Source organism: Cynocephalus volans, chromosome X (genome assembly GCF_027409185.1).
Source record: "Cynocephalus volans isolate mCynVol1 chromosome X, mCynVol1.pri, whole genome shotgun sequence".
Taxonomy (NCBI): Eukaryota; Metazoa; Chordata; class Mammalia; order Dermoptera; family Cynocephalidae; genus Cynocephalus; species Cynocephalus volans.
This window is the reverse complement of record NC_084478.1, coordinates 2,461,372-2,533,460: the sequence shown is the minus strand read 5'-3', so window position 1 is coordinate 2,533,460 and position 72,089 is coordinate 2,461,372. Positions and strand designations below refer to the sequence as shown.

General features: G+C 39.9%; 1 protein-coding gene across 1 annotated transcript; it reads right to left on the bottom strand.

Annotated features, from left to right (window-relative positions):
- Positions 1–20,023: 20,023 nt before the first annotated feature.
- On the bottom strand, positions 20,024–43,342 carry ARSH (arylsulfatase family member H). Its single transcript, XM_063083762.1, has 9 exons — positions 43,251–43,342; positions 41,086–41,207; positions 34,448–34,573; positions 32,402–32,825; positions 30,747–30,883; positions 27,147–27,281; positions 23,813–23,975; positions 22,832–22,953; positions 20,024–20,391 (listed from the first exon to the last, which is right to left on the bottom strand). The coding sequence occupies exons 1-9, from the start codon at positions 43,340–43,342 to the stop codon at positions 20,024–20,026; spliced, it is 1,689 nt and encodes a 562-aa protein (XP_062939832.1).
- Between the last annotated feature and the right edge of the window lie 28,747 nt (positions 43,343–72,089).

Below are 72,089 nucleotides of genomic sequence, written 5' to 3'. Positions count from 1 at the left end.
ACTTCCACCCTTAAGAAATGGAGCTTAATTCTCATTCCCCTAGGAATAGGACAAACTTAACGATTAACGTTTATGGAGTTGTATATGATAAAAGCAGTGCACTGTCCCTTCTGAGACTAGGTGATGGACTCACGGTTGCTTCTGATCTGAGTGTGCTGTTTTGATCTGTCTTTTTCAAATCACACTTCCTCTGTGGGAAACTGGCCGCCATGTTGTTTTATAAAATGGACTTTCTCTTGGAATATACATACTTAAACATAAATGGGACCACATCTTCATACCATTCTGCATCCTTCTTTGTTTTTCAAAGAAAGGCCCATGAAGTGAGGAATTGAACCGTACACCCAACAACCACATGAGTGTACTTGGAGTCAGATCTTGAGGCCAGCCGACAGCCCTGGAAGTGATGCTTCAATCTAATCCTTCCCCAGGGAGCCTTCAGACGACGGTGGCCCCAGTCAAATTCTTAACTATGAGCTCGCCAGAGACCCTTAGCCATCACCCCCACTTCCCCATTCAAACCATGCCCAGCTTGTTGACCTACAGAAACTGAGTTAATACATGCTTGTTGTTTGAAACCACTGTCTTGTATTTTTTATTGGAACATATTGATCATACATATTTATGGACTACAGAGATGTATTTCAACACATATAGACAGTGCGTGATGATCAAATCAGGGTAATCAGAATATTCGTCAGCATTGAAATGTCATTTCTCTGTGATGTGGACACATGATCTCTCTTCCAGTTATTTGACAATAGGCAGTAAACTACTGTTAATTATAGATGCCTCGCTCAACTACACACCAATAGACCTTATTTTTTTCCTATCTAGCTGTGCTTTTGCATCCATTAACCAACCTCCCCTTTCCTGCCTCTGGTAATCACAGTTCTGCTGTCACTTTCTAAAACTTCAACTTAGTATTTATTTATTCATTTGTTTATTTTAGCTCCCACATCTGAGTGAGAACATGAGGTATTTCTTTTTCTGTGCCTGGCTTATCTGTCTTCACAATTTTCTCCAAGCTCATCCATGTTGCTGCAAATGGCAGAATTTCATTCTTTTTTGTGGCTGAGTAGTATTCCATCATGCATATGTGTGTGTGTGTGTGTATGTGTATATATATATAGAGAGAGAGCACATTTTATTTTGTGCACAGCAATAAAAACATGTTGGTACTGGAAGTGGCTTTGGAAATAGACAGTTGATCTTTGAGAGAAGGGTTAATGAAAGTCTTATGTCTCTCGACACTGTTACTGGAAGCCTTGTGGATTTGACAAGGCTGCTGATGAGGGCTTGCAGGAAAATGAGAGAACGTTTTTGGAAATTGGAGGGAAAGTAAGCCTTGTTTTGTAGAGGCAGAACATCTGGCAACACTATCACCTGCACAAATTGTAATGCGTGAAGTACAAACGCGTATCCAAGATGCTGGTGATCTTTGCTTAGGTAATACTTGGTTTCTTTGTGCATCTTATAGAAAGATGAAAGTGGATAAAAATGCTTGAGGGAGGGGCTGTTGAATAAAAAGGAGATAGGACTTGAAGGCTTAAAAATGCCAAGACCCTCCAGATGGGAAAAAATTCTAAAATTAGAAAAGGTTTCTAAGCAGTGAACAAATTCAGAGCCCTACCAGGAAAATGTGATCCCAAGAGATGAATGTGACGGTTCGACTGCAAAATTTCATTAAGGTGTCAGAAAGATGACATGCAGTGCTCAGAGTACTACTCAGTCTGACATAAGGCCCTCTAAGGGGATAAAGGAGGTACTTTGCTTATTCCTTTACTGGAAAAAGGAGGACTTATCTCCAAGATATATAAGAGGGCTTTTTGTCTAACACACTGAATCCCTATGAGACTCACAGCAGACCTACAAAGCATCTGAGAGAATTACATAAGTAAAAGCACATTCAGCTTTGACTTAAAAGGGCTAAGTCAACACAAAATTTAAAAAGTCCATTGGACTCGGTTGGGAAAATAGAAGGCAAATGGTCAGAGCCCCTCGGATGTTCGGAGTCTTGCCAGACATCTGAGGTGAGTATGTGTGTGTGCAGGGGTGTTCCTTGTTACTGTCTAATGGGATTGCACATGGGCATCTGGGTTTTTTCTGGGGCATATGGATTTGAGTTAGAAGAACTAATGGTGCAGATGTGTGAAGCTTCTTGACGATGCTCCAGGAAGCCACAGTACCTCGACTGCTTCTAGCTCTGACTAAAGCCTATTATTTCTTCACCCACGGCTCCAAGAACTTTTTCCTATTACCTAACTTGTAGACCTGTGTGTGAAGGGCTTGTGACCCACTCTGGACAATGGGCTCGAGGGGTCTGTGAGGCCTCACCCTAGCTCTATAATTGGCATCGTCGGTGACAGGATTCTGAGCAGGTATGGGAGCCAAAAGCCCCTTGGGATAAGGAGGAAATGTGGCTGCTCTTGAATATGTTGTGCCCCGTGGCCACTTTCCTGTTGACCAGGATCTGGTTGCTGCTCACTGCACTGCAAGGCAGCATAGACCAGGCACTACAGCAGGGAACCTCTTGCGAGGGGGAAGAAATGTGGCTGTCCTTGAGTATGTGGGGCACGGTGGCCACTTTTCAGCTGACTGGGGCCTGGCTACTGCTCACTATACTGCAAAAAGATTGAGATTTGAAGCAGAAAGCATAGTTGTTGGAAGCATGGATAAATGTCCTGGAGGATGACATGCAGTGACTGGCCACCCCTGCTGCTCACACCAGAGAGGATGACAAACCCAGTGGTGAGTTTGGGGAGAACATGCATCTCCAGGCACGACCTGTTGTGCATCAGAAAATGAAGCATGAGCAGGCTATGGGACCAGGTGGACAACAAGTGGGCAATCCACAGGTGACCCAGTTCACCACCTGTGTTCTGTACACACAAGTTGAATTAGTTGACTTGGGGGGACAGTTCTGGCAGAAATAGGGGGAGGCCATGGCTGCTTGGCTACTGAGGTTATGGGACCTAGGGGTGGACTGTGTGATGTGCTCTGGTGAGGAGGTGGAGAGATTGGCTTCCATCACCATGCACCTGTCCCTGAGGCAGAGGCTACAGAATAGCCGCAGATATGCACAAGGCCCAGGTAATCACTCCTTAATGGAATGGGTGAGTGCAGCTGCCTGAACCGTGTGGGCAAATGCTGGAGAACTGCCCAAGATTGTGAGTAAATGGCAAACATATGCTGAATTAGTTCAAATAATTCCAAGGCTGGGGATGTGACAGTCCATGTTTAATGTGAACACTCGTGGCCTGGATGATGAAAATTTTACAGGCAGCATGAGAGGCATAGTGCTGCAGAATGCCCTGAAAACATCCTTCGGGTCACTGATGGCTATACTGGCCCCATATATTGGTCATCGTGTACATGAGGTAACAACCATGATAGCCAGCTTGGGTGGGGTAGAGGAGAGAAGACAAGCAAAAGGGGTCTGGAAGGTGGCGAAGACCCAACCCCCTAGAAATACTCAGGATTTCATCCCAAAGAGACCAAGCAAGACTAGCTGTAAGCAGATGTGGCTTGACTTGCTTGTAGCAGGGGCTGATAGGAAGAAAACTGACAGGCAGCCAAGTGCAGTCCTGTTTGCCTTGTCGCAGCAATTGCGCCCTGAACAGCGTTTCACTAAATGTCAGGAAAGAGGTAGCAAAGTGCGCTCAGTGGATTTAAAGGACTTTTTGGTTGCTTCCGAGGAGGTGGATGAAATGTTCCATTCTGATTAGGGAACAGGCCAAGATACTCATCTTTTTGGGGCAGGCCTCATGTTGAATTAGCAATACATTTGTTGAGGCCAAAGGTGCAGCATGTTTTGGCATTGGTGAATATGGGCACAGAATGTAGCCTGATATATGGCCATCCAGATAAGTTTCCAGGGGCCACAGTTCATATAGATGGATTTGGAGGACATACTATTGAAGTCAAAGCTGTGTCACTGCCATTAAGCATAGGACAATTGCCCCCTTGTGTGTATACTGTATATACATTCCCAATAGCTGAGTACATTTTGGGTATGGATGTACTTTATGGTTGGTACCTGCAAACAACAGTTGGAGAGTTTCACCGATGAATACAGACAACAAAGCCTGTGTTACAGGGATATGCTAAACATGACGCACAGGTGTTACCCCAGCCGAGACGTGTAGTTAATGTAAAGCAGTATCACCAACCAAAAGGACATGCAGATGGGCCGAGCCCGTGGCGCACTTGGTAGAGTGCTGCGCTGGGAGCGCGGCGACGCTCCCGCCGCGGGTTCGGATCCTATATAGGACTGACCGGTGCACTCACTGGCTGAGTGCCGGTCACGAAAAAACGACAAAAAAAAAAAAAAAAAAAAAAAAGGACATGCAGAGATAGGTGCCACTATATTGGAGTTAGAAAAAGTTGGCAATACTCATGCAGTTCATAGCCCATTTAATGCTCCAGGGTGGCCAGTGAAAAAAGCTGATGGTACCTGGAGAATGACTGTAGACTATCGAGAATTGAATAAAGTAGTGCCTCCTTTGCATGCAGCTGTGCCTTCAGTTCACGACTTGATGGATCAGGTGAGGACTCAGCTGGGAACTTATCATTACAGATTGGACCTTGCAAATGCTTTTTTCACTACTCCAATCTTGGCTGATAAACAAGATCAGTTCACCTTCACCTGGGAAGGGAAGACCTTTCAAGTATTGCCCCAAGGTTATCTGCATAGCCCAACTGTTTTAGTCCATTTTGTGTTGCTATAACAGATATCCCTGAGACTGGGTAATTTATAAAGGAAAAAGGTTTATTTGGCTTACGATTCTGGGACAGCTGCATCTGGCATGAGCTTCAGGCTGTTTCTATTCATGGTGGAAAGTGGCAGGCAGCCAGTGGGTACAAACAGATCACATGGCGAGAGGAAGCAAGAGAGAGGAAGCAAGAGAGAGAAAGAGAAGGTGCCAGGGTCTTTTGAAGCAATGAGCTCTCATGGGAACTAATAGAGCAAGAACTCAATCTTTAATCCCCCCTCCCCCAGGGAGAGCATTAATCCATTCATGAGGGATCCACCCCCATGACTCAATCAGTTTCCAACACTGCCACACTGGGGATCAAATTTCCACATGAGTTTTGGAGGGGACGACACATCCAAACTCCATCACCAACCATCTATCATGGTTTGGTGGCTGGGAACCTAGCCAAACCCAGCATGGTTACAGTGTTTCACTATATTGATGATGTGTTGTTAACCTCTGATTCTCTTGCAGATCTAACCCAGGCAGCTCCAACGCTGTTAAGTCATTTGGAACAATGTGGGTGGGCTGTGAACAAAGCCAAAGTGCAAGGACCTGGGCTGTCAGTCAAATTCTTAGGAGTGGTCTGGTCTGGTAAGTTGAGGGTCATCTTAGAAGCTATTATAGACAAAATACAGACATACCCTTGACCCACAACTGTAGCTCAGCTACAGACATATTTGGGGATTCTGGGGTATTGAAGAGCTTTTGTACCCCAGATGGCTCCAATGGCACACCCACTGTGTGCATTAACAAAGAAAGGAGCCCTCTGGGATTGGACTGAGCAAGTAGAACAAGCTTACCAGGCTACAAAAAGGGCAATACAGCAAGTACAGGCTTTACAAGTGGCTGGTCCCACTAAACCTTTTGAATTAGACATAAATATCACCCAAGAGGGGTTGGGATGGGGTTTGTGGCAGAGACAAGACCGATTCCGTATACCTGTAGGACTCTGGTCTCAGCTCTGGAAGGGTGCTGCAGTGCATTATTCTCTAATAGAAAAGCAATTTGCAGCTGTGCATCCTGCCTTAATGGCCACTGAAGCTATCACAGGAACTGCCAAAGTCCTAGTAAGGACGATATACCCCATAATAGGTTGGCTGTGCATGATGGGCAACCAACCCTAAAACGAACATAGCTCAGACTCCCACTCTGTCTAAATGGGGTGCATATATAGAACAAAGGAGCACTGTGTCAACCAGTCCTTTGTCCAAAGAGTTGCAAACTGTGCTAGGCCCAGTAGAGGTCATGGAGGAAACTTTGGCACAACCCTTACACATGGAGGTGGAGGCTACACCTTTCCGTGAGGGACAGGGACCTATCACAGAGCAAGCTTGGTATACAGATGGTTCTAGCATGGGGCCCTCAGCATCATGGACAGATGTTGTTGTCTAGCACTTAACAGATACCATGTGATATGAAAGCAGCACAGGGCAAAGCAGTCAATGGGCTGAATTGAGAGCTGTTTTGATGGTAACAGAAAATGAGCCTGGGCCATTAACCATCTGTACTGACAGCTGGGATGTGTACAAAGGTTTAGCACTTTGGATGTCTACTTGGAGATATCAGCAGTGGGTGGTAGGCCACCGACCCCTGTGGGGACAAGACATGTGGCAAGAGTTATGGGAACTGGGGCATGAGAAAGAAGTAAACCTTTTTCATGTCACAGGACATTTCCCCCAACCAGTCCAGGAAATGATGAAGCTGATGCCTTGGCTAAAGTAAGATGGCTGGAGAGAGCCCCAGCTACTGATGTAGCCCAGTGGTTACATCAACAAATGCAGCACGCTGGCAGCAAAACCATGTGGATGGCGGCTCAAAGATGGGCCCTGCCTATAAAATGGGAAGATGTAGTGAATGCCTGTTGTGCTTGTCCAGTATGTTCTGAAGAGAGTCCACACCCCCTGTGGGTGCCCCATACAGATGGGCAACTAACTTGAGGAAGTGTGCCCCTGACCCAATGGCAAGTGGACTTTGTCGGACCACTGCCAAGGTCAGAGAATTTCAAATACATCTTCAGAGCTGTTGATATGGCTACTGGTCTTCTGTTTGTATGGCCTTGTAAGGCCCCAGACCAGGTAAGCACTGTGAATGCACTGAAAAGCCTTATGGCCACGTATGGCCGGCCTGTAGTTATAGAGAGTGACAATGGAACCCACTTTACTGGACATGGGGTTCAGAGGTGGGCCTCCCAGTTGTCCATTCAGTGGAAGTTACATGTGCCATATCATCCCCAGGCAGCGGGAATGACTGAACGATACAATGGCCTTTTTAAAAAGGGACTAAGGCTATCTGCCCAACCCCTATCCCTGAAGGGGTGGACATGGTGGTTATGGCCGACAGTCAGGATTCTAAATGAGTGACCCCACAAGGGTGGGCCCTCTCCAGTGGAAGCTCTGTTGCATAGGGCTGCAGCACCTATACAGCTGCAAATCACTACTAAAGATAAGCTTTTGAAGCCAGGATATGGTAAGAATGGAAATATTCTCTTACCAGCCCCAACCTGTTTGCAACAGGGACAGACAGTACAATGGGAATGGCCCTGGAGAAAAAAAGCTCCCCATAAATGCTGGGTAGGTTTAATAGGGCCTTGGGGGAAAGGATCAGAAGTAGTACTTCGCCTGCCTGAGTAAAGGTAACATGGCCTGGAACAGATGAGTGCTCTACTCCAAAAGGCACATTTGTATTATCATTATGGCCAATTATGAGTTCCCCTGTACTGTTACATGTAGAACCTACAGATCCAACAGTGTTAGCAGATAAAGTATGGTATTATAAACCAGGTAAGGTACCTACTCCTGCAACCATCCTTTCTCAGGATGGCAAACTGGCATGGATCTTACCAGAGGGGTGAGAACTTCCCCTATTGGTACCAATGACCCTTCTGTCTTTTCTCCCATAGTGTTCTGTCTGCAGGCACTGTGCCAGAGTCGCATGATCAATGTGTCAGCCTACTGCATGTGCATGGAACATCCCATCACTGTGACTGCAGGATTCCCATGAAGAATCACACCAATGGGGATCACCAACTGGACATAAGCAACTAATAGTTGAAAGGACAGAACTACAGGACAAGACTGAAGAACATCCCTTAAAGCATATTGAACAGACAATGTAAGTCTCATTTATCCTCTCTAAGGGAACATCGCAGAAAGTTCTGAATGCCTAGATTGTATGGTGAGGGACCATGAAGGGGTGGATTGTTGGGAAAATATAAGGAAAATGGTCAGGGACCCTTCGATGTCCGTTGTCTTGCTGAGCATCTGAGGTGGGCATGTGCGTGCACACGAGTGCTCCGTGTTATTGTATAATGTGATTAGGCATGTGCATCTAGGTTTTTTTTTTTTTTTTTGGATTATGGACTTGAGTAAAAAGGATTCATGGTGCAGATGCGTGAAGCTTCTAGAGGATGCTCCGGGAAGTCATTTAGGTCGACTGCTTCTAGCTCTGAATAAAACCTATTATTTCTTCATCCACAGCTCCAAGGACCTTTTCCTATTAGCTGGTGCATAGACCTGCGTTTGAAGGGTCTGTGACCCAGTCTGGACAATGGACTCGAGGGATCTGTGAGACCAAGCCCTAGCTCTACAGACCCCAAAAATCCTATAGAAAGAAAGCAGGCTGAGAAAAAACACGCAGCAGCCAACACCTGATGTCTCATGACACTGAACTCAAAAGGTAGAACCACGGAAAATCAAGGGCCATGGAGACTTACAGCTTTAAGACAAAATCAAGGAAATTTTAACAACATTGGTCTGATGGGATTTCAGAATTTCTATAGGCCAGTGACTTATTTGTAATTTCCATTTTTCCTTTTTTTAAAAAAGAAATTACTATAGCAGCCACTTTATGCCAATTCTATTATTGCATATTGGGTATGTGGGGGGAATATAATTTGTTGGCTTAGACTTATAGGTCTTAGAAATTAAAGAATATTTTATTTGAGGAGCTGTACCTGAGGAACGATGCCCAAGGAGCCTCTAACATAATCAATCTAATTCAGACCATAAGTTTCTGTTTGTTCATTTGATGCTATGATGCAGTGAGACTTTTGGGGGGCTTTGGGAGGAGGTGAGTTTATTTTCTTGTGAATGTGGTATAAGGATTTGTGGCCAGATGTCAGACTATGTTGTTTTTAGAGATACATCTACAAATTTCTGGTAGGCAGCAATGGATAATTATTTTGGTATGTAACCATAAATAACTAATACAATGAATACACACGTTTGTTAAAAAAAAAATAATAATAATAATAATAAAAATGATTCTTACCTCCAAAAGGGTAACAAAAATATTTATACCAAGGATTTAACACTGCTATGTATGGGTGGTGAGAACAAAGATTTTTGTTATATTCTTATTAGTGAAACAGAGTAAGGCTAGGCCTGTGAACCAAACTGACCCCATTTTCCTTGCAGAGGACAGTTACTTTTCCATTCCTCAGTCATGAGACCTCCAGAGCAAATGATTACCCCGTGGCCCACCCTGATAAAATAGACGGAGATAAGACAGGAAACAGATACTCACTGAGTTGCAAAGCCCCTCCCCAAGGCTTGTTTACCATAATTGTAAAAATTAAGTTACAGATTAACCTTAAGACCCCTTTAGGAGTTCCTGCATGCACACAAAGCTTTAAGGTGACCCCTACAATGACCCTCCTGGGGTAATGATAATGAACAGGAGACCATCTTGGACCTACTGAGCCAGCACAAGGACCAAAGCCCTAAACAAACATGCCCCCATGATGCAACCAGAAAGAACAGAATGGGCCACCTCCAGTGACACTGGCCTTTAGCCTTTAACTCCTTTCCCCATAAAAGACCCTGAACAGATCCACTTGGGGTGCTAGATTTACTGTTGCTATCCCCCTTATGCATAAGTCTATCTCCTCTTTTAATAAAGCATTGCTTGCTTTACTGCTGGGTACATTGTTCGCTTCTGTGACTTTGGGACCCAAGAGCCTAATTGAGTCACTGGCAAAAACTGGAAAACTCTGGGCATCAGAGAAGATTCTAGCTGCAAGAGGCAAGTGGTCACTGGAGCTATTTTGCTTGCATGTCTCTGCTACTGGTAAGTCTTTCCTGGAGTCCCCAGCCTAAATTCTGACAAGGCAATGCTTTATTCTCTTTTACTCTGCACTTTCTACCTGAAACCTCTTTAAAGTGACTGCCAGACAACTACAGCTTAAACTCCTCTCAACCTGTGAGAAGCTGCTCCCTCTGGCTGGCAATGGCTTGCCCTGATGGGTGACTAGCAGAGGTGGGAAGGCCAGTCCTGCACTATCAAAATCTTGCTTGAGCAGGTTCATGAGACTGGCAGGGATTCAGTCCCATGCCACATAGTGACTGAAAGTCCAGAAGCTACTAAAATTCTCTTTACGTTTCTTTGGTTCTCTGAGCCCTCTTCTGCTGTTTGGTGGGATTGTATTAACTACTATGCAGGTGCACCCTGGAGGGCTCCCAGCTATGCATTGTTTCTGATTTTCCAAGCCCTCTTCTGCTATTCTGTACAGGTGCACCCTGGGGGTCTCCTGGCTATGCTTTGTTTCTCTGATTTAAATCTAGTCGGTACTTTTCTTCTTTGTGCTGACAACAGTGGGGACAACTGCTTTTATCAATTACTATGTCCGCAGAATAGGTTGGCCCCACAGATTGGGACTCGGATGAACTGGACCCCACTGCTCCTCTTTTTGTTTGTTTGCTTAGTTAGACATTTAGTTGAGTACCGGTAATCTGAATAAACCTTCCAATGCCAGCATCAACTTTTGGACTTTCAAGTCATTTATATAATGCAAGAGGGCAAGACTAGCCTGGTCTGTCAGTAACATTAGTATTTTATTTCATTTTTCTGTATTTTTAAATTTTCACTTCTTCAAATTTAAATTTTGAAAAGTAGGACCAGCAAACTTTGTCCTGAAATTCTTTTAAAGATTATTGCTTCACATTGTCTCCGGGTGACTAGGCATTAGATTGAACACTTGGCTGCTAACAGAGACCTCGCTTCTCACTTATATGCAAGCCCTGGCATGTCTCAGTCTTCATTGGCTCACTGCTGTCTGGCCATGTTCCTGTGGCCTAAATTTAGTTTACCAGTTGCCCTTTTCTTCCAGCCTAGAACAAAAGGCTGTTTATTGAACTACTACTCCATGGGAACTGATAAACTTCTTTCAGGAATATTAGCAAAAGTTCATGTTGGGAAAATAGAATAATTTAATCAGGCCCCCTTGCCTTAGGTCCGGTTGGGGGTTGCGTGGTGCGTTCTTTGTAAACAAGTTGTGTGTGGGTGGAGTTAGTGCACGAGCACGGTGCCACCACCTGGCTGGTGTTTACTGCCTTGGGCATCTGCCCCACACAGCCACACTCTCAAACCTATGGCTTCAAGGACCTTTTGGCCAGTTACCTAGCTGATAGACCTGCATGTGAAGGGTTTGTGACCCAGTTTGGACAATGGGCTTGAGGGGTCTGTGAGCTCCAAACCCAGCCCTAGCTCAACAGTTCATATACTAAATGAGCACATATGGTAAAAGCAATGAGTCACAGGATTCTTCCTTATAAAAGTAAAAAAAAAAGAAAAAAGAAAAGAAAAGAAAAGAAAAAACAAAGACTGTGACACCAGCCACAAGAACTATCAGGGTACATTTATCACAAGTATATATTTTTCCATGTCAGTTTTGCTTAGCAAAGACTTCTTTCTTCCAAAGAAATAGAGAGACTTTGTAGTTCAAAACCAGAATTCTTAAGCTTGTAATTTTTCTATGATGTGGTCCTTGAACATCTAATTGGTTTTTAAAAAAAAAAAAAAATCATTGTGATTTCAATGAAAGAAATCCATCTATTTCCTCTAGTTGTCTAATAAAAAGAAAGGATATGGTGGACAGATTCCCTTGTGATCTCTCTTATATGTGGAACTTAGAAAAAACAAATGATACCATAAACAAAGAGTGTAGAGCAGTGGTTAGCAGAGACTGGGGAGGTGACAGAGTTTAGACGTGTTGTCTCCACAAAAACTCATGAGGAAATTTGATCTCCAGTGTGGACGTGTTGGGAGCTGTTTGAGTCTTGGGGGTGGATCCCTCATGAATGGATTAATGCTCTCTCTAGGTGTGGGTGGTGTACAGTAGGGTGACTACGGTTGACAGAAAGGTACTGTATATCACAAAATAACTAGAAAAGAGCCTCTTGAATGTTCTCAGCACAAAAAAATGATAAATGCATGAGGTGATGGATTATGCTAAATACCCTGATTTTATCATTATGCAACATATACATGTATCAAAACATCAAATTATACCCCATAAATACGTACAATTACAATGTGTCTGTTAAAACTTTTTAAAAAATTAAAAATTTAAAATAAAGAAAATGGAAGGAATGTCATCGATTTCAGTGTAAAGACACTTGACTGAAACACTGCTTTACTTTTTCTTCCTGCTCCAAACCGTAATCATTTAGCGATTCTTTATAAGGCATCCTTGTCACCCTTTACAGAAATATATGAAAACAAGTGACATTAGGACTGGGTAACATATCCTATTGCATGCCGGGTGAGTTAGTGATGACTTGCTGGAAATGGAACACAAAGACCCCACTTTGCACAATTGTGACCTGATGAAATCTCACTTCAATGCTGCCCCCTTCAGCAGGGCTTTCTACCCCAAAAGTGCTCGGTTTTATTGCAGGTGACAACTGCAGGGAAAGGCAGTTCACACTCAAAGGGACACAATCTGGTAGTGCAGGAAGCTAACAAACTTTGAGGCAATTACTCCCCTGTCTCTTTCATCAGAGAATTCTACATGGCTCCTCTGAAGGTCTGGTGGAACCAGCCCACCCCCACGAGGGTAAATAACATAGAAACATCCTTCTCTGTTGGTTTCCCCTGCCTCCCTAATCTAATCTCCAGGGCCCTCATTCTTGCATCCTTTGGATGATTTCCCCAAACATACTACTGTTTGGGTGCAGAAAACTCTTACCCCCAAATAGGGTGCTTTGATGCACTGGAATACAGAAGCACCCGCAAGATGTCTCTGACCACCCTCTCTCCTGTCCCACAATTCTCTGTCTGTCTCCAAAGCCCAGGATGGAACTGGTTCCCTTATCTGCCAAAAATCTAGACCCACCAGAAAAGAAGGCAATCACCTCTTTCTTTTTCTGAATCTTCATTAACTTAACTCATATCACAGGGCAGAAGACTGGAGTCTGTCAACACACCTGCACTAACTTTTGTCACAGACCATAGTCTTACGAGTGGATCCCATTAGGTATGTTAAAGAGAATCATTTACCAGTCATTGTCTGCTCTATGGTCAAATAGATTTTGTCTCAAGCCACTGAGCATCTCTGTCCTTTAAAAAATAATTTACTCCAACACCCCCCATCTCACCTTTCCCTATGGAGGTGGGTATAGAAGCTCTGTAATTGGGACATGACTCTTGTGATTTCCCCATGCTGTTCCCTCTCTCAGCATGTTAAATAATAAAATGTGGTGTGCCTTTTCTTCGTGTTGATTTAAATTTGTCGGTGATCTTCACTGATGGGCCTTCAGGGGTAAAGAGGAAGTTGTTCCTTGGCCCCTACAATACACACCTGCACTTTGGGAGACAGTCATTATGTGATTTTTTTTTTCTTTTGGTGAATGACTTCACAATAACAAAACTCCTCCCGTTTCTCTTAATTAATTTTGAAAAGTTTCCTAAGGACCTATATCTAAAAATGAAAGCTCCTGTGAAAGTGATGCTGTGTACTGTCTAATTCTGGCATTAAATGATATTAATCTACAGATACAGAAACTAGTTGAATTAAAAAAAATCCAGTTCCATCTCATGATTAGATAGGTTTCCAATAAATTATTAGGTCTAGTTAATAATAATTACCAAAAATATGGGCAAAACATTTTACATGCATTTTGATAAATTATGTACTATTGATAATTGCACTGAGAACTCAAGCACAAACATTTTTTAACATTTACAATTACAGGAAGCAAATAATATTAATTTTATAACAAACAGAACTGCATTTGGCTGCCGGTCAATTTTCTTCCTATCAGCCCCTGCTACATGCAAGTCAAGCCACATCTGCTTACAGCTAGTCTTGCTTGGTCCCTTTGGGATGAAATCCTGAGTATTTCTAGGGGGTTGGGTCTTAGCCACCTTCCAGATCCCTTTTGCTTGTCTGCTATTCTCTACCCCACCCAAGCTGGCTATCATGGTCATTACCTCATGTACACGATGACCAATATATGGGGCCAGTATTGCCATCAGTGACCCAAAGGATGTTTTCAGGGCATTCTGCAGCACTATGCCTCTCATGCTGCCTGTAAAATTTTCATCATCCAGGCCACGAGTGTTCACATTAAACATGGACTGCCACATCCCAAGCTCTGGAATTATTTGAACGAATTCAGCATATGTTTGCCATTTACTCACATTTTCCTTGTGCATAAGCATGATAAAGTGACTACTAGAAGAATTTAAAGCTAAAAGTAGTACTAGGAGAAAATTGTGTGGAGGTGGAAAACGTCCACAGAAACTTATTTCAAAGTTAGAAAAAAAAAGCCACGTAAAATTTCTCACGATTAAAAAAGAGCCTTTCCAGGTATTTTTGTTTGTTTTTGTTTTTTTAAAAAAATTTTAATTGACACATTGTAATTGTACATACTTATGGGATACAATCTGATGCTTTGATATGTATATATGTTGTATAATAATTGGGTCAGGGTAGTTAATGTATCAATCACCTCATGCATTTATCATTTTTTTTTTTTTTTTGTGGCAAAAGCATTTAAAAGCTTCTCATCTAGCTACTATGTGATATGCAAAACTTACCTGTTGACCATAGGCACGTTAGTGGATTGAATTACATTCCCCCAAAACTCACTGAAGCTTGAATTGTGTCCCCCAAGTTTTATGTATCTGAAACTTAGCCCCCACTGGGACTGTTAAGAGGGTGGGAAATCCTATTATGGTAACTGAAAGGTGGAGCCTTGAAGAGGTGATTAGATTGTAGGACCGTGCAGTAGTGAATGGATTAAAAATGGTGGTCAGGAGTGTGGCTCTGAGGACTTTAAAAGAGGAGAGGAGAGTCTGTCTCTGCTGTCTCTTCTTCCACCAGAATGTGAGACCCCTGGGTCACTGTTGCCACCACCAGATGCTTCCAGAGCAAAAGGCTCTTTTCAAGGTAGTTTTTAACTGACATATATATATTGAAAGGTCAAATCATAACCGTGTGGCTTGATAAATTTTTACTAAGCTAACACCACTATGTAACCAGAATCCATAGCATCTAAATGTAGTTGTTAAAGTTCTTTGTAATACCCTCTTATTTTTCTTTTTCTTTTAATATTTATGACATGTCTGATTGTTTCTTTTTAAATCCTGATATTGATAATTTTGTATCATCTGTGTGTATGTGTGTGTGTGTGTCTGTCTGTCTGTCTCTCTCTCTCTCTCTTTCCCTCTCTCTCTCTCTGTTGAGTGGTCTACATCAGATTCTCAAAATGAAACATGTTTCTTATTAGGAAAAATTCTGTAGGGGGAAACAAGGATAGAATTAGGAGATCTAAGAGGAAAAAAAGCTATGTCAATTTCTGTCTCTCAAAGAGGAGCTTTTCAGGGATTTATTACATACTCGAGGGTGAATATGAAAACCTTATGTCATATAGACAGGATTAAATGTATTTTAGAGAGACGTACAGTTTTATTAATAAATATCTGTGCTTACAAAAGCATACCCATCACAACTTAAACTTGCCTATAGGTTCGCAGATTGCTATAAGCAAAAGTCTCAAGGATATATGTCAACCCAATTCTCTCTCTTTACTGCACTGACTTGACTTAGTCCTGAAACCTCTGCACCCCTCAGGTCTCCCCAAATCTGGTCTCTGTTCCTTCAGCCTGGAAGGATATCTATGCTCTGTTCTGGTTTCTGTCTCCTGTGCTCTGGTCCAAATAATGACCCCTAGGCAACAGTATATATACATATTTTTATCTTGTTTAGTTCTCTTTTTCCATCACGGTTCTGTTCTGCCTATTGCCCAATATCTGAGAACAATCACGTTATGCATTTATCTAAGTTTCTAGTTGTTTATCATAGAAAGTGGAATTTCTCCATTATTCCCCCCCAACCCCCATACTTTGAGGGGACCATACTTTGAGGCTCTAAATAGGACTCGAGACAGTAGACAGATGTAGTTTCTTTGCTTGGGTTCAAAACCTTAACACCTTAATCTCAAGTTATTTCTCGTCATTTCAGAGTAAAGTGATACATACATCAGAAACACATAGTGCCATTCAAAAACACTTTATTAGCAGCATTTTAGCGTAGTGGAATATTCACTGTACTTTACAACAGACATAACGGGGAGATGAAATGAAATCTGCACATCTTGACAGATTTGCAATTGTGCAGATTCCTTATACAACCTAACAGTTATTTGCCTCACCTACAAAATGGGTATAGTCACATACACTTCAAAGAATATCTTCATAAAAATATTGTTAAAGCCATAGTACCTGCAATATGAATTTGTATTCTTTGAATATTTGAAATGCCCATTTTCTTCATTGTTAAGGAAAAACAAAACAAAACAAACACTAGCACTAAAATATCTCTAGTTGGAATCCTCTAGGGACTTCATTAAGACCTAAAAGTTATTTTTTATTAACAGTCATTAAGTTTTATATATTTATAAATTTTGACCAATTTTATTATGTTCTTCACATTGGCAATGGTGTTTTCATTGAACACAATAGAATTAGAATATACTCTCAAGCAAATACCAGAGCCGCACTGCACACATCCAAGTTACTTTCTTTTTTTTGTTTGTTTTGTTTTCTTGACGTGAGACATAATTCTCTACAAAATAAATCTATTACCCTTGAGTGTACTGAATTAACATTAAGGTAAAGATCTTCTGGCTTCTACAATCCTAAACAATTCTACAAATAAGCCTTTATTTTTTTTTTGTTACATTTTTGTTTTTTTGTTAAAGCATGAATACGGTGTACGTACCATAACACATATGAACACAAATTGTTTATATCTGTGCTATTGTCAGTGTTCTGTGTGCTTAATACAATTAGGGGACATTACGATCAATTTAAACAAAAGGCATACTGCATACTGCAAAGCACTGAGAAATCTGTCTTCATCCCAGAATCCTCCAAAGGAAATAAAAAGAAACCTTCTCGTTTCCTTTCTCAGCATTGGACCTCATTTCTAACTCTACCCCATGAAATAGAAACACTCTGTAAAAAACAAAAATGGTGCATGCATTTCTTTTCTCTTTTCATTTCTAAGAAGCATGTTCTGGGAGACCCACGGGCGGGGCACCCAAACATAAAGGCCACTTGGAGTTATCTTTCTTACATCTCCTTCTCACTACCATGACGATTGTCCAAATATATATATATATACAGTCCAAATATTGCGGAGAATTTTTGGAAAATATCAAAAAGGAAAGTTGGTCCTTGTAATGAGACTGCCAACTCTGACAGAACTACAACACCAGGAAGTATTTTAGCAATCTTCCAGAACTCACCTTTCAAAGGCTTTTCATATGGGTCTCCCAGTACAGAATGTCCCCAGATGAAGTTTCTCTCTCTCTCTCTCTCACACACAAACACCTTCTCTCTCTTTATCTTCTCCAAAGTTACAGCATTTCAAGTCCCAACAAAGATGATTTAAGAAGACACCTCAGCTATCTTGTTAGTCAACTCTGTTATTTACACATCTACGTAGCACCTCGGAATCCAAGTCCTGGGTTAACAATATTCAACCTCAGTTTTCCTTGCAATAAATAAAGTAAAATGACTGATATGCTGGTTAGCTCATGGTTAGAGTGTGGTGCTGATAACACCAAGGTCCAAGGTTCAATCCCTATACCAGTCAGCTGCAAAAAAAAAAAAAAAAAAGGAAATCACTATCATTTCCTAAGTGCTTGTTCTAGCCTCTTGTAAGTGCTTTCTGTGTCTTTATCTATTTAATCTTTGCAACTATGCCATGAAGAGCTTGCTGTTATAGCCATTCTAAAGATGAGACATTACGTTCAACAGAAGTTCATCAATGTTAATTTCACCCCAGCTGGTAAATAGAAAGGACGCAAAAGCAGACAGCCAGTGTCAGAGTCTTCATGTTTCTTTATCACTTTTCATGTCTCTGAAAAGGTTAGGTTGTCCAGACTAGCTCACTTTGGCTCTTTGACATGGAGAAGCCTGGCTGTTAAGCATCTACCAGCACACACCCTGGATTTGCATGGAACAAAACAAAGTCCCTTCACTTGTACAGATTTCTTCCTAATGGAAAGGGGCTCATGAGAACACCAGGGACACATTTCTAGCAAGATACCGAAGAATAAATAGATCGGGACATGTCCAAAGTCATTGTTTAAGGAGTTGAGAAATGCTGATCTCACAGCTCCTGGACACTAGTAGGGAGGAAGGGTAGTTAATTGATTCGTTCGTTCGGGTCAGTGTGTATGAGAAGGGTATTATGTAAAGACGGATAAGAGACTGCAGAATTGAATGTTGAAGGGATGGATTTGCAGCTTCCACGGGCACCTGCAGGCTGCTTTCTACACATGCACACACCACACACATGATTTGAGAACAGCATGGAAGAAGAGTCATCCAGGACAACTGTGAGTAGAATACGTAACTTTCCAACTTCAAAAATTGCAAAAGATGTTCCTACGGCAGTTGCCCTTTAGGTTGTGGTGTTGATGACGACTCTTTCCTTGACCAACCTTAAGTCAGGCTCCTCTGAGCTGCCTTCTCCATTAGATCTCAACCTTGGACTTCTATGTCCATCTTTGCCAAGCTAGGTTTGAAAAAATAAATCCTGCTAACTCAGTTTAGCAAGAACCCTCCCACCTTTGATATCTGATCAAGTTCCTCACCCCCTACTTGAGCAAGAATCTTTCTACCCCTGATGTCTCTTCTTTGTAACTTCACACCCACTACCCACCCTTTCTAGTCTGCTCCTACTTGGCGATTTGGATCTCAATTCTGTGCTAAAGTCTCTCACCCCTGCTGCAGTAGCCTGAATGAAATGTCTTGCCATTTTTAACCAGTGTCCAGACCAACATTTATCTCTTACAGCTAGTTATGTTTGTATTGAGGGGACGATGGTTTCGGTGGATGCTGGAGTTTGGTGTGAAAAACCAAGTATACTGTAGTCTAGAGATCGGCAGGTCAAGTCTCACTCTGGGTCAGCTAGGAGCCAGGTTTTCACTAAGGCGAGGAGGTGGACGGGGGTCTCATGAGGGATACATTTCAAGACCTGCAGTGAATGCCGAAAGCTACAAATTGTACTGACCCCGGTACTATGCATGAATTCCTTTTTTTTTTTTCTTCACAATGTCACAGATAAAAGATGTGTTCTTATTGCAGATCTTAGCAACGCCAGCATAGAATGTCTTTTCCTTTCCTTAAGAAAACACGTTCACGTTTTCAACTCAAGGTAGCCCTTTCCAGCTTCTCTTCAGTGTATACAATATGCAAGCGTCACTGTGGTTGCACTTGGAGACTGCTGTTAAGTAAAATAAGAGTTATTCTTGAACACAAGCACTGCTAGACCATGACAAGTCGATCTGATAAACCGAGACAGCTGCCAAGTGACTAATAGGTGGGTAGCTTCTACACTGTGGATGTGCTGGACAAAGAGATGATTCATGTCCCAGGTGTGGCAAAGTGAATTGGCCTGTGGTTTCATCATGATATTCAGAATAGCATGCAATTTAGAATTTATGATTGTTTCTGGAGTTTTCCATTCACCATTTGGGATTAGAACTCATGAATTGTTTCTTTCTGGAGCTTTCCATTTACTATTTTAGAACTAGGTAACCTCAGGTAACTGAAATCACGGAAAGAAAAAACACAGGTTAAGAAAGGGTTGCTGTAAAAGTTTCTAACTTAACTACTCAAGACAAGAACATTGCACTGGCTACTTCTGTGAATCATTTTCATGGAACCAAAGATCCACGATAACCTGCCAAAGGCCACCTTGGTTTGTCCTTTTCCTTAACGATGACAAAATTATATATTTTTAAAAAAATTATGCAATTTTTTCTCTCTGGGCTTGCTAGCTGTACACACTCACTCTCTTTTCATCGAGCTCCTCGATGTGACTTGCAGAAAGAACTAAAACTGGATAGAGCAATGGTTGAAGCCATCCTTTTTGATTCCAAATGGAACAAACTGGTCATGTGAGCATTGCTTTTGTGACCATTGCAAAAGCATGTTTGTGGTGGGTAACAAGTGGTCCTCACTGCTCAAACAGCAGCAGGTAGGATGTCATTCTCCTTGTCACAGCCGCAGAAGGGGAAGGTCCCACAGCACGGCTGCAGCCATGGCTTCCACAGGGTGTTGAACACAGAGAACTGCTGTGGGACAGGCGTGAGTGTCCTACGATGCTCCTTTACAGCTGCCTCGATTTTCTTGATCACTGAGTCAAAGACTGCTTCATTGTCTGGGTTAAGTGGCAGGGCTTCCGAAGGGTCTCTTGAGAGGTCAAAGAGCAGTGGCGGGTCATGATAAGTCACATCCCCAGAACATGAACATACTCCACTTCCATAGCAGGCACCCCTTCCTTCTGGGTAAAACTTGGGGGTCACGTAATGAGCCTTCCACACGGTTGCACCTGGAAAACACAGCTCCACTGTGATGCTGTACTTACTGTTGAATTAGGACTCTTTGCAATAAAAAATATATTATATTTCTCAAATGCTTTTCCTAACGATTGATAATCTCCAGGGTGGAATGATGCACAGCAATTGCATTTCCTTAATGATAAGAACAGTGCACAGTTTTACTATGATCCTGAAGGATTTTTTTTTCATCTTATCATAAGAACATTTGGAGATAATCGTTACTACCCAGGTGGCCGACCTAATCATGGAAATTACAGTTCAAAACTCTACCTTGATCTGATTTAGCATAAGTTAACTGGAAAATTGTCTAAGGCCAAACACCACTTTCAGATCTGAAATTGACAAAGGTCGTTTGTCAAGATCAATCCGCCTTTCTACTCTCTTCTGTTTCTGCTTCCCTTTCCACCTTTTCTTTCTCTGCTCCTTCCACGCTTTCTCTGTTTCTGTCTCTCTTTCTTTCTTTTTCTCTCTCTCCCTTCCTTCCTTCTTTCCTTCCTTTCTTTCTTTTTTCTCTTTCTTTCCTCTTCTTTCTTTCCTTCCTTCCTTCCTTCCTTCCTTCTTTCTTTCTGCATGAAATGGTAAGCACACCTATTTCCAGAGGTCAGCTTTAGATGGAAACAGCATAAATGTTTTCCAGACTCTGTCCCTTCTTTGCCTCCTTCCTGCATGGACTGCAGAAGTGATGCCTGGTGAAACAGCAGCCACTTTGCAACCATGAGGTAAGGAGCATCAGAATAAAAGCTAGCATTGCCAGAAATGGCCAAGTGGTTATAGAGAAAGAGCCTGGGTCTCTGATCATGGTGTCAAACACTGTATCATCCCTATCCTTCCAACCTCTGAGATTCTTATTATGAAAAATTAAAACAAACTCTATTTTTTTTATCAGTTAAATTTTGGAGGTTTATGTTGTTTGGGGAAATGTTTTCTTCTATTACTTACCATGGAACATGTTCCTAACCAATACAGAATCTAAAAGAAAGAGGTTCCTCTTTACTTATTGCTGTTTTGTGATTGTTTTAAGTGAGAGACTCATCTACATGGACAGGAAGATAGATCTGAGGACCTGAGAGAAAATACCTATTTAAAAGTTCAATCAAGTAAGAATACTGGAATATCATCCAATATTTCCAATAGGGCTTTTGTTACAAATATACGGAAATTAATATCATTTGCTAGTTTATATTTGTTTGCCTGACTCCTATAGCATGAAGATGGAACAGAAAAAGCCACCAGGATATTAGAAATAAAAGTTGCCATAAAGGCTGCATAGGCCAGACTGAAGTGTTGCTAATTACTTGTCATCCTTTGTCATGTATACAGTCGTCCCTCTGTATCCATGGGGAATTGGTCCCAGGACCCCCACAGATACCCAAATCCACGGAGCTCAAGTCTCTGATATAAAATTGCCTAATATTTGCAAATAATGCACATGCATCCTCCTGTATACTTTAAACCACCTCTAGATTACTTGTAACACCTAATGCACTGTAAAAGCCATGTCAGTAGTTGCCATACTGTATTGTTCAGGCAATAGTGACAGGAAAAAAAGTCTGCACATGTCCAGTCCAGACACAACATTTGTCAGAAAATATTTTTGATCTGCCGTTGGTTCAGTCCACAGGTGCAGGACCCACAGATATGGAGAGTCGACTATATTCATGTTCTCTTTCTCTGTCTCTGTCTCTCTCTCATGCACACACGAGTGCTGCACACATGTGCACGCACCCACGCCACACACATACACTGTATTAATGATGTCTTTTAAAAAAACTATGTATCCTAGGATGTTTTGACATCTTGCAGAGCTTTACAGACTTGGGGAGAGATGACCACTCCCAGGGCTAGCTAATTCCTAAAGGTAATCGTTAACTTACCTGGGAGCATGCCTCTCCTATGCAAGACAACCACCTTCTTTAAACTCTCACACACCAAGGTAATATTTCCCCAGCCATAAATCAACCCAAAGCCAGATGCCAGAGAGCCAAGGACAGTCCCTAGGCCTCAAAACTTGCAGTAACTATTCAATCTAGCCAGTCTGAAGCTGCCTTGTCTTACCTTTACTACAGAAACCCCAATAAACACTGTGGCTTTAGGCCCTTTGCTCATTCCCAATCCGGACCAAAACTGGGTGCTTTCCCCTGTGGCCCTGAATGGCCGGGCATGTCCTTTCCTTTGGGAAATCTAAGCAATAAAAATATTTCAATGGCATTGAATTCTTTATGTCATCATTTAGTTACCACCATAAATGAAAACCCTTTGGGTACAAATCACACACCCACACACCCGTCTCTAAAATCCTCCTGCAGTGCGATGTGTGCTTAAGCAACATTCCCAGGAGAAAAGATCCACTATGGCTGGGTGATATTTGCACATGGTGACGGGGACCATGTAAATTTAGTGTTTCCCCATGTCCACGGTCTTCATACTCACAATCTCTCTGATGCCACCTGACCGCGTGCAGGTAGACCCCACAGTAGTGGAAGAGGAATTCATGCTCCGAATGGGAGACCCTGCCTTCCAGGAGAGGCATGACGTTCCGGCCGTCAATCACCCTTGGGGGAGATGGGAACATGCAGAAAGTGGTGAGACAGGCATGGTTGGGTCACACGTGTTATAACAGGAAAAGAAGTGGGAAAGAGACGAAGCAGAGGAAGAAAGGATTTGTAAGAGTTATGGCGCATCTCTACTCATTTTATAACAAACACAAAAAGGAAACAGATCTACAACTTCCTGCACATTTTCTGAGACCACGGGAGAAGTGAGCACCTGGAAATATGATTCTGATCCCTTGCAAAGCAACATGAATTCACAAAATGGATTGGGAACGTTGACCTCTCTGTACCCATTTGATGAAAGTGGAAATCCTCAGCTTGATGAATAGAGACCACTCTGCCCCCCGGAATGGCACCCTTAAAGCACGTGATGTGTTCACACATCTTAAAGACCACAAAGTGCAAAAGAGAAAGCATGGCACAACTTAGCGCACACGCAATTTGTGCACTTATTTTGGCATTCAGTCAACACATATTTGCTTAATGATCTAGAAGTTGTGGGCTGGCCTGTTAGCTCAGTTGGTTAGAGTGCAGTGTTAAAACACCAAGGTCAAGGGTGCAGATTCCTATACCCACCAAATGCCAAAGAAAAAAGAATGTGAAGTACAGGAAAAAGAAAGTTCAGAGCCCAGCCATGAGGACAACCGTGCATAAGTATAACATGAGAGAGAGTGGTAAGGCATGTTCTAAGACGGAAACAGACACGATATTCTATCTTGGGAGAAACAATTCTGTCCCTACGAGCAGAATATTGATAACTAAGCACACAGGCACACATGCACATGTACAAAATTGTGTAGTATATCCTCATAATGACAAATATATTTCTCTAGATCAGGAGCAAGCCTCGCATCCATACCTGTCCTGGGGCAATATTCCTCCACCTATGTAAGACAGCGTGGGATAAATGTCCATCAGACTGGTGGGCTCATCAATCACTCTCCCAGCCTCCAGGACTGCCGGCCACCGGAATATTCCTGGGACGCGGATGCCTCCTTCCAACCCTCCCATTCCTCTGCCACCTAGAACCAAAGATTACAATCGAAGATGAGTTAGATCCAAAGACATCATTCTGTTCTGAGATGAAAGTTAAATCTGGGTGTAACTTTTTTTTTTCTGTCCTCCTGCTGGTGCATTACATTTGCAGAGAGATACAAAATAGCCAGGAGGTGTCATTCTTGCCCTTTGGAAGTTTTAGTTGTAAACTTCTAGCCTGCAAGTGATGCATTCAGTGGTAATAAATAAAAATAAGTGCTGTTGTAAGACAGTATCTATTAGGCGGCTATTAATGCTACAGACTGTCAGTGTTATGAGACAGAAGCGAAGTAAGTCTTTAATCCTCATTGCAATTAGATTGGGCTTGAAAAGATAGAAAACATTAAAAGGATGGACCCTTCACTCGGGTCCAAACCAACACCAGAAAGGCAGGTCCTGTTTGAGTTTTCGTGACCCTCAAAGCACAAGCTAAGGACTTCTCATTTTATCTGGTAGTTTCCATATGGAGGAAGAATGTGGGGAATTTAGAATCAGCAAAAGTGTTCAGAATCACTTCTCGGACAAAGATCCCTTTACGTGGGTCCGAGCACAAAACAAACGATAAACCTGTGCTTTAGGACCATCCTGAGATCGAGTCACTTGCTGCCAAATAGAAATATGTCCCTGTGCCAAATGACACGGTCAAGATCATATAGACTCTTTAAGAAAAAAATATATATATATATGAGCTTCTCCAGGGAGAAAAAAACCCACAAAGTCTTCTTACATGAAATGCTCGTTGGATGCCTTTTGTGTGCATATCCATCTGACAGGCAGAATGAGTCACTAAGAAAACACAAGACAGGGTTCTTCTCCTTGAAAACGAGGCAACGTTTACTGGTTACACATTCACTGGTATATCCAGTGTCCACAGCCAACCCAGGTTCTCAGATCCCTCTTTGTTATAACAAAAGCTTGACAAGCTCACCAAACCAAATTTATGGCATTTATATGTGTGTGTGTGTGTGTGTGTGTGTGTATGTATATATATGTATGTGTGTATATATATGTATGTGTGTATATATATATGTATGTATGTGCATGTATATATATGTATGTGTGTGTGTATATATATGTATGTGTGTATAAATATGTATGTATGTGTGTATATATATATGTATGTATGTATATCATTGATATATATGTCAATGTACAATGAACAAACATAAAGCTACCCTGATGTTTTACTCACTTTACAAAATAATCTGGAACTGTGTGTGGCATAAGACGAACAAAACAATACTTCACACAGGACATGTACATTTAACTGTCTAATGTATTCAACCCGTGTACACTTACCTGTCTAATGTATTCAACTTGTGTACATTTACCTGCCTAATGTATTCAACCCCCAACAGGAGACACACTGGGGAGCTGGGGACCTGTCCCAAAAGGTGAAAGTGCTCACAACAATTTTTGCCTGTCTTGTGGCTATGTGTACTTTTTAGGATGTGGGCTTTATACATACACACATACACACACAGTCATAATTATTATAATATTCTATAATATTCACATCCGCTATAATAACTGCTATTATAATAATCACATCTCATTTGATGTGTACTTTTTAGGATGTGAGTTGTACACACACACACACTATTATAATAATTGTTATACTGTTCTCTGATATTCACTTCTATTATAATAATTCCTATTAAAATAATCACATCTCATTTGATGTGTATGTTTGAGGAAGTGAGTTTTACACATATACAATTATAATAATTATAATATTTTATAGCATTCACATCTATTATAATAATTGCTATTATAATAATTGCATCTCACTTGATAACATACAAAATGAATCTATACAGTGAATATATAAGATTTATATATATGTAAGTAAAATACACACACATTTTTATCAGATATGAGAAAGTCCAAACGTTCTGGTTTTTATAATGATGATGGCTTTGATACACTTTTAATATTTTTTTTACTTGGGTGCTTATGCTTAGGGTATAGGAAGGGAAAAGCAAATACCAAATTATTTTTTTAAATAGCCTTTTTGTCGGAACAGCTTCGTGATGCCCTAAGAGCAAGCTCCGTGGAGTCGCTGAGTAACTGAATGCCAGGAGAACCTGCGTCCTGTGAGGAGGTAGGCACCCGCCCTACATGAATAACCCTTCCTGAGCAGTGTCACACTCTTCAAAGCATAATGACAGCATGAGTGACTTTATTAAGTCAAAAACCTGAATCTGCGTTCTCAAGGGAGGATTATTCTAGAGGAGTGGTCTCACGCATAAACCACCTTGCCTCTCAGAGGACACTGGGCCATGTCAAGAGATGCTTTTGGTTGTCACCACTTTGCAGGAGTGGAGGGTGCTGCTGGCATCTGGTGGGTGGATCCCAGGGATATTGCTTAGCACCCTACAGTGCACAGGATGTCCCCCCCCAACAGGCAATCATCCAGTCCCCAAATGTCAGCAGTGCTGAGGCTGAGAAACTGTGCGTGAGCAACTCTGCCTGTCTGTCTTTATATATCTATCATCTATTGATCTATCAATCATCTGTCTAAATCTATGTCTAACTCATTTATTCATCATCTATCTATATGTATCATCTATGACCCATATCTACCTATCTATCACCTCACTATGTATCTATCTATCTGTCTGTCTATCTGTCTGTCTATCTATCTATCTATCTATCTATCTATCTATCTATCTATCTATCTATCAATCAATTATCTATCTATGGCAATGGTTCTCAAGTGGGCTATTTTGCCCCCAGGGAACATTTGGCAATGTCTGGGGACGTTTCAGTTGTGCTCTCGACACCTGGCAGGTGGAGCCTAGGGACGCTGCTCGACACCCTACAGTGCACAGGACAGACTCCTCCTGCCCCACCTCCATAGAGAATCATGCAGCCCCCAAGTGTCACTAATGCCAAGGCAGAGAAACCCCCGCAGTAGATGGCAATTGATACGCTATGTATTGACTCTTGTGATATTTTCATTGTTTCAGACATTTTTATTTCAAGTTCTTGGGAATTCTCCCATGATTTGCAGCCTTTTTGCATCTAGTCTCATAAGAGTATAACGCACACAAAAATCTCCCAATTGCATGGAAATGAAGCAAAGAAAAACCCAAGCTAAGCAGAGCCCACGCTAGTTAGAAAGTGAAAGGCCTCAGTTCTCTGGGCCGAGTCACCTTTGTAGATTCCGTTCCAGCCGCCCAGCTGGGCTGCGCCATCCCGAGACTCCAGACGGCCCCCGTTGTCAGAGGTAAAATACACCAAAGTGTGGCTGGCCAGGCGCTCCCGGTCCAGGGCGTCAAGAATTTTACCTGGTGAAGGTGAGAAGCAAGAAAGCTTTTATCTCTCTCTATGCGTCATTGTTATTTTATCATGTATTTTTACCATGCATTTATTACACAAGACATAATTAAAATGTTATTATATTAGGTGTGAATTCATGTTGTATCTTTCACTATTATATAACACAATAAAACATGCTATTCTATGTATAGCATAAGCAATACATATTTTATACAATATGATATACAATTTTATATATTTGTAATTCTGTACTATACTAACTACATATTTGTAAATATGTAATAAATATGGGGTATATATTTCTAATAAATGCATATTAATATATAATGTTATATATTAAAAATATAGTAATATAAATAATAAATACGTGGTATATATTTCTAATAAATACATAGTAATATATAACATTATATATTAAAATGCTTAATTTATTATTATATATTGAAACATAATAAATTATAAAATCAATCATAAAATGTATTTTAGTATTTATAATATATATTATTTATTATCATTCTAAATAATTTTTGCAAAATTACAAATAGAATATTATATATAAATATTTAATATATTTATTATGATTATTATACCATATCAATATTATAATATGAGATAAATAACATATTATAATAATTAATTATCATATAATAACATTATAATGATTAATATAATATGTAGTATAATATAACATACAATATATTACACAATGCCACTATGTAAAATTGTCATATGGTGATATATAATTATTATTTTCTAGTAGTCAATGTAACAAATAATCACTATTTTCTTATATAATATGTTATATATCAATGTACTGTATAATAATATATGACATATAGAAAGCATAATGTTAAACATAAAATAAAATATTAATCTATTATTAATTATATAATATCTAATGAATATATTATATTTTACCAAAATATGCATTATTTATATATATAAATATGTAAATATAACACTATTATTTTATATAATTTGATACTATCAGCATTATATATTATGATATTAATATAATAAATTTATATAAATAATACTATAAGTAATAAATGATTACTATATTGATTAATCATACATAAGTAACTAGCATATAAAATACACTATTATATAATAATATAAAATATTAGTTTGTTATGAATTTAATTTTATTATATAATACTTCATATTATTTTTTATAAAATAAGAAAATAGATTTTATTCTACAACTCATGTAAGGATATATAATAACATCATTGCCCACAATTCAAAGAGCCAATGCAAATTACATTCAGGAGTTAAAATAAAGTGATGATTACTAACAAAAAAATGAATGTAGTGTGAAAAATTACAACTCCAGGAATAAATAAACAGGGGCATATACCTCCTCCAGGGAGCAGCAGCCACTAAAAAAATAAATAAATAAAATATTTTGCTGTCCCCTGCTGCTACCTAAGTCTGCATGTCAACTGCAGGTTCTTCTTGCTGTATGGGTTGTGGTTAAGGATATGACGGTAACATATTTTGATAGACTCAGCAAACTTTTTCTTTCATTGTGCTGACAATTCCTTAAGAGGACCAACAGCTTTTGGAAAATCCAAGTAGAAAGCTAATCTAGCCACATTCCAAACAATGTTAATTGAATTTCTGATTCGCGTTGGGCATTTGCCAGTCAACAGATAACACTGTCCAGTACGTCACCTTTGTGCTATAATCTTGTTGCATCCAAAGATGTAAAGAAAATGTAACTTATCTGCACAGAAAACTTTATGTGCAAACTCATTAATCTTTCTGTTTAAATGTCGTTTAAAAGTGATTCATTTTAGAAGCAACATTAAGTTTTTGAAATGTTGCAGGTAGAAATTAAGTTTTGGTTTTGTTTGTTTGTTTGTTTGTTTTTTGTTTCTTAAACCCGGGGTTTATAAGAGAAAAGATTATAAAGGCTTTCTGGTAGGAGAATAAAAGTATGTAAATTAACAGTTCCCATTAGATCTGGCTCTAGTCCTAAGCATAAGAGGAATTTGTAGTTCATAACATGTAAAATAAAATAGCTGTAAATCCTTTTTCCACTTGCATGAATGCATATAAGTAAATCTTTGTGTTTGCAATGTGTAAAATGTATACATATACAAACAAAACAAACAAATCACAATCCTACAATTACACAAAAGCTACAATGTTTCAGTTGTTTTTATGGTAACAGGTTTAAATGTGTATGTTAACCTATCACGGAATTCAACAATAACTGTGTATTCCACAATATAAAGATTAAACTAAGTAACAGAAGTTTAGTTTCAATTTAATGAGCTTAATAAAAGGGACTTTGTTTAGGGATTAGTTCCTTTTAATTAGTCCTATTAGCTGTCCCTATTAGTACTTCTTTCCCCACCCCCTATCTGCTTAAAGCCTGACAATGTGATTTCTTGGTATTCTGGATTCTCTTTGAGCTTAAGTGTAGACTCACAATATTACAATATTTTCTAGATATTTTAGATAAATACACATCATAGAAATACAAAGGAGAAATACTCTGAAGGGCGAGATTCCTCCTCTTTGTTTTATAAGATACATTAGTTCTTAAAGGATTTTAACTAGCGGTCTGTAACTGGACTGTGGTTTACAGAGTCAAAACGTATTATGTCTAATAGAATTTGATTGTTTAACCCACTTTAAACATATGTATTAAAACTGCTATATTTTTTTCAAAGTCAGCAAAGAATTGGGGATTATTAGTTTAAATGGTTCTGCAATAGCAGAGTTTTCTAAAGTCTCCACTCCCAGGAGAAAATAAAAAAAAATGTACTGTGTTTCAAAAGCAAAATGGCCTCATTGAGATGAAAAATACTCTGTCGTGCATATGGTGGGAAAAAATGCAATTCGAAATAGCACAATTATTATTAGTTTTCGGTATGTGTGCCACACCTCTCGCCAGCTAACTCCTCACCAGCCCCCACCTTCTAATTTATAAGCTTTAGCGCTATTTTCTATATTGACCACCACAACCCTGAAAAAAAAAATATATATATATGGCTTTGGTTTTGGTAAATTCCCATCCCAAATTTCTAAGCATTTCCTGCAGAATTAACTAATAAGAATAACATATTTCCTTTTACACCCATCAGAATAAGTAAGAATGATGATTTTCTTTACAGTACACCCTTATCTTGCTAATGAGTTTTTCAGGACAGTGGCTATTTTAAAGATGGGAAAACCGTGACTGTCATCTTGAGAAATATGTTGCACTGGTATTTTTGAACAACTAAAAGCCAGTTTTTAATTCAATTTAGTGAAAGAAATATTTATCTGCTTTCAGGATGTGCAAGGGACTGGATGTTATTCGAGACAATCAATGCAAGAATACTTGAGAACGTTTGTGGAAAAGTAGAATTGAAAGATAATGCACATATTTTTGTGAACTTTTTGAAGTACCCTCATCCAGGATTCTTTTTCTTCAGCCCATGGGTCAGATATTTAAAGCTGTCTTAATAAATACTTACCCACCATCCAATCCATTTCTTCTACACTATCACCATACAATCCATATTTACTGTGCCCAACAAACTTCTCTTTGGTGATAAGTGGCGAGTGGACATGCAGGAAAGAAAAAAAGAGGAGAAAAGGTTCCCGTTTATACCTAAGGGGTAGAAAGTTGGCAGAATTACCTTCCGTCATAAACACATTTCCCCCACTTTGATATGATTCTGCATCAGTCGAAAGACCTCGTCATCGTTGACGGAGGTTCTCTATGCACTTTAGTTAACAACACCACTCATGGGAATCATGAATATCACAAGATTTATGTCAAATGGATATGAGGGATAATAGAACAGTTGAATTCATGATAGGATATTTAACAGTCAGTCTTACCCTCTCCTGTATCCAGCTTAGCACCTGATAAAAGGTAGCATCCTTGTAAATCTTTTAATCTCTGTTGAATGGATAAAGTTGCTTTAAATAAAAACACAACCCATATGGACTCTCTCCATCTGTTGTGTGAACGTGTTTCTTAGGTATGGGTTTGGAAGAATAATACCCTAAGCACAGACCACCCAGAGGTACAGGACTGAGGTTCTGATGCCCCATCCTCTCCACTCTCCCTGTGTGCCTCAGAAACACAGCTCCAATATTTAACTGGACATATGTTTGCCCAGAATACAGAATACACTTTCCAGAGTCTCTTACATTTAGGAGTGTCTGTGTGAATAACTACCAACCAAGAGAGAGCGAGGTTGCATAAGTAAAAATATAGCATGCCATGTGTAGAAAGGGTTGTTCTTTATTCCTTCCTTCTCTTCCTTAGTGCTGCCTGGAACATATGCATGATGGCTGGAGCTTCAGCAGCCACTTTGGGCCATGAGTTTACTCACACAAGATGGCAGGGAGCAAGCTAGAAAAAGCTGGGGTGCTAATAACCTTACGGTGTTTGTAGCCTTCCTACCCCAAGAGAGAACTAAACTTCTCTCATTTGCATCTTGCTTTTTGTGTTCTGAATTTCAGTGTCACAGAGGATGGGAGGCTGTGCCCCTGTTCTTACTGCTGTGTCAGAGTAGCTAATGAGTGCGACAGTGATAGAGGTAAGTCAATGACGTCCCACTGCCTACTCGTTAAGCCCACGGAGCTATAATACATCACCCTTCACTCACTTCCCCTCAACCCGGCTAAGAGAGCAGAGGATCAACTTTAAGAAGAATCCACGTTGACAACTTTATTGTGTCGCTAATTTGTGATCTAGAATTAAGCTTGTATTGAACATGTACAATTTAAAACTAGGTATCTATAAATACAGAAGTCTTCATCCAGCTGTGGCCAAGGCAAGCAAAATAAAAATCCACCCCAAAGATTAAATTGATTTAGATACCAATCCACATTGAAGCTACGCGGATTAAAATATAGTAATCCCACGTGTTTATTGTTTTTTGTTTTTTTTTTTTAAATGGGAGTGTGAACAGAACACATTTCTTTGCCTCTGCAGCATTCAAGATCTGCAAGAAATTTAACTCTGTTTTATTCGATTAAAGGAGAAATTCAAGTATATCACCAATACCGCCTAAAAACAATGTTTTAAAAGCCCATAGTATGAAGATGTACCCAACTGCTATGAAATAAAAATAAAATTCCCCTGCAGGAAATCAGGCAAGACATGGCTAAATACCTGTCCATAAAGGCAAGGGCTTCCTTCAGCAGGAGAGAAGTAACCCTTTCTTCGTTCATGGGCTGCTGGATGATATCGTGGTTCCTCATGAGGATGCAATTCCAGCGTCGAATAAATCCATAACTAGAGTACCAGGAAGTGAAGAACAGGCAGGCGAAAAAAGCAAAGGACAGAAGGACCTTCCAGGGAACCCGGAACCAGCGTGCATATTTGGGGACAAGGAGCAGGAGAGGGACTAGGCCAATGACCACCGTGGAGATCCAGAGTTTGATCCTGAGCCACCGGTGCAGCTCTGGAGTCTGGGAGGCCTGGCAATCGCTCAGAAGTCCAAAAGGCATGCCGTAGAAATAGTCAAATCCATGGCTGAGCGGGTGGTAGCAGTGGTCATTCCGCGATGCACAGCTCAAACCCAGGTGCCACTTTCCTGAAGGAAAAACAAAACCATACCCTCGAGCATTAAATGTTGTTGGTCTGTTTCTAGAACATGGACTTGCCTTTGTAAACGCTAAATACAGCTTTTACTCTCTCTCCATGGAGGTATTTTCTTGGGATCCCCAGTTGCCTCCTGGAGAGATGCTAAGAAAGCTACTAGTCATGCCTCCAATACCTTTTCCCTACAATCTGCATCTTTCAGATAAAACCAGGCATCGGGAACCTCTCGGCTCACTAGGAGGAGAGGCGTCTAGTATTGTATTCAGACAAAACAGTTTGCTTGGTACCAAACAACTGCATGAATGTGAAGAAATTTTCCAGGTATGTGGCTTTAACTGGGAAGCCAAAACCCATGTCCTGGCTGTTTTATGACCATTGTACCACTGACCTATCTTGTGCTCTGGACATCGGTGTTCTTTAATAGCAGTGGCCTCCAAACCTCTTATTTTGTTTCACTGAAAGATAAACAAACTTCCACAGATCTTTTGTTACACATGAGCAATGCACTATCTAGATTTATAAGCCTGACATTGCTCTAATTAATAATAAGAGAACTGAATTTGAACACAGCTTTCCCTGCACTCTAGAGATGTGGGAACATTGCTCAAAGCTCCTCTGCTGGAGGTTTCATGGCAATACGTGCCCTACTGATTGCAAAGTTCTTTCCGTCTTTATTTTTAACTGAGGATATCTCAGAACTGTGTCTTACAATTCACATTGAGAATCCCCAAAATAGCGAAGAGAGAAACAAGCAGCACTTCCTAGACTGATCTGACCATAGAATATCCTCTAAGAGAAATATTGCATTGGGCCAGAATTCTAGAGAACAAACTTACTTGGTGATATATTGTTTTACAAGCTCACTAACCCCAAAGGGCATAGGATATCATGGGATCTACATAGACTAGTAATTGTCTCAACCTGACAACTACAAATGCTTTACATTCTCAATTTCAAGAGCATTTCTTTAAAAATGTACCAGTTTTTCTGCTATTAATGGTGTTACAAACATAGCACACCCTCTACCCAATACAGTCAGCTCTCTGTATCTGTGGGTTAAGCATCCTAGGATTTGACCAACTGCAGATCAAAAACATTTGAGGGCAAAATTGCATCTATACTGCACATGTACAGACATTGTTTCCTTGATGTTATTTTCTAAACAATACAATATAACAACTATTTGCATAGCATTTACATTGTATGAGGTGTTATAAATAATCTAGAGATGATTTAAAGTAAACGGGAGGATTGCATAGGTTATATGCAAATACTCCACCGTTTTATATCAGGGACCTGAGCATCTATGGATTTGGGGATCCACAGGAGGACCTGGAACCAATTCCACATGGGTACTGAGAGATGAACGTATTTCATTTTGTTGGCAACAAATGATAAGTATGTTTGCTTTTCATTCCCATGATTTTTCTGTTACCGTGACCTAGATACTGAAGGTCCTCAATAATTATGTGATAACTTCCTTTTCCACATGTCTCATCTCATAGAGAAGTGAACTGGCATGTGTACGACCAAAGTCCCTGGAAATTGACTAGCCATAATAAAAGGAAATCTTGCACAACCACATTGCCCTGGTCAGAGTCCTGCAGGACGTACCTATGAATCCCGTGCGGTAGCCCTGATGCTGCAGTAGCTTGGCAAAAGTTGTTTCGTTGGTAGGAAGACCACCTGACCCGCCAAGCCAGGTGAGGGCACGGTTCAGGTTGTAGGGAGACATCATTCCTAAATTCATAGAGGTCAACTGATTAGTACCATCATTTAATGACAGTCTGTCCTGATCACAGGATTCATCCTCACATGCTTGAAACTCTCTCCTCCTGCACCTGCAGAATGCCATTCTTTCCCAAGTTTCCTCTTGCCTTTTTTCTGGCTCTACTTCTTTACCTCTCTTCCTCTCCCTTGTTAAATACAAACACTGTCAGCTTTCTGCATCTGTGGATTCCACATCCCCAACTGGGGATCAAAAATATTCAAAAATAACAACAACAAGTTGATAAAAAAGTGACAATACAACAATTAAAAAAATGCTGTATACATTTTTTAAAATAACAGTATAACAACTATTTACATAGCATTTACATTGCTGTAGGTATTATAAGTAATCCAGACATGATTTATGTCTATGAGAAGATGTGTGCAGTTTATATGCAAATACTACACCATTTTATATAAGGGACTTGAATATCCATGATTTTTAGTATCTGAGGGAATCCTGGAACCAATCCCCTACAGATGCTGAGGGATGACTGCATTCCCTTGGAATTAGGATTGCCAGGATAAATATAGGAAGTCCAGTAGATCTCCAGTTAATCTGCATTTCATATTAATGACAGTGTTTTTGTTTTGTTTTGTTTGTTTTTGTACAAGTATATTCCAAATATTGCATAGGGCATACTGGTAATATTTCAGCCCCATCTATCAATGTGGTTAAGCCCCACATCTCCATGTCTCTCCTCCCGAAGTCGATGTCATGTCTTCAACTGTCCGCGAGATATCTATAGACTGGGGGACCTCAACCTTCACCTGTCAAACACACACTCCACCGTCTTCCTACTGAAAACCTGTCTCAGCAAAGGACGGCATAATCCCCCGAGTCACCCCGCCCAGAAATACAGGAGACCCTTTTGAATTCTGCTGTTCGATGAGCCTCTTTTCTCATATCCATTCCGATGTCAACTCCTGATAATTCTACCAACAGAAACCTTTCTGATATTGATTTCTAATGACTTGACTTGAGTAAAGGGCTCCCACTGGACTATGCTAAAGTCCACTGGCTGAACTCCCATAGTCAGAGGGATGTCTCTATTCTGTGTCCCTACCCCCAGTCAAACCTCTTTGGACACCCCCTTCCCCTTGCCTATGGGATCATGCCTGAACTATCTTTGTCTGCTGTTTCCTTTGCTGATTGTTGCAAGAAGCATCTTCTAGGAGGACCTTCCTGGGATGGTTTAGAGGCTTTTACGGGTGTCTACTGCTACCTGTAATTTTGAAATACAGGTGCAGGTTCAACCCAATTTCTACACCACATATGTCTTGAGGTACCTATGTACTATTTATATGACTTAACTGCCTAGAGTAAACCTATGAATAAAAGGCAACACAAAAAAAGTAAGCAATGAATGAAAAAACAAAATCAAAACACTTTCAAATACTGTGGTGAGCCAATCTGTTTCTCATTTTTCCCTTCTCAAAAACAACAAAAAAGGGCTACACTGAAAAGGATGCCTATTAACTCTTAAAATGCAAATGCATACCTATAATTTTTGAGGAAAGTCATTATAACTTTTTTTTTTTTCTAATGGGAAGATTTGTTATTGAAACATGTTGATTATACGTATTTGTGAGGTACAGAGTTCTATTTTAATACATGTGTACAATGTGTGATGATCAAGTCAGGGTAGTTAACATATTCATCAATGCAAAATTTAATCATTTCTCTTTTATGTGAATATCAAAATCTCCTCTTTTCTAGCCAGTTGATAACATGCAGTAAATTATTATTCATTACACTTTGTTGGTTATAGCTTTTACATATAAATACAGGTATGCATATTTTATAGGGCATGTATAAAATTTTAATAGATAATCCATCAAGCTGGTACAAAATTGTAAGTTTCCAGGGATATCCCACACAGGAACAAGAGAGTTCTACATTATCCTGAATACTATCCATACCATTTTACACATTTGTTAAATTATTCTTGGAGAATGCTTGCTTTTTTTAAAGATGCAAAAAAGCTAAAACAGCATGGTACTGGCATAAAAATAGACACATGGATCAATGAAATAGAATAGAGAACCCAGAAATCAATCCATATGCCTACAGCCATCTGATCTTTGACAAAGGCAGCAAGTCTACATACTGGGGAAGAGACTGCTTCTTCAGCAAGTGGTGCTGGGAAAACTGGATACTCATACGTAGGAGAATGAAACTAGACCCGTACCTTTCACCATGTACCAAAATGAACTCAAAATGGATTAAGGAATTAAATATACATCCTGAATCAATAAAACTTCTTAAAGAAAACATAAGCAAAACACTCCAGGAAGTAGAGACTTCATGAATAGGACCCAAAAAGCACAGGCAACTCTAGGTAAAATAAACAAATGGGATTATATCAAACTAAAAAGCTTCTGCACAGAAAAAGAAACAATCAACAGAGTTAAAAGACAACCAACAGTGTGGGAGAAAATATTTGCAAAATATACATCTGACAAAGTATTAATATCCAGAATATATAAGTAACTCAAACAACTGTTCAGCAAAAAAACCCCAAATAACCCAATTAAAAAATGGGCCAAGGAGCTGAATAGGCATTTCTCAAAGGAAGATATACGAATGGCCAACAGACACATGAAAAAATGCTCAACATCACTCAGCATTCAGGAAATGCAAATCAAAACCACACTGAGATACCATCTCATCCCAGTTAGGATGGCTAAAACCCAAAAGACTCTGAACGATAAATGCTGGCGAGGTTGCGGAGAAAAAGGAACTCTCATACATTGTTGGTGGGACTGCAAAATGGTGCAGCCTCTATGGAAAATGGTATGGAGGTTCCTCAAACAATTGCAGATAGATCTACCATATGACCCAGCTATCCCACTGCTGGGAATATACCCAGAGGAATGGAAATCATCAAGTCGAAGGTATACGTGTTCCCCAATGTTCATCGCAGCACTCTTTACAATAGCCAAGAGTTGGAACCAGCCCAAATGTCCATCATCAGATGAGTGGATATGGAAAATGTGGTACATCTACATAATGGAATACTACTCAGCTATAAAAACGAATGAAATACTGCCATTTGCAACAACATGGATGGGCCTTGAGAGAATTATATTAAGTGAAACAAGTCAGGCACAGAAAGAGAAATATCACCTGTTCTCACTTATTGGTGGGAGCTAAAAATAAATAAATAAATAGACACACAAACAAATCAAGCAAGGGGGAAGAAGACAGAATAACCACAAAAATTCCTTGAACTGTTTAAGTGAACAGATATGATGTGGGGGGTAAGGGGGTGAGAGGAATGGGTAAAGGGGCATGAAAATCAACCACAATGTATACTGAGAAGTAAAATAAAATAAAATATTTAGAAATTTAAAAAATTTATAAAGAATAAAAATATTTTTTAAAAAAGATGCCAGAAAGCATTTTAAATGCTTAAAACGCACTTTAGCAACCTAAAATGAAACCCTTTGCATTATATTTATTGGGTTATATAAATTATATGCATTTGTATTATATTTTCCCAAATGTTTCTGGTTCTTTGCATTATATTTATTGGGTTACATGAACTACATATATTTATTTATTTATTTATTTATTTATTTATTCGTTTTCAATTTGATTTTTTTTTCTTTTTTATTATACATACACGTGGGGTACAATATTGATTTTCAATAATTGTGTAGAACGTGTGGTGGTTGGATCAATACAGTCGGCTTATTCATCATTACGATACACAATCATTCTTAGTGTCCATTGACCAATTCCGCCTTAGCCCCCCTCTCTTTTCCTCTCCTCTCCCCTTTCCCACCTTTAGTTTTCTAAAAGTTCAACGTATCACTGTGAATGCTGTTTCTTTCTTTCTCTCTGTCTCTCTTTAATGTTCACTTGTTTATTTATGGATTCAGCTCCCAGTTATGAGTGAGAACGTGCCGTATATCTCTTTCTGCACCTGGGTTGTTTCACTCAGGAAAATTTATTCTCAAATGTTTCTTGTTCTTAAGTTCAGAGGAACTTGTTTGGAAAAGGTTTCAGTTCACGATAAAATGACATAAAATAAACATATATAAATTACAACCCAATAAATACAACTTATTTATTATATTTATTTATTTATTGGGCCACTTCCTTATTGATAAAGACTTACGTTTCCTTCTCCAATTTTTTTTATGCCAGATAATATCATACATGTGTCATTTTGAACATGTGCAAGCAGGACTGATAAATTTCTAAAGATCAGAGTCACCAACTCAGAGGGTTTAATGCCAAAGTGCCTCCTGAGGGTCTATGAACACATTTCACTTTGTCCGTGCTTAGTAGTGCCCCACAGTCCCCTCTAGCAAGCAACTGTGAAGAGTCTGGATTTTTGCCCATCTGAATAGTGAAATATGACCCTAAACAGTTTTCATCAGCCTTCCTCTTATGAGTCTCTTAAGAGAACATTTTCCTTTGTTCAAGAGCACTTTGTCTTTATCTTATTTCATTTTATTGTGAACTGAAACCTTTTCCAAACAAGCTCATCTGAACTTAAGCATAAGAAACATTTGGGACCTTTGCATCATAAAAGGAACATATATTAATATATTGGGGGATACGGTTAATGGTCATAAGTTTCATATTCCATGAACGTATTGTATATTAATCTCTACACTCCTTGGATCCTGGAATTCACCAGGTAGAGAGCAGAGTTTGTGATACATGGTTTGAAAATGGTAAGAACTCATCTTTTGGTTTGTACAGGACACTACATCAGTCTCTTTGACCCATTAATAAGGGAGAATAAGAGAGTAATGGAGTGACAACTATTTTCCATATTACTGTAGGTATATTTATACTGTTACATCAATTTATATACATGTAGCTTAAAAGGGACTCACATGAAAACCACAAGCAATGGATGTGAGGATTAGAGGGGAAAAAATAAATGCTTATTTCAGGGTCCTAACCTAGAAGAGGAAGAAGTTAAGATAGGACTTAAGATCGTGTCGTTAATGGGAAATAAGACTTAAGATAGTGTCATTAATGGAAAATAGAAATACTTTGGTTAAGAGAAGTATTAGAGTATTACCTTGGTAAAGAAATGATAAATTCTTGAAGTGATGGATATTGTAAATACCCTGATTTGATCACCATACAACATATGCATATATTGAAACATCAAATTGTACCTCGTAAATATGTATACTTATGATGTATCAATTAAAAAGATTTTTAAAAATTGTCTTAGCAGTGAACTTTCTGCTGGAATTTTTGATATGTAGGAAGGATTAAGCTTAATGATTTGTGTCCAATAATAATAATAATAATAATAATAAATATATATATATGGCAATGATTTGATTTCTAATCCATCTGTCAGTTGGTTTTTTAAATTAATTTTGTTAAATAAATTTTATTCCACCCTAACTGATACTTAAAATTTCCTGAATTTACAAATGTGATTTTTGAGTATCCAGATTCATATATTTATCCCTTCTTCATACATAGTCCTGAATTGTTTAGTGACTGCTTATCTGGCAAGCAAACAACTTTTGAACAAAATTGACAACCTTGAACCATGAAAGAAGTTATTTAAGCAACACAAATAGATGAAAATAAATCAGTGTTCATGAGACAAGAAGTTTCAATGTCTATTTACTCTTAATTTTCCTAAAATTTAAATTATCCTGATTAGTTCATTCCCCAGAGCTTACCAGATGAGAAGCTACTCCTTAGAAGGAAATAAACTCATAGAGAATTTCTTTTTTTTTCCTTTTCTTTTTTTTTTGCTGAAACATAGACTATGAAAGCGGATACACTAAAATTGCTACAAGCAGATATTAGAATTAAATAAAACACATAAGTCTGGAGCAATTTCATATAGAGGCTCATAACCCTGAACACCTCAATAGATTCTACAGGCATCACTGCATTTTAGCTGGGTATAAAAATGCATGTTCACAATGTTGGTTCTAAATGGATGTTCACAATATTGATTCTTTGCTAAGCTACAAAGGAAAATATTAAATCGCTTTTGTTATACTCAACTTGGTAAGTATAAATGTTGGAACTGTGTGTGTGTGTGTGTGAGTGCGCATGTGGTAAGAAAATGTGTACAGTCCTCATTTCCTTTCCATTTTTGTAGCAACACCTCCTTTCCAATGGTGCTTTCTGGTCTTCCATTCTCACCCCCAGACACTGATTTGACCCACTTTTTTTTTAGAACTACTATATGGTCTCTGCTAGCTGTAAGGATGTCAGAGAACTCTGGAAGGATCTTTTCACAATTACCTAGAAATGGGAGTTTTTTGGTAGTTGGAAAATTGCTCTGAGCACTTGCAGTGGCATCTGGCTAGAGGCAGACCCGTTTACATTGCCCAGGTATAGCAACATAACCTTCCTTCAACTTAGATTCCTACCACTTCAAGTGACGTTTTGAGAATTCTTATAAACGGCTGCAAAAACAAATCATTAGAAAACATACTTGTGAGACAAAAATGTTGTTGCATTATCCTTTTCCCACCTGATCTGATGGGGTACCGGCCAGTCAGGAAGGCAGCCCGACTCGGGGTGCACATGGAGGCGGCTGCCAGGTGCTGGGTGAGCCTTACTCCCTCACTTGCCAGGCGGTCAATGTTAGGTGTGCTGTAGACAGAAGGATCATTCAGCAGGTGAGTTTCTAATTCCCAAGAAGATGACCAAAATTCAAAGCCACTCTGTGTTAGTCGAGATGACTCTTTTTCCAGTAAACCTAAAGCACATCCTTTTGAAACTTCCATCTACCTACGTAGATGCATGGATGGTTAGAAACAGGTGGAATTCTGAGTGCAAAACAAGATAACCTCAGACAAAACTATTAAATGAATAGTCTCAGCTGATATGAGTGTCAATGGAAAAGTGAGTCTATTTGGTTTTAATCATAGTCCTAAAATTAATGGGTGATTTGGAGTAAATAAAATTTTAACGTATTTTTACAGTAAAACTGATCTTTCTTATAACCAAATTTTGACATTTTTGTGATTAATTTATTGCTCATTTTGTATACCTAATATTTTAAGGTCTCAGAAGTACTGAAAAACAATTTTTTTTAACATATAGAATTATAGGCAAAATAAGATGCCTTGTTCTCGCATGAGCTAACGTGTACCCAATCATGATCACATGTGAACGTGGGAAAATTCCTTTCATAATCCCACAGTAAGGTGATGACAGAGGGTCTTGTATACCCACAGATGCTCTCAGCATCTGAGACTCTACTGTGTATCCCAGTATTTTGAGTCAATAGAGACAGTGTCTGCCTGTCAGTCACAATCTATGAATCCTGAATGATATTTTTCTTTCTATCTACTGCTACCACAGAGTGGATAAGAAGCACCTTTCTCAAATTCTTATTTATTTAGACCTTAAATGCCTTTCACAAAACCAATGCCTTTCTATCTTTCATTATATGCTTAAGATATGGGAATAAACAGTAATGCACAGTCCAAGAAAAAACAGTGCTACTTAAATTCATTCTAAGAGACATCATATTCCTTCACATGACCAGGATTTGTTTAGCAACGGGGAGCAGAGGAATTAAATAGGACCCTGGGATAGAGGCTTTGGAAATAATTCAAAAAAGGTATTTTTTAAACTCTAGGCTAATGGAGTATGTATACAATGGAATACTATTCATCCATAGAAAGGAATGAAACACTAACACACACAGCAACACGGATGAAATTTGAACACTTTATGCTCAATGAAAGAAGCCAGACACGAAAGGTCACACATTATATGTTATGGGCTGAATTGTGTCCCCAGCCCAGAATTCATATGTCAAAATCCTAACCCACAGGACCTCAGAATGTGACCGTGTTTGGACATAGGGCCTTTAAAGAGGTGATTAAGGTAAAATGAGATCACTAAAGTGGATCCCAATCCAGTATGACTGTTGTCCTTATGAGAAGAGGAGATTAGGACACAGACGAGGGATGACCATGTGTGGACACAGGGAGAAGACGGTGTCTGGAGGCCAACGAGGGAGGCTTCAGCAGAAATTAGCCCTGCCACACCTTGATCTCAGGCTTCCAGCCTCAGGACTATGACAGAATGAATGTCTGTTTGAATTGCCTGGCTTGCAGGACTTTGTTATGGTGGTCAAACAAATGCATACATTACATGATTCCTTTTATATGGATTTCAAGAATAGGTAATTTCAGAGAAACCAAAAGTTAATGAATGTCTACCAGGGGCTGGGGGGAGTCAGACAAATGAGGAAAGGCTGCATAATGAACATAGGGTCTCTTTTTGGAGGAAAAAGAAAGTTCTGGAACAAGACAGACGTGATGGTTCAACAATGTTGTGAGTGCATTCCATGCCAAGGAATGGTGCACTTTAAAATGGTCAAAAAGGTGAATTGCATGTCATGTGAATTGCATGTCATGTGAATTGCATGTCATGTGAATTGCATGTCATATTATTTTGTCACAATAATAAAAACAATAGCAGCTACAGACTAAGGGGACAAGGATGTGCAATGATCTCCTGATCTTTTAAATTTTCCTCATGTGACCTCTGCGGTTGATGACCGACTGCTGACGAAGGCTCCTCTCTGCAAACCATTCCCTACAGTGGCAAAGGCGTGACAGACAAGGCAAGGATTGGCTTCATCACAGACAGGCAGGGTGGTGTGGGGTCCATCTTTACCTCACTGTGTTATTACCATAGCAGCATAAATCGCCCACCCCAAGGTCATCTGCCATCAGCAGGACAATATTGGGTCTGGAGTTCCTGGTCATGAATGTGCCATCGATACCCACAAACAGGCAACACAGGGACACTGAGAGCCAGCAGCTCCTGCAAGCATTTGGGGGAAAAAACAAAAACACAGAAAATCAGACATGATTAATTAACATTTTCATTTTAGGCAACCGGACATAGGAATGGCATTCCTTACCAATTCTCACTATACAATGTCCCCGTGTTGGCTTCCTCTAAAACCAGAATTTAGTTTTTTAAAGAGTAATGTTCTATATGAATAAGTGTCATATTTAACCAATTAATTTTGCATGCATTGTGACATTTAATTCTTGTAACAACTTTTCAAGATGTTTTGGTGATATCAGACCCATAAAAAACAAACAAAGAAAAAGATAGTGTTTAAAGTTGAGTATAAAGTGTGAGAATTGATATTTTTGCATAAAAACGTGAACAAAATGGAAAACCAGAGGCTAATAGTTGGCTAATTAGGCTTGAGAAATATATATATATATATATATATATATATATATATATATATATATACACATATATATTTAATGATCAGTGTATTTTTATTGCATTTTAGGATCTTATCATTTTTCTCAAAGCTTCACAGGGTCAAAATTGAAAGCAGAGGCTTTAATTACATCCTGGACTTGAGCTCAGGAGTAGGTGATGAAACAGTAGTGTTCTGGGATGAAATGCATCTGTGCATAGAAAGTAATTTCTCCTTTGTTCACCAAAAAAATCTCCAGTTAAGTTTTGCATATTACTTAACAGGTGGAGGAGAGGGTTTGAATCCTTTCACCATTAAAAAATGACAAATGCACAAGGTGATGGGTACATTAACTACCCTGAGCCCATCAGTACGCAACATATATATGTATCAACACATCATATTGTACCCCATAAGCGTGTACAATCACAATGTCTCAATTAAAATAAACAAATAACAAACTTTTGAAACATTAGAAATGTTCTTTAACACCTTCAAAAGAAAATTTAATATCTTTAAGATTCTACCAAATTTCGGATTATGAAAGAACCCATATGTAGGTGCTGAATTGTATAATACCCTTATATTCTAGATGAAAGATGTGGAAAGAAAACTCAATGTCCCCAGGTCGAAGACGATCACTACAAATTGAAGACCAGCATCTCCTCAGGCAGGACACTGGTTCCTGAACCCCAAATTCCATTTAGTCAATTCCAAGTGCCACTAGTTCTACCTTGAATATTATCCCTTAAATCCAGTTATATCCATACATGTTCCCTCTCGTTGGCAGTAGCACAAGAAGTTCACTGCTCCCTTTTCTTGGATATCTCAAAACCCCCTTAACTAGCCTAGACATTCTCATTTTGCCACCTGTCCCCTCTAAAATGCAGCACCGTGCAGAGCAACCCTATGCATGCACAAATCCAGTTACAATACTCCCTAAAAGGGTCCAATGGCTTCCTGTTGCTTCTACGATTAAAAACCCAAATCTCAACATGATTGTCAAGTCTCACTGAATTGAGCTCTTGCTCTTCTGCCAAATTCTCCTCTTACAACCTCTCTCATTGATCCGACACCTGGACTTCCTAAAATCCCTAAAACGATCCATGACTTTGTCCCCTGGGCATCCTCTGCCTGTGCAACTCCCTGCCTTTCCTGCTACAAATTCCCACACGTGCTGTCATTCCTAGTGTAAGCATCTTTTCATCAGAAAAGCTGACCCCTACAACTCCATCCACCCACAGTCCCTACCCTACTCTCTGTTCTTTTTGTCCCCCCCCCCATCACTTTTGTATTTGTATGTTTAATTTGGAGATTATGACTTGGTCTTCTGCCTGTCTCCACTAGACTGCACAATCATGGAAGGCTGGGATTGTGTCCACTCACTTCTGATAGTGTCGAGTGTAGGGCATGGAAAAGGTGCCTATAACAGCCAAGTTGCTAGCATGACTATTGTCCTTTCTCTTTCTTAACGTCTACACTCCCAACACAGTCTTCAGGACCTCCTAATGTTGTCTGCCTGTCTGCATGCTACTCCCTGGGATGGTTCATTGCAAGTGTCAACCTGACTGAGCTAAGGGATGCCCACATAGCTGGAAAAGCGTTATCTTTGGGTGTGTCCATGAGTGGGTTTCTGGGAGAGATTAGCATTTGAATCAGTAAACTGAGTGGAAAGTATCTATCCTCACCGATGGGAGTGGGCGTCATCTAATCCACCCAGGATGCAGATAAAACAGAAAGCTGGAGAACAGGAGAATTTGCTCTCTCTTCTTGAGCTGGGACATCCCTTTCCTCCTGCCCTTGGACATTGAAGGTCTTGGTTCTCAGGCTTTTGGACTTGGACCATATAATAAACAGCAGCCACTTTCCTGGTACTTCAGCTTGCAGATCAAAGATCATGGGACTTCCTGCCTGTCATAATTGCATAAGCCAATTCCCATAAAAAAATCTCCTCTTACAGCTCTCTCTCTCTACATAGTTATATCTATAGAATATGTACAAGGACACCTCGAAAAGCTCATGGCAAAATAGAATTAAAACATAGTACAAATCTTTCCATGAACTTTCTGAAGTCCCTTCTATATCCTACTGGCTCTGTTTCTCAAAAGAATCCTTATTTACAGATTCGCAAACCTATATCTCACCTATAGCTCCTCTCCAGCCCTATCTTTAGCTTAAGATCTATATACCCAACAGCCAGATGTCCTAAATTGTGTACTTAACCATCAGTGATCTTCATGGACACAATTAAAATAGAAACTGAAGAAGTTAAGTCTTTGTAAAGATAATACAACACGCTTGCATAGTGCCCAGTTAAAGTCATCAGAAAAACTTGGCCACCATCATTATCATGATTTTAATTATTTACCCAAACTCTAGAATGCTCCATGCACGTATGTATACAGTTGTTAAAGAAGAATGCTAAAATTTGCAAAATTCAATACTGTGTTACCACAGTATTAAACTCTCTGTTCCTGGTCACTATAACCCTTCACATATCCCGTCAGCCTTGATTTGGAATTCTCTAAATCAGGGATGGAATGAAGTCTCCATTTTAAAATATCTGAGGGAACGGGACAGCTGAAATAGCTTCAGATCAAAAAAGAAAGAGTTACCTCTTTTTGATGAGGGTGCTCGGGCTTTGGAACATATTCTAAATAAACATTTAAATATAATGAAATTGTACGGCTGCGCTATGAGCGGATTCCAGGCTTGGTTATTTTAGTGTTTGCCTTGGAAATCGGAATCACCATTGTCTCCTTATAATGACAACTCCACTTCTATCAACAGTTTAGTGGGCTGCACCCCACATCACAAACTCTCTTCACTAGTTTCAAATAATCCAAGCTTTTCATGACTGGAAAGGATTTATAAGTGGTCCTGCTGTCTCCAGATGTTTACTCATTTGATTACATTTTTCCAAAGACATATGTGACTCACAGAAGGCATTCCAACTCAGAAATCTTTGCCATGGATTAATCAGTTGGGAACCAGACATGATCAACCTTAACTGCACATTAGAGTCCCTGGGAGGCTTTAAAAGACCCTGATGTTGACACCCCACCCCCACATGTTCCTACTTTTATCGGTCCAAGGAACAGGTTCATATCAGAAACTTCCTGGTTGATTCTGCAGGGCAGCCAAGGTTGAAACCAGCATTCCAGGTGAAACTTACCTGCCTCGTCCTAAAACCTCCCCTGCCAGCCCCTGAAGAAGGACAATTCACTGCCCTCTGAAATCTTATGCTACCTGTTATCCTCTCTTCCTCTGGCTTCAGTCTCTTCTCTGCAAATGTCCCACATATCTACCATCTTAAAAATTTCCTAAAATGCTCCTTTCATTGATTGTAAATTGCCCTGAGCTGCTCCCATCACGGTGTCTAAACTCTCAAGAATATCATGCTGCAAACTAGCTCAACAGGATCCTTCCATGGTTCAATTTAGGTTTTTTCCTCTTGTGCTATTCACAGAGAAAGCAGACAAGAGTTTTTATTCTGAGGAATGTGAAAAATAAACGTAAGGCTATTTCATCCATGTGAGAAAAAATGCAACTTCACATCTAACTACCTTTTTCATTTCTAACTTAAATTCCACTTAAAACTTGGAACTCTTGTAATTTCTTGGTTAAATATTCACTTCTAACTTTACTTCCAAGATGAGCTGAGTCGAATGAGATGTACATATATCTTCACACACAACCTGTGCAAGCACAGATGCACGTACACAAACATATATGCTCATGTGCTCAGCACACATGCACACACAATACACATAGCACACATACACACAACACGTGCACAGACACAAGCGTACACATGTGCACATATATACTCATGCATGTGAGTGCATGTATATAAGCATAAAACACATGCTAATATGTACCACGTGTGCACATGCACACAAGCATGCACAAATCATGACCATACAACACATCTCCACATGCACACACAGCACACATATTGCACAAGCATGCAACATGTGCACAGGCACATGTGCACATATATGTGTGCACATGTATACTCATGCATGCACAAAGCATGGCCACACAACACACCTCTGCATGCACAAACAACACACAAACGCATGAGCATGCAATATGTGCACAGACATGTGTGCACATACATATGCACGCATGTATATATGCACAAAACACATGCTGATATGTACCTCGTGCATATGCACACATGTATGCACAAAACATAACCACACAACCGACATGAACATGCACACACAACACATAGCACATGACCATGCAACACGTGCAGACACAGGCACACATGTGCACATATATACTCATGCATGCATGTACGTGTGTATTCACACAGAACACATGCTCATATGCACCACACATGTGTACATGCACAGATATATGCATGAAACAAAACCATACAGCACACATGGAGGTACACACACTCCTGCTCCAAATGCAAATGTTAAATAAATACATATTTTGAAATGTGATTTTAAATGTATAGACAAGTTTCTGGGTGCCATAGAAAACAAAGGATCTCAAAGCCAGAGATATGGGCAGGAATTTAGTTCATACTGCCTGCTCTCAGGGCACTCAGACCTGGGGATATCTCGTGTGCATGGGTCATGATGCACATGCAGGAAAGAGATTCATGCAGGCCCCACATCCTGGGAGGCCCTGGGACTGAGGTCCCCACAGATAACTTGCAGGCAAAGCAGCTGTTCAACCAAGCGTTAGGACCAAATGATTAACCACCACATTTTATAAGTTAATAATCTTGTTAATACGAAGAGCAAACACACAATTTAAAAGCACTAAAATATGAGACAGCTTCCAGGCAACCTGAGGGAGGAGATGAGAAAGGAAATAGAGAAACCTCAATATAACCCATAAAAGGTAGAAAGGAGAAAAAAAAAAAAAAAAAGGAGAATCTTAAAAATAGAAAACAGTATTAAGAAAGCAGAAATAAGACCAAATGTCTTAATATTTATAACTAATATGAGTTTATCTGCCTACTAAAATAGAATCTCAGACTAATTTTTTTTTTTAAAAAAACCCATTCTATGCTTTTCCTAAAGGACATGCCTAAAACCTAATGACAAAAATTTGAAAATAAAAAGTTGTAAAAATCTACACCAGGCAAATAACAACCAAAAGAAACTTGTTGTAGCAATAGCAATATCAGCCAGAAAACAAATTTTAAGTGAAAATCACAAATGAAGATAGGTGGGGCTATGACTAAAGGACAGAAGTAACAAACAACAAAGATGACATGAAAATCGTAAACCTGTACATATTTATTTATGGTTTCAAGATAAAGCAAAACATGAGTAAAAAACATAAGGAATGATTGATAACTCACAACCCACATGGAAGTTCTTCGCGCGCGCACGCGCACACACACACACACACACACACACACACACACACACACACACACACACACATATAGTATATTTATGTAGATCAAGAAAAGCAAAAGTCAGCCAGAGTAGAGAAAACTTTAACAAGGAATCCTTCTCTGTAAATACCTAGAATATGAATGTTAATGAATTTGCCTGCTCACCAGTCAGAGAATGGCTGTTTCATGGTTTCTTATCTTGTTACCTAGTGGAGAAAAGAATAAATTAAGAACATCTGCAAAGCAAATCATTTTCTCATAAACAGATAGTTATTGATCCAAAACCTTAATTAGACTATTTCATGGTGAGCTACTACGTCTCTTTATACCTAATTGCAAACAAGTGATATTTTCCCAGAGAGAATAAGGCAAAATTGTGTGCATCTACCCGACTCAGGATAATTCTCATGGCAGAGTTCTAACAAATTATGTTGATGGAGGCACAGAAACCCTTCACTTGGAAGTCCATAAAATCAATCAATAATCAATGAATGGGCACGTATTCAAAAACTATTTGCATCAGACCTAGTTTATAGGTGGTACTCTTCTGAAAAGCATCTCCTTCTTTATACATAGCCCATCAACAGTGCTGTCTAGCTGACAATGCACAACCACGAATAACATAAACCTGCCAGAGTCATGGCGGCCAAACTCATTTGGCCCAGGAGAACGTGTTTAGCAGCTGTTATTATAATCCTTTTATGAGACCAAAGAGGGGCACAATCTGGTGTCTGCCTGTCCAGCACCCTCAAATTACTCCAAGTTGGCAAGGTTTTACAGGCTGAAGAGCTACCCCGCAAGACAAATAACACATCGTAAAGATGAATAACACCGCATATGGTTTATAGAGCTTTAGAACTCCCAAGACGTTTCCACACACCTGTTCCCATTTGATCCTTGAAATATCTCATTTTGCTTGCCTCTGAGGGTTAATGAGTACTCTCCTGTTTTTCTGGGAGAAGGAACTGACTATTGCAGAGTTGAAAAGACTTTCACAGGGTTGGTGACTTGAAGAGCCGGGTTCCAGGGTGAGGCTTCTGATTCTCAGTTGTGAGTGTGTGTGTGTGTGTGTGTCTGTGTGTGTGTGTGTGTCTGCGTGTGTGTGTGAATCAACCAGTTCCCAAGGTCATCTTTTTGTCTTCATCTCTTTGGCAAGGCTCTCCAATGTGACATCTCAGAGTCTGACTACTGTGGGGCGTTTGGTGAAGGCCACACCCTAACCTTTGAATGGTGGTCCATTTTCTCTGTCCACAATGTCCAATCAATTCTTCTGCATTAGACTTGCCCACATTGTGATCTCCTGAAAAACACACTGTTTTTCATTTCTCGAATCCCACCGCCTAATACGTGACATTGAATTCCAGTAAATTCACAGTGAAGAAACCTACAGTTTCCTAAGAGTTAGGTGAGAGACACAGAAACACTGTCGAATTTTGAGTGCTGCTTTTGTAATCGCCCATAGTAGGCATTTCCACCATCATTTAATAAGGATCTCTCCAATTTAAGATGGATAGAAGTCACCACTGATGGTCCTAGACACCAGTGCCATGTTCGCCCTAACTGGCATTTTTAAATAGATGGAAATAAAAGTCACCTTTCAGGGATAAGCTGGAGCTAAGCACCTATGCATCTGGCCTGAAAGAAATGCTCAGCCCTGACACAAGGAGGCAGGAACAAGGATGCTCATTGCAACATTGTTTTTAAATAGAGACAAACTGAAACGTCCACTATCTAAAGAGGAATGTCTACATAAATCAGCATATTTTCATACTGTAGAATTCTATGTGTAAAATCAGGGATGAGATAGTTCTATGCCTATCAAAGAGGGATAGATTTCTAAGATACGTGTAAAGTTTTAAAAAAATAAATAAATTATCCTAAAAATATACATCATACTATACCTTGTACTGAACACATGAACATGTCAAGATTTTCCTTTGTGTGAATGTTTGTAAAAACACGGCAGAAGTCTATAAAGAAAGAACTCATAGCAGCTGTAAACTCTAGGACAGAGTACGACAGGTGGTTGCCAATATAAACTGTACCTTTACCTGTAATAATAGTTTAAAATTTAACTTAACAAAAAGATGGTACCAATTTCACACTTATTCACTGCGTGGCTTCTGCAAGTCTCCCTACCTGGTCTGGGCTGCCATTTCCTTTTAAAACATACCCTTTATTATGAGGGGGTTGTACTCAATGATCTCCTGGAATGCTTTGATGAAAGCTGTATAATTCTATAATACATTTTTCAAGTGCAGGTGAAACCCAAACAGTAATTACTTCATGAGCCCTTTCATCTAGGGAAATAGCAATGCTACCTGGTATATTATCTCCTTAACCTTTACCACTTATCGACGATGAAAGACGGTCATAATATCCTCAGCCCCACTTTTACATCAATAAAATGAGCTACAGTCGCTTAAGAAGTGTTGCTTAAGGTCAACGATAAATGCAAAAGGAGCCTCTCCATTAAGGAAAACATTATCTATTAATATTCCCTAATGGAATATTCCAGCCTCTGAAACTACTCTCGTAAATGCCAATGTTCTGTGGGTGGAGAAAATCATCTCCTTTCTTCTGTCCTCTATACACTTAAAAAAATGTGCAATCCTAAACAATTTTCGCCAAGCCCTCTTGATGATAAGAGTCCGTGGTTACATGAGTGAGTCTTAGATGTCATTACAATCCAGGTAAGATTCAGCAGAATTCTGCAGCTTGCACCGTCAAGTGGAGAAGAGCAATTTATCACACATTTCATACTAATCTCTATATCCTTTCTTTGCTAAGTGCTCGGAACAAAAACCTGGAATGTCAGTATACGCAGCTGAAGCAAAGGAGAGTCCCCGATGGGCTTTAAAGAGATAAATCTCCACGCGTGATTGTGATATGAAGGTGAGAGCCAGGTAGAGGGGACAGGCAAAATGCACCAGGCCGGGGTTCTTTGACCTCAGCGCTACTGCCATGGGAGGCTGGATGACTCTCTGTGGTGGGGACCGTCTTGTGCACTGCAGGGTGTTAAGCAGCATCTCTGGGCTCCACGCACCAGATGCCAGCAGCACCCCCAAGCCCCAGTTGTGACAACAAGAAATGTCCTTAGACATTGCCCATTGTCACCTGGGGGCAAAGTCATTCCTGATTGAGACCCACTGTGATAGACAGATAGATGGATAAGATAGATTGATGGTAGATGGACAGAGAGATAAGATAAATAGATGATAGATAGATACATAACAGAGAGTAGACAGACAGACAGACAGGTTTTTCATCTTCTGCACTACTGACATTCAGTATGCATCATTCTCTGCGGTGTGGCTGTCCCGAGCACTGTAGGGTGTTGAACAGTGTGCCTGGGCTCTGCCTTCCAGGTGGCAGAAGCAACAAGCCCCCCATTATGACAACAAAAATATTTCCAGACATTACAAAGTGTCCCCAAGGGGACAAAAATCATCCCCTCTCCAAGGTGAGATTTTCAGAACTAGACTAATGGGAAGTCATGTTTTTGAATGAAACCAATTTACTGTATATTCATGATCCAAGATGCTGACTTTCTTATGCAAGAGTAGAGTTATCAAAGTGTTGCTGATTTACAGTATAAGCTCTGTGACTCTACTCCATTTTTTATATTAATATCTTAATTATTAAAGGTTAAATCATAGTTTCTTAATGGCTTTATTTTACTGATTTAGTACTGGGAAAGTTCAGAAGGTTATGACTGGTTTCTCATACAGTTCCTTACCTATGTAAGTCATTTCTAAAGAGATTCACATACATTGCAAAACTTCCCCCAAACCCTGATATTCAATAAGTCTTGAAATGTTATTGTTCTAAAATATAAAAAGAGAATGAATACCAAGCAGTATGAAAAATTTTTAAAGAAATTTTTGTTTAAAATAAAACTTTCTTTTTTTTTTTCTTTTGTAACTATTAGTCTTTTCATTGGACGAGATAGAAATCACCTTCCCATTATTTGATTTTTACCAAGAAAGATACTACCAGTAAAAAAATTAAAATATGCTCAGTATGAAATACATTGAACACAGGAAAGCCTGGTCTCTAGAGTGGTAAAAGTGTTATGTTCTGCTGTATATGTCAACTTTGAATTTTTTAAAAGAGGGAGAAATAGTAATATAAGATATTCGTTTATTCATTGCAATAGTATGGGCTATATAACCCACTTCAGAGATCATAACAGGTACCCTCTCAAAACAATTAAAATTAAAAGACAAGTTTTTGAGTTTACAAACTTACTTGTGCAGACTTCATAATCCAGCTACCAAACAATGACCATCGCCTCCATGATCTTTGATATGCTTACTTAGTTCTCTTCCTGAGATAGGTGTAAATATTCTTAAACAGTAATGATACAGAATGCTATAAAACCCATCACAGAAATTATGATGTGACACCCAAAGTGTCCATGCACAGACAAAAGAAAGAAAAACCAATTCCAGTGCAACCAGAATCTAATGGATGGTAACTCACCAATAACAAAGAATGAACTATTGATACACACGACAATCAGATCTCATGAGTGAAAGAAACCAGACATAAGAGTATATAGTATTTATAATCCTGTGCATGTAAAATTCTGGAAAAATGCAAAAAAAAAAAAAAAAAAGACTTCCAAAAACAAATATTCAACTATTCACTCTCGACCCCATAGATCATTCACACATTTAAGTATACCCACTACGATTGTAGTGAACTTAACATAGTTTACTTACTTGCAACAAGTCGGTTGTCTGGCTCCTACATTTGCGGACACTGGTGCTACAATTCCAAGTTCCAGCCACCATCCTAAGTTGCTGTAGTCATTATAATAATTAAACATTTATTATGTGCCAAAGTCGGGCCCTGCACTAGTCTATCAATTATTTTTATATTTAAATATAACCTACCACAACAGCTGTGACATAGTTATTGTGGAAAGGAATCTTGCCTTTCAAGCAACACTCCACACAGATAAAGTAGAGTTAACAAAGCTGATAGTGTTTTCCGCCAAGATAACTTTCTAAAAACTAAGAACTACAGTTAAGCTTTAGAGGCAGGGAAGAGGGAATAGAATTATAACCGGGTAAATTTCGGCATTTTAAATACAACTGCAGACATACTGTAGCTTCCATTTTCTAGTCTAAGTGTGTCTTAATAAGCAAGCATTGTAAAACCTCAACACACACTCTGAAAAGGGTGAACATATTAGCTGCACTTATAGGTGGAAATATCATGGCATGATTCAAGCAATACTGAGTTAGATATTCCTCAAGGAAAGATTTTCTTACAGGACATTTGCTTATTTAATTTCATCATTTATTAAAGTCGTATGATGTGTGCAATAACCGTGGGGAGAGGTCGGGGGTGGTTTGGATAAGGGTCAGAATAAATGCATGTATGAGAATTCAAGTGAAAATTTTCTAATAAAGATGACATTAAAAGAACCTTTTGTTATAGTGATGCTAGATTCCTGTATACTCACATGTGCATTTTTTCATAAAAGAAAAATACAAAATATGTTGAGAAGGCAGTAATTCCCAATGACTTTAAGGAAATTTTAGACCATCAATGACAGCTTTGAGGAATTCAACTCATTTTCTTATTTCTTACAAAAATAATTCTAGTGAAAATTGCATACATAAATGTAGTGGATTGACTTAGGTCCACGCCAAACTCCATAAAGCGTGAATTGTGTCCCCCAAGTTTTACGTATCAGAAACTTGGCCCCCACTGTGACTGTTAAGAGGGTGGGAAATCCTATTATACGGTGATTGAAAGGTGGAGCCTTGAAGAGGTGATTGGGTTGTAGGACCGTGCAGTGGTGAATGGATTAATAATGGTAGTCAGGGGCGTGGTTCTGAGGACTTTAAAAGAAGAGGAGAGTCTGTCTGTCTGTCTGTCTGTCTGTCTGTCTGTCTGTCTGTCTCTCTGCTCTCTCTGCTTCCACCATTTCACAATGTGAGACCCCTGGGACCACCACCAGATGGACCTTGGACTTCCCAGCCTCAGAAACTTTCAGCCATAAATTTTGTTTTCTTTATAAATCACCCAGTTCCAGGTATTTTTTTATAAGCAACAGAAATGGACTGATACAGAAAATCGGTACCAGGAGTTCTCGCTGAAAGCAAAGGGAATACAGAACGGGTAGTGGAAGAAGGTGGTTCCAAATACCAGCTTCGGCCACGGGACCAGTTACAGAAACGAGGATTGTAATTGGTCTCCGTGTTGTGTTAAGAATATGTCTTTGTGTATATATACTGCACACATATTAAGCAATTATCTTTGTTTTTGTTCCTCTTTTTCTTTAGCATGCACCATGAGACATACTGACTTTATGCCAACATTTAAATATAGTTAACCTTATCTCACGATGTTTGAAATTTTAAGTTATGGGTATTGGAAGAAGCGTAAATATCATCTAAAGACGTTACCTCTTCTTTTTGGAAAAGGATTAATGTGTTTCCGGTTGTACGCAGGATAGTGTGTCATGTTAGGCGAAACTACTATGTTATTGTCCATTTGAAGATTAAGTATGGTTTAAGGAGATAGGTACGGACGCCATGTTGACAAGGGGTGGACTTGTGAAGGTTAATTCTAGGTATCAACTTGGTTAGATGAAGGAATGCTGAGAAACCTGTGTGTCCATGAGGGTGTTTCCGGCAGAGATTAGCATGAGAGCCTGAGTGGACTGAGCAGGAGAGACCCACCCTCAATGTGGGTGGGAACCATTCAATCCACTGGGGCCTGGATAGAACAAAAGGCAGAGAAAAAATGTGAATCTCTCTAAATCCTCTGGACCTGGGATATACTCTTCTCTGCTGTCCATGTACATAAGTGCTTGTGACTCTTCAGCTTTTGGGTTTCATGACTTACACCGAAGACATCATCAGCTTCCCTGGTTTTGAGGCCTTTGGACTTGGACTGAACCATGCTACCAGCATCCAGTTTGCAGACGGCCTATCGTGGGACTTTTCATCACAATCACCTGACCTAATTCCTCCAATAAATCCCTCTCATCTATATATAACATATCCTACTGATTCTGACTCACTGGAGAACCCTGACTAATGCAATGAGCATTCTAGTTTAGTTAAGGAGCTGTTTCCAGATGTGCAGGAAGCCAGAACTATACTCTTTCTCCAAGACCAAAAAGTCAGGATGCATTAAAAGCTATTCACAGGTCTTCACTGCCCATGCATGCTAATGTGACTCTTTCTATAATTAAGAACAGAAGAAAGTTTGGCTGGGGGTTGGGGAGAACTAAAGGCAGTTGTCTTTGCACCCTGCAGTGGACTTTCTGCAAACAGACCTTTTACCTTGGGGAACGTGTTTTGCTTTTAAAGCAATGATATGGTCTCTGTGTGATATCTGCATTCTTTCTGAGAACTGTAAAATAAAACCTGCACTGTACCATGAAGTGTAATATAAAAGGCGGATTTTAGCTAAGACATGTCTAAGAGCAACAGTTCACTGAAAAGAATTAGGAAAAAAAAAACACAAAGTGAAAGCCAAGATCCGGTTTCGGTGCAGCAGAAAAAGACAAAAATAAAAATGTTTCTTGTGAGGAGCCCAATCCAGACAAAGTACAATGACAGGAAGGGTTTCATCACGTGAGTTCTCAGCTACAAATAACCACCAGCCTTTAAGTGTTCCTCGTGTCCAGCCCACCCAGTTGAAAGTGCTTTATGTGCAATCCCCAGGGTGACCCCTGCGACTATCACACGATCCTGCCCAGGAGGTAACTGAGAAACAGAGAGGCTGAGCATCCTGCCTGAAGTCACACAGCTGTGAAGTGTCACGGCTGGGTACCATTTTCAAGTCCCGCCAATATCTCTCCCCTGCACGGCCTCTGTGGTCTGAAACCTCTGTGCTAAGAGGACTGAGGCCAAGAATGATACCCCCCAAAATATTGCAGCAATAAAAAAAATACTGCTGCAATACTGCTGGCAATTCAGAAGTTCAAAATGGATAAAACTGAGATGGAAAGATCTGTCAGCTAAAACGATGAGTGGAAAAACACAGGGAGAGGGGCAGCGCCTAAGGATGGGGAGGAAGAGCTGTTCATTCATTTATTCATTCAATAGACACTAAATGAGCACCTCCCACGACCATGTGACAGCTACTGTTCCCACGTGGGCCTTGCCTTCTAATGCCCTTACAATATTTTTATCTCTCCTGTTTCTCCCACAGAAGTAAATGCCATTGAAGACCCTTTCCTAAAAACCAAACTGAGGTACCAGCAGCTGAAGAGCGTTAAGCATCCTTCTAATCAGCCACTGTGAAGACACCTGCAGAAAGGAGAGCTGTTTACGGATAGCCAGAGAGATGCTTCCTTTCCTCTCCTCTTCAGGATTTAGCTTGTACTCCATCCCCTCCGTGCAGCATTCTGGTCATTCCCAGACTCTGTCACACCCTTAAAGCTCATTAGGTGACTGCAATTATGGGCTGTCATCCAAAGCCATCCCCTTTTGACAGCCAAGCATCCTTCACATCTTGCATCTAACACAGCATTTGTCAGGGAGAAGGTGTTCATAAAAAAGTCTGGAATGGATTCATAAAGAAACAAAGGTTCAAACAAGACAATATAAAGAACAGCTAGAATACCAGTAACTCCCTAAATCCCCCACACCCAAACTCCTGAAATACTTTTTATGCTCCTTACCTCTTTATACTAGTGGTTGTCCGTCTGCTGACATTGTAGAATCACCTGCCAAGATTTTACAACTACCAGTGCCAGACACAGAAAGTCACAAATTGCATGATTCTATTGAAATGAAATGTCCAGAATAAGAAAAGCCATAGAGACAGAAAGTAGGGTAGTGTCTGCCGGTAGCTGGGGGAGACGAAGACAGACAGAAACTTCTTTCAGGGTGATGAAATATTTTGGAACTAGATAGAGGTGAGGTTGCACAATACCGTGAATGTGCTAAATGTCACCAAATTATACTCCCAAACTGGTTAATATTATGTTATGAAAATTTGACATCAATTAAAAAAAAACAAAACAATAAAACACCAATCCTGAGGTCCAGACCAACAGAGTAAGATAACATCCTAGAATTAGTATTTTTAATGGTCCCCAAGCTATCCTACACATAGCTAGAGTGGACAGCCACTGCTTTTCTATTATTACTTAATAATCATCACTCAGATTAATGTGTTGATGTCTGTAGGCATTCCGAAATCTTGCAGAAGGCTGACAATTTAAGCAGTTACTTAGTATTGATGCTTTGGTCTCAGGCATCTTGAATGAATTTTTTAATCAGGGACATGGAACAAGGTAGAATAAAGGGAAGGATGTTCTCTGCACCTGTTATCTATTACTGTATAAAAATAAATGCAACCTTATGTGCCCTAAAAATATATAATTTTTATTTGTCCATTTTAAAAATAAGTAATTAAACAAACCTCAGATTCAGTGGTTTAAAACAATTGCATGGTGTGTTCGCAATTTTGGGTTTCCACACCTGGGGCTGAGCTCAGCTGTGTGATTCTTCTGCTGGTCTCATGTGTGTCACTCATGTGCTCGACCAGACCTGGATGGCTGAAGAGGGTTTTCCTCACATGTCCGAGGGTTGGAAGGCTGGGACAACTCGATTCTCCTCCCTGTGGCCTCTCCAACAGGCCAGCATGGGCCCACTCACATCATGGTCTTGGAGTTCCAACTGTAAACAAAAGATAACATACTCCAACATTCACACACTTTTAATTCTCTTCATGCATCAAGTTCACTAACTTCCAGCCCCCCACCCCCCACCCCACACACAAGTGGATAAAGCAAGTCAGGTGGCCAAGGAGTCAAGGAGTAGAATAAAAATGCCACTTCTTCATGAAACACATGAAACAGGTTCACTGCGCACGCACTGGTTACCACTTGCCTGAGTCTGGTGAGACAACACCCACAAACACCACAACTTTCATGAAGCAATTTTATTACTTTCAGATAGACAGCAAGGGACAGCCGGAGCCTAGGATTTATTGTAAGCAGGTCCCTCAAGGCTTAGAAAAGCTGCCCAGGGTGGGAAGAATCTCATCTCCCTGTGCCCCCCACCCCTTCCACAACAGCTGAGTGAACCTGGAAACAGCCCAATCTGGGTTTTATACCTTGGGGATCATGGGTTGCTAGACTAAAGTATTGAAAGATATCCTATTTGTATAGAAGAGCAGAACACAGTCTGAGCTGTGCTGGCCACCCCCACGCCCTCTTATCCCAGAATCTTACATTCCCAGCACATTCTACAGTTATTCTTGACTACTACAAGCACAAAAGTAGGGAGAACTAGGTTGGTCTAGGGCAACCTGCTGAGCTGTCCTAAAGTTCATCCTCTGACCCAGGTATCCACCTTAGCAAAGCCAATCCATTTCTTATGCTCCTTGACCTCTGTGATCTGGAGGTGGAGATACGTTTCATCAGACTGATGTAACATGTTGACTGACACAATCTCAGTGCCACGTCATTGAGCCACGGACAGAATCCACTTCACTGTGTTCAGGAGAACTTCTACCCCCAGCACGGTGATCAGGGATAAATGGAGCAGTACCTAGCCCAGATCTCAGTGATCCAGGTGGAAAGTTGCTAAAGAAGTCAAAAAAGGATACTTCAGGAGTTCTCTTATTAGGAGACGAAGTCACCCTGCAAAGAGACAGGGAAGATTACATGCATTCTCCAAACAATCTGCCACATCTCTGGATGGAGATGGACAGAACGAGGTGACAGATAGCCAGAAGGACAAACAGCATCAATGCAAGAGTCGACGGTACTGACATGCCTGTCCTTTCCACCTGCATGGTGCCCAGCTTGACCTACAGAGACCTTGACCCACAAACAGTTCCCACCAAGCAGACATAGGTCTGCTTTTTTAATTTTCTGGGGTGTGCTCTCTTCTCCCATCTATCCTGAAATGACCTAAACTTGAGAGTCTTGGGGCATTCTGAAAGACCCAGGTTAAGACCTGGGGAGGATGCCCCAGCTGAGCCAACACCTTTGTACAGGTGTTTCACATCTGGAAGAGCTCGTGTGTCTTCTCACGCAACTTCAAAGAGCAAATGTAGAGGATTCTGCGACATGAAGTGGACACTGGCAATGGATAAAAATATCACCTGATCTTTTGATAAATAGTGTAAGGTCTAAAATTATATAATATATATCAGGGCATGGCAAACAATGGCTCATTGGCTGTTTGTGTAAATGCAGCTTTACTGGAACGCAGCCACACTCCATTTATGTGTTTGGCTGCTTTTGTACTAAAATTTAAGTCTTCAGTAGTTGTGACAGAAATGGTATGGTCTACAAAGCTGAAAATATTTGCCATCTGATGCTCTAAAGAAAAATTTGCCAACCTTTATATATTTGTATAGATAACTTGCTTACATTAGCTCTGTAATATATGTAAAAAATAATATGGCATCAATACATAATAAAATACAAACAAACCACGATGCTATCGTTATCTTAAATGTTTTTGGACGAGGGAAAGTAAGAGATTGAATAGGTATATTAGTCTGTTCAGGCTACTAAAACAAAATATTATGAACTGGGGTGGCTTTGCACAACAAACATTTGTTTCTCACAGCTCTGGAGGCTGGAATTCCAAGATCAAGGTGTGGCAGGTGCAGTGTCTGGTGAGGACCTGCTTCTTGGTTCGTAGACAGTGGCTTCTCACTGTGTCCTCACATGGTGGAAGGGGTGAGAGAGCACTTGTACCATTAAGTACGAGTTCTGACTTCACAGATCTGTGACAAAGCCTGGGATTCTGCATTCCTAACACCGATGCTGTTGGTCTGTAGACCACCCCATTTGAAGGGCAAAGACTGTGAGCATTAAGCAAGTTATTTCGTGTTTTAAAAAAAAATCTTAAAGGGTGCTTGGTGTAATAGTCTGTTTCTTTCTGTTGCTTATGACAGAATACCTGAAACGGAGTAATTTGTAAAGAAATCAAATTTATTTCTTACAGTTTGGAGACTGGGAAGCCCAAAGTCCAGGGAACACATCCGGTGAGGGTCTTATTAGTGGTGGTGGTGACTCTTCAAAGCAATGCAGGGTGTCACATGGCTAAGTGGCTGACCAAGAGAGAGCTAAGCTTCTCAGTGGCTGTCCTTTTAAAGGCATTAGAACCATGCTATGGATTCATCCATTCATGAGGGCACAGTCCTCACAATCTAATCACCTCTTAAAGCATTACCTTTCAAATATCATAACAGGATTTCCTACTGTCTTAACATTGTCACAGTGGGGGTCAGGTTTCTAATGCATAAAACTTCAGGGGACATCTTCCAGCCATATCACTTGGTGAGCATGGACTCTTACCATTGCCATAACTGGTTGGTCTTTCCAGCCCATAAGACCATGGGTTTCTGTGTCCATTTTTTAGCTCCCTATCAGGCTATGAAAGTGGGAAACCCATCCAGTGTCATTCCTCAACCCAAGCGCCTATGTCTTTCCAGTATTTTCTTGCTTAGGCCTCAGGTATTGCATACACAGATGAGACTTCAGGTGGTGTCCTTATCATGAGACAACTAGCTGCCCAGTAGCTGCCTGGCCATCACTGGAAGTCCCTCATCCAACTTCATCACGCAACTTTCTGGATTTGAGGCATCTCATCCCGCAACACAGTAAAACTCTGATCTGCAATTTGCCAGGTGTGTCCAGATGGACAGCTAGCTCTGTAGTTTGGGGAAAAAGATAATGTCCCTTCCTGGAGATTAGACGGATGGCATTGTGAATCCCATGAACAAAAAGATACCATGGCAAGTTTTTTAAAGGAAGAGGTTGATCTAGCATTTCTTCTCCCCAGGGAGGCAAGGTGGAGTGGTGTGTAAGTCACAACTTTGAGTCTAACACTGTCTGGGGTCAAACCACTTGCTAGACATGGGATTTGGCTGCAGGTTACATACTTTTTTATCTATTCTAAAACAAATATTTTTACTTCCACATTCATTTTCCATTTTTTCCCTTATGCCAAAATACACATAACAAAATTTATCATAATAACCATTTTAAAGTATAGAATTCAGTAGCAGTTAATACTCTCACAGTGCTGCACAACCACGACTGCTACCCAATTCCTGAACTTTCCTCATGCAGTTACTTCCCAGTTTTGTGTCACCCCAGCCTCCTGGCAACCACAAATATACTTTCTCTCTGTGTGGGTTTATCTATATTGGATATTTCCTGTAAAAGGTAAACACACAATATTTGTCTTTCTGTGTCTAGCTTCTTTCAGTCAGTGTAACGTCCTCAAGGTTCATCCATGGTGTAGAAGTTGTCAATGCTTTATTCCTTTTAATGGTTGAGTAATACTCCATTGTTTGGACAGATCATAAGGTTAACTCCAAATGGATCAAAGACTCAAATATGAGGTCTAGAAGGATAAAACCCTTAAAAGAAAACATAGAGGCCAAATGTCATGACCTTGCTATGGTGGTTGATTTTATGTATCAACTTGACTGGGCTAAGGAATGCCCAGATATCTGGTGGAACCTTATTCTGGGTGTGTCTGGGAGGGTGTTCCTGGAAGAGAATACCATTTGAATCAGGAGACTGAGTAAAGAAGATCTCCCTCACCAGTGTGGGTGGGCATCATTCAATCTATTGAGGGCCTGACTAGAAGAAAAAAGTGGAGGAAGGTTGAATTTGCTCTCTCTTCTTGAGCCGGAACATCCATATTCTCCTGCCCTCAGGCATTGGCTCTACTGCAGCTCAGGCTTTTGGACTTGACTGGAACTTACACCATCAGTTCACCTGGTTCTCAGGCCTTCAAGGTCATACATCATCATACCACCAGGTTCTCTTTCCTCCAGCTTAAAGATGGCAGGTCACGGGACTTCTTAGCCATCATAATCACATGAGCCATTTCCCATAATAAATTCCCTCTTATCTACCTATGTATATACTATTGGCTCTGCTTTTCTGGAGACCCCTGAATAATACATTTGAATTTGGTTTCTTAGATAGGACACCAAAATCCCAAGCAATATTAAAAAAAAAATAAGATAAATTAAATGTTATCAGAATTAAAACCTCCTGTGCATCAACGATGCTATCAAAAGAGTGAGAAACCAACACACATTACGCGAGAAAATAATCGCAAGGTCATGCGTGCTAATATCTCTGGATCTGAGATGTACATTACAACCCTGTGAGGCAGGTGGCAGCACAAACTTGGTGTTTAGAAACTTTCTGTTGACACCTCCTCTGGCCATGGAATATCAGTGTTGCAGGAGAGTCTCATCAGATCTTCACCATCATCTTTTTTATAGTTTTTGCAATTTGATTTGTGTCTGCTGTGATTTGAATGTCCCCATAAGCTCATGTTGAAAGCTAACCCCCAATATGGTGGTGAAAGGTGGGGTCTTTAAGAGGGACAGGATTGGGAGGACTGTGCCCTTGTGAGTGGACGGATCCATTCATGCAATATTGGGCATGGGTCTGATGGCTTTATAAGGACAGCAAGTGAGCAGGTCAGCTCTCTCTTGCTTAGTTCAATCACATCATGTGACACCCTGCATTCCTGAAAAGTTGTCACCAAGAAAAAGGTCCTCACCAGATGTACCACCATAGACCGTGGACTTCCCAGCCTCCAAAACTGTAAAAACTAAATTTCATTTGTTTATTAATTACCCGGCTTCAGGTATTCTGTTATAAGCAACAGAAAATGGACTAATACATTGTCCTAGAAAGATGGATCAAAAGCTTACCACTGGGTTAAAGAATAAGCAATTTTAATTTACTGTGTTTCCTAACTTCATCAGCTTGAGGATGTGATGGACATATATTGACAAAGCAAAAATAAATTAGCTCTTTTCCTACCTCCAAATACCTCCTCATCAACTGGCATAGTCTTTGGAGCAGAAACTCATTTGCTTTTGATTGAGTCTGGTTGACAACCCCTAGTGTCCTGTATCAAGCATGACTGTGGCCACCGCTCTTCTTATATTTGTCATTCTATGCAAGCTCTACTTTCATTAGAGGAACCCATCCCTTGGCATGAAGAACCCAGGACTACTGTTTCCCCTGCACAATATTCTCTTTATCCATTGTTCTGGGTTAAAGTGTGTCCCCCCAAAAGACATCTTGAAGTTCCAACCCCCCTGTATCTGTAAATGTGACCTTATATAAAAATAGAGTCTTGAGATGAAAGAATGCTGGAGTAGGGTGAGCCCTGAGTGCAAGGACTGGTGTTCTAATAAGAAGAGGAGATACACAGCCACACACAGAAGAAAGTCATATATGTTAAGATACAAGCTGAGATGAGGGTGATGTATCTCCTAGCTGAACAACACTAAAAATTGCAGGCAACCACCAGAGCTAAAATATGTGAGAAAAGACCCTCCCCTAGCATCTCCAGAGGAAGCATGGCTCTGCTGACCCCTTGATTTTTGACTTCTGAGCTCCAGAACTGTGAGGAAACTTATTTCACTGGTTTTAGGCCCTATGACTTGTGGGAATTTGTTACAGCAGCCCAGGAAGCTCATTCATGAGCTCTTTGTTTTGCTATAATGACATAGTTATAGTTGAATTGTGTCCCCCCCAAAAAGTTGTTGAAGTCCTAACCCCTACCTAGTACTTGTGAATGTGACCTTATTTGGAGAGGATATTTGCAGAAAATCAAATTATGCTGTGGTCATTTGGATGGGCCTTCATTCAATATAACTGGTGTCATTATAAATAGATAAAATTGTGGCACAGACAGAGAGACACACATATGAAAATGCTGCATGAACATGAAGGCAGAGATCCAGATGGTGTATCTCCAAGCCCAGGAATGCCAAGGATTGCTGGCAATTGCCAGAAGCTAGGGCAGAGGCACGGGATAGAACAGGGAAAAAAAGGGATAAGACTAAAAAAGTACTTGAAATAATGATTGAAAACTCCCCAATTCATGAAAGACATAAAATTACAATAAGCAGGGCAAAGCAGAATTAAAAAGGTAAATCCCCCAAAATTCATGTAAAGGTACATCAGAGAAAAACTACTGAGAACTAAACACACACAAAAAAAACTCTTGAAAGTAATGAGCAAAATGGCAATCTACCTGTAGGGAAAAATCAATTCAAGTGACCGTAGATTTCTCATCAGAAACCATGAATGCCAGAAGGAAGTGGTACAATATTTATGAGGTGCTGAAATAAGAGAAGTGTCAACCCAGAATTCTGTATCCAGTGAAAATATCCTTCATGGAGAAAGAGAAATAAAGACTTTCTCAGACAAAGGAAACCTGAGAAAATTTGTCACCCATGCAGAACGTTAAAAGAAATTCTCTAAATGAAAAGAAAATGATAAAAGAAGAAATCTTGGAACATCACAAAGAAAAGAACAATGGAAAAGTTAGAAAGTGGACAAATAAAATATTTTTTTTCTTCTTCTTGAGTTTCCTAAACTGTGTTTGCTGCTTAAAGCAAAAATCATAAAACTGGTGTGGCCCTAAATGTAGGTAGAGGAAATGGCTAAGGGAATAATGCTATGATTGGGGATAGTAAAGAAATAGTTACACATATCACATTCATACATATAGACACATACACACATACATACCATGAATAGCAAAAATAAATAAATACATACATACATAAATAGCAGTAAGACTGCTGGTAAAACTTACTGGTAAAATGACACCAGTAGATGGTGATAAGTTATTTATGTCTATATATATATATATAATGTAATGCCCAAAGCAACCAGTAAAACAAAGAGACATGCTTAAAAACTAAACTAATCTAGAATGACAGAAAGCAGATCAATGCCTACGAGGGGATGGAGCAGTTGGGGGTGGAATGAGATATCACTTGCTGCAAAGCAGCATGAAGGAGCATTTTAGGGCGATGGGAATGTTCTACACTTTGTTTGTGGTGGTGGTTACATGGGTGTGTACATTGGTTGAATCTTATTGATCTGTGCATTTAAAATGGACACATTTCATTATATGTGAAGTGTGGTTCGAAAAGGTGATTTTAAAAATATAAAATATAATTAAGACTCCAAGCAGCTCTAAATTAAGAAAACGTGTCTAACTGTGTTTCTCAAGCTTGCTGGAGAATGTGTGTGTGTACACGTGTATGTGTACATGTCTGTGCATGTCAATATGCACTTGTGTATGGCATGCATATGCGTATATGTGTATTGTGTATGTGTATGAATAGGTTTTTATGCATATATGTATATATCAGTGCATGTGCACACGTGTGTGTATGCATGTATGGTATGTACGTGTGTACATGTGTATGTGTGTATATGTATGAGTATGATACATGTGTATGTATATATACAGAAGGGCACTTCATAAAGTTCGTGGAAAAATAAAACTAAAAGATGATACAAGAGTTTCCATGAACTTTTTGAACTATCCTCATATGTATAGGTATGTGCATGTGTATATGTACTTGTGTACGTATACATGCATGGCATGTGTGTATATATATGTATATGTGCATGTATACATGTATGGTTATGGCGTGTATATATATGCATATGTGTATGTGTATGTTATGGTATTGTGATATATGTGTGTATGTATACATGTATGGTTATGGCATGGGTATATATGCATATGTGTATGTGTATGTTACAGTATTGTGATATATATGTGTGTATGTATGCATGTATGGTTATAGCATGTGATATATGTATATGTGCATGTGCATGTTATAGTGTTATGATATATATGTGTGTATGAATATGTGTGATATATATGTGCATGGTATGTGTGTATGTATATGTGTATGTATATACAAGGAATCTTTGAAAAGTTTCATGGAAATATTTGCGTTCTCTTCTAATTCCATTTTTCCATGAACTTTTTGAAGTACCCTTGTATATATGTGTATAGTATATGTACAATATGGCATATATGTATGTATATAGGTATGTGTGTGTGCATGTGTATATGTACATGTATATGTGTATTTGTATATATGCATATATGTGATGTATATATGTCTGTGTTTTTGTGTGTGCGTACATTTATGTATATTGTGTGTTATGTGTATACATAAATAGGTCTATGTATGTGTATGCGTGCAGTATATGTATGTGTGTATGTATGGTGTATATATTTATGTGTATGGTATGCATATATATATGTGTGTCTACGTGTACATGTATGTGTATGCATGTGTGTATATAAGTACATCTAGAGTCCTGAGAAGAGTGCTTTAGAGTAAAAAGCTGAATCAAGGTTTAATGCTTAAACATTCACAAGCCTGGGTAGGTACAATGTACTAAAAAGATTAAAATTTTTAAAAATAGTATCTTGAGCCCAACCCTAAATCTCCTGGTTCAGACAAGTTTGTAAGGAGGGTTGAAACCTGTAATTTAAAAAACTGGCTCAAGCAATTCTGGGACACAGCCATTCTGTAGAAACCCTGACTTCCAGGTATATACTCACAAGGGTACAAATCATTTTTTTTTTTTTTTAATAACAGAAATAATCTCTGTGGTAGTCCTTTCCTGTTGCCTATAACAAAATACTTGAAAATGGGTGATTTATAAAGAAAAGCAAAATGTATTGCTTACAGTTTCTGAGGCTGGGAAGTCCCACGTCCATCTGGTGGTGGTGACAGTGACCCAGGGGTCTCACCTTACAAGATGGTGGAAGCAGAGAGAAAGACAGACAGACTCTCTCTTCTTTTAAAGCCCTCAGAACCACGCCCGTGACTACCATTTTTAATCCATTTACTAGGGTATGGTCCTACAATCGAATCCCTCTTCAAGGCTCCACCTTTCAATCACCATAATAGGATTTCCCACACTCTTAACAGTTACAGTGGGGGCCAAGTTTCTAATACATAAAACTTGGGGGACACAATTCAAGCTTCAATGAGATTTGGGAGAACAGAATTCAATCCACTACAATTTCTATGCTAAAAAAGAAAAAGTGATTCCTCCAAACCATTTAGATCCCTCGACTGCAATCATAACAGGAAGATCTTCCTGTTGAGGGTCTGTGAGGACTTGAGATGTCAATCAGTCTATGACATCCCTTTGCTCGGAAACAAATCTTTGTGGGTCTCTTGGGGTTGTTTGCATATTTTCTCACCATTCTCAGGACAAAAGGTGACAGAAATAACCGCCAATCTCAAACAGCAGGTTTCTCTCTGGTTTCTAACAAAGATGCCTTAGGGGACTTTTTCTCGTCCCAATTTCTCACTTTGATAAAGATGGGCTAAAGATGAGATAGGATAAAGGTGGAATAATGAGCACATATAAAGGAAAAAAATTTTACCATTTATTTCTTCTCTCCTATTTTTGGTAGACCCCAGCTGGCTTAATTCCACTGTTTGATCCTACAGTATTTAGTCATCCTGTTGCTTGGGTCCCTCCTGTATTCCCTGATGCAAACCTTCACTCAATTTTTTGAAGTTGCTATTGACAGGATGTTTTTCTCTTAAGATTATGCAAGATAAGTGCAAGAAATATATCGCTATTTAAAACTAGCAGCACAGTGATTTGCACAGCTTCAGAAATGCATGAGGCATTAAGACTCCAAAGAGATTAGGAAAGATTTTATAATTATGCGATAAAAAAGTAAGAGCAAATTTTTGCTAAGACATGTTGGGCTCTGTTCAAAACAGATGATGGTAATTGAGATAGAAACAGCTTTGTGTAGATTTTTCCAACACATGTCACCTTATACAAGACATTTTCTCACGTGAACAAACCATCAGTTTTACCCTGACAGGAATTCTTTTTTTCTTAAATGTCAGCTAAAGCCACTACTTTAGGAACTTGGATTTTAAGATTGCCTTCTTATGGACAACCCATTTGAAAATTTCATAGTATCCCTGAAATTTTTCAAGAGTTACCTGTACCAAAAAAAAAAAAAAAAAAAAGGAAGTAAGGAACAAAGAAGGAAAGAAAAAGAAAAAGGGTGGCCAGCTAGAGAAGAAATTACTGTCCACAAAAAAGTCTTCCTTTTGTACCCTTAACAGTAAAGCTTTAAATTACAGCGCTACCACACTCATGTCCAGCTGTCCATCTCCTTGAGAAGAAAAAAAGACTCAGAAGTCCAATGGCTGGTGTTAGAAAAGCAGGTGTATTCAACTGCAGGAGGTGGTAGGATCTCCCATCTCAAAGGTTTAGATGCACTGAGGGGTTTTTAAAGCAGGGGTTGAGGGAATGGCCTGTGGGTAATGAAAAGCAGGAAGGTGAATGACATGAGCTATGAGGGTCCATGTGCATGAGTCAGCACAAAGTCTCGCCAAGGCTTCTTCTGTTTCTGTTCCCATTTTTGCTGTTACCTCAGGACCCTGCAAGATTTTGATTTGCCCCAGTGCAGAATCATCTTTTCTGCAGTCTTTTGCATAGTTTCACTTCACAGGGCTCTGGTAGACTTGGCTGGTGACCAAGGTCAGCTTCCGGTCATGTGGCCTTGATTGTTTTTCAAAACTCTACCAGTCTCCAAGAAAGAACTGTGAGCTTTGCAAAGTGATGATTCGTTTCTCAGCCTTTTTCTCCATTTAGTAAGCAAGATAAGAAAGTCAGGGGGTGGGAAGAAAGTGGAGAGAGAGAAAAAAACACTGTCCTTTTTAAAATCCACCCCCATGCCAACCCCCTCACAGCACAGGTGGTTTTAGGTCCCAACATGGCTTCAGTCCTGTTCACTTCAGCAACAACCCAGAATAAATATAACATAAGTGGGGAAGGAAGGAAGGAAGGAAGGAAGGAAGGAAGGAAGGAAGGAAGGAAGGAAGGAAGGAAGGAAGGAAGGAAGGAAGGAAGGAAGGAAGGAAGGAAGGAAGGAAGGAAAGAAGGAAGGAAGAAGCAAGGAGGGAGGGAAGGAAGGAAGGAAGGAAGGAAGGAAGGAAGGAAGGAAGGAAGGAAGGAAGGAAGGAACAAGGAAGGAAGGAAGGAAGAAAAGAAGGAAAGAAGGAAGGAAGGAAGGAAGAAGCAAGCAAGGAAGGAAGGAAGGACGGAAGAAGGAAGGAAGGAAGGAAGCAAGGAAGGAAGGAAGGAAGAAAAGAAGGAAAGAAAGAAGGAAGGAAGGAAGCAAGGAAGGAAGGAAGGAAGGAAGGAAGGAAGCAAGTAAGGAAGGAAGAAGGAAGGAAGGAAGAAGGAAGGAAGAAGCAAGGAAGGAAGGAAGGAAGAAGCAAAGAAGGAAGGAAGGAAGAAGCAAGGAAGGTAGGAAGGAAGGAAGGAAGGAAGAAAGGAAGGAAGAAGCAAGGAAGATAGGAAGGAAAGAAGGAAGGAAGCAAGGAAGGAAGGAAGGAAGGAAGGAAGGAAGGAGCGAAGGAAGGAACGAAGGAAGGAATGAAGGAGGGAAGCGAGGAAGGAAGGAAGGAAGGAAAGAAGGAAGGAAAGAAGGAGGGAAGGGAGAAAGGAAGGAAGAAAGGAAGGAGGGAAGGAAGGAAGGAAGGAAGGAAGGAAGGAAGGAGGAAAGGAAGGAAGGAAGGAAGGTAGAAAAGAAGGAAAGAAAGAAAGAAGGAAGGAAGGAAGAAGGAAGGAAACAAGAAGGGAGGAAGCAATAAAGGAAGGAAGGAAGAAGGAAGGAAACAAGGAAGGAAGGAAGAAGCAAGGAAGGAAGGAAGGAAGGAAGAAGCAAGGAAGGAAGGAAGGAAGGAAGAAGCAAGGAAGGAAGGAAGGAAGGAAGGAGATGGGGAGAAAAGAAGAGGAAGAAAAGCCACTCCCACTGGTGTGTATACAAAAGATCCATTCTCTGAGTGCGGGCAGGAAAATTAAAACAACAGAAGAGACCGAGGCAGCCGAAGTGGCGCATGGCCTGTTTGTTTGGGAAAGATGTACATTGTCTGGTCTCACGGTGCCAGCAATTTCCTCTTTCCCCCCTTGTTCTAAATGTGTGGGGGAGGGTGGTCCCCTGCAGGGGCCATGAAGGGACCCCTGCTCCTTTTCCCAGCCAGGATCCCACAAAACTCAGAAAACCCAAAGGAAGACATCACCGTGTGCACAGAGCATAATCACATCGATCCGTGGTGATTGAATTGCGTGCTGGTAGAAACTGGCGGTTGCAGAGCCAGTGAGCTTACGTGACAGCAGTATTTCTTGGGAATGTCAGTGTTATCAATGCTGGTGGCCGTGAGGAGTGTATGGCTCAAGAGCTAAGAGTCTGAGGTCTGGAGTTCAACAGTCGATGTTCTGAGCTCAATTCTGCTACCAGCAGAATTGAGGTTGTTGGACTGGCACGGTTGCAAATAAGCATTGTCCACTTATCTGCAAAATATGTGAACACCAGGGGTTCTCAACAGGGAGTTTTAGCCCTCAAGGGACACTTGTTAGTGTCTGGAGGCATTTTGGATTTGGGGGCATTTGGGAGTTGGGGGTGCAACTGGCCAGGGATACTGCTTTAACACCGTACAAAGCACAGGACAGCCCCGATCATAACGAATTATCTTCCCCAAATGTCAACAGGACTTCTGTAGAGTCATCACGCCCAATGGCAGAACAGAGAGAGGTGGGCTGAAATTTAGGCAACCTGGGAGTTTCGATTTGGATCCTGATTTTATCTCCTTAATGTTAAAGTTGTGCAGGAAAAACCACATGCATTTTGACAGCCTTTCCTAGTGAGCAATTTAATTTCCCCAGGTGACACTGAGCGGTAGCTCTACCTATGCACATGGAGCCTGTGCTTTATCCTTTTTGATTTGTCAAATTTGTGAAGCATTTTTGCAGCTATGTATTTACAAGAGGTTATTCAGCCAGTGTGAACGTCCACATGAAACTGCAACATTCAGGCTGCACAGGATAAAAATGCATGGGGGGCTTTCAGGATGGATATTGCGATGATTTTAAAGTACACGGAAAGTTTTGCCTCTTTGAAAAAGTCTTTGAAATAAATCATTGTACATTGCATGTTGCCTGACATATATGTCCTGCTAAAGTATGAAAGAATGTGCCTCATAGCCATTAAATAAGAAAAAAAAAATTTGGCATAAAGAGAAAAAATGTTGGCATGAAGCCAAAAAGGACTTGCAT

Excerpts from the sequence above, each read along its gene's own strand:
- ARSH (XM_063083762.1), bottom strand. The coding sequence starts at position 43,342 with ATGACCAGGAACTCCAGACCCAATATTGTCCTGCTGATGGCAGATGAC. Across the intron at positions 41,208-43,250 it reads TATGGTAATAACACAGTGAG|CACACCTAACATTGACCGCC; the intron begins GTAAAGATGGAC and ends TTCTGTCTACAG. Across the intron at positions 23,976-27,146 it reads CTGGAACGGAATCTACAAAG|GTGGCAGAGGAATGGGAGGG; the intron begins GTGACTCGGCCC and ends CTTTGGTTCTAG.